Below are 72089 nucleotides of genomic sequence, written 5' to 3'. Positions count from 1 at the left end.
CTAGGTAGAGGCTTGATGCTTCTCCCAGGATCTTGAATAAATTACTTGAGTGGCAAGCCTGATTAACAAAGGCTAGCAGGTGGCTAATGGCTCTGACCTTGTGATTAGGTTTCCAGGGAACTCTGCATTTTAAGGCAGATTCCTAGATAGTCCCAGAAGATCAATTATTATACAGAAAACCTTGATCTTTAAACATGGCCTGAATTTTGATAAGCCCTCCGGAAGCCAAAGACTAGAACTATTTTTAAGGGAATGTCCATGCCCCCAGGGAAACTGGCTACTTCCCTGTGAGTCAGCCTCTCTGTTGCCTGCAGCCTGATCTCAGTTTCTCAGTTTTGACATCAAACATGGATTCCCTCCCACAATCTCAGGGAGCATATGGCCTGCAAAGTCAGGAAGGTGACCCAGAAACATGGCTCCTGACTCAGGGTTGCTTTTCTGGATACACATAGGTCTTGGGTTGCCAGATGGTTTCAACAAAAATACTGGACATGCATGATAAAAATTTGTCGACCGTGCACACACACACACACACACACACACACACACACACACAATATGAGAATATGGTTGCTGCCTCCAGATTGAGATTTTCTTTTTTGCCTTCAGCATTTCTGGTATTAAAGGTCTCAACAAGCCACGCATCATTCATACACATACACACCTTGTGCTCTAAAGGGCTACTGCAGAAGTAACCACACCAGCACAGGGGAGGCAAGGTCTTCTGAGGCTTTAAGTAGATGTTAGGATATTGTGTGTGTGTGGGGGGGTGGAGTTTGTTTAAGGTTTTCTTGCTCACTTGCATATCGGCTCTTACAATGGTTTTATATTTTATTTATTGCTGAACGAGAAATTCCTTGTTGAGCTTCCAGAAGTAAAAGTTTTGCATGCAATTTAAACATGCCATGTTACCTGGTAAAAATGCACCCATAAAGAAAAGTAATGCCTCAAAAAAAAGCAGTTATCATTCTACTCCCTGGGACGGTGCTGTAGAAGAAGACTTATCCAGAGCTTCCATACTTTTTTAGCTTTAAAGGAGGATGTATTGAAAAAAATGAATGTCCATTAAAAACAATGGAATGACCTATGGATATATTGGGAGCCAGGAATGAGCTTCATTGAAATACATTAGAGTACACCAAGAAAATGCAGAAAGGGTTTAAAGAAACCGGCCCTAGGCCTGGAATGAAAGCCCCCAGATTGGAATGATGGTCAGTGGGAGTAGCATAAATTTTCTGGGGATGGTATTCATTCCCATCCCAGGGTACTCTTTCCAGTTCCAGGGGCTGTCATACCACTCTGGATTGTGGAACACTCACCGAAGTAAGGCTAATGCCCTTTCCAAGCTGCAATGATTTGTCTGGTACTAGAATTCAATCAAGGCTGGCTTGGTTTAGAGCGTTTTGCTGAGCCCAGGCACAATATTTGTTCCATGGTGGGGGATCCTTTACCGATCAACAGATGGGGGAGCAACAGGTGCATTCCCTGCACACCATGGAGGGGATGAAACTTGTGGTGGAAGGTTCAATCTTTGGAGGGGCCCCCTGCATCAGCCTAGACTGCCCTTCACGCTTTTTGGCTCCCTCCTTGCAAACTGGGACTGCTTCTTTTGTTGAAGCCCTGTCAAAACTCAGGGATTGATTTACTTAGCTAGGAGAGCTTTCCTGAAGTTCTATGAGGGCATCTCCATTCACCAAGAATGGATGATTGAAGTCTACCCCCCACCCCCCATTCCAGGCTAGGGATATTTTTGGCGAATGTGCTGGGGGAGATATTTGTAAATCACTCCCACCCACTGATCAGGGGTGATCACTCCCATACCCTGATCAGCAGGGCGGGAGGGGGGGCTTGCCACTGCTTGCTTGGCATTGCCAGATCTGTGCTGGGGAGGAGGAGGAGGGTGACTGCAGAAGCCAAAACAAAGGGTAGGGCTGTCAATTCGGTTCGGCCCGAACTGAAAATCAGCCGAATTTCCCCTGATTCGGTGCTTTTCTGTTCGGACGGATCCGAACTCAAAACTGGCGGGCAACCGGGGGGGCCGAATTCAGCGAGTTCGGGAGTTCGCGAATAAATTCGGCCAATTCGGCCGTCAGTAAGCAGCATAACCGTCAGTAAGCAGCATTCTCCTCCCCCGGCCAATCGGTGGGCAAGCTGGGTCTTCTTCTGGCCAATCAGTCAGGATTGAGTACTGGAGGAATCAGCTGATGTGCGGCCCGGCCAGGGAGAGAGAGAGAGAGAGCGAAATCCTCGTGTGTGTGTGTGGGGTGCTTGTGCACATTCGCTCCTTTCTGTGGCTGCAGGGGGCGCATTTTTTGGGGTACAGACACAAAACTTTCACTGGAACTTCAGATGAAGCTTCTTAAAGTGCCCCCCCAAGTTTTGTAAACATTGGGTCAGGGGGTACCGAGATATGGGCTCCCCCCCCTTTTTCTTTCCATGGCTGCAGGGGGCGCATTTTTGGGGGTACAGATCCCAAACTTTGAGCGGAGTTTCAGACCAGTGTTCTTAAGATACCCCCCAGGTTTTGTGAACATTGGGTCAGGGGGTCCCGAGATATGGGCTTTCCCCTTTCCCCTTTCCCCTATTGGGATGAATGGAGCAGCCGATCTTGTGTGTGTGCATCTCCTCTCCAGAGCAAAACGTTCCGTGCCTAATTGGAATCATCTTGGATTACAGCCCCTCTTGATGCAACAGAAGACAGCCACAGTAAGACCCCTTTGGGGGCTTTAATCTATAATTTTTCTCCTGTGTATGTGTGTGTGTGTGTGTGGGGGGAAGCAGAGTCTGTGTGTGTGTGGGGAGGGAGCAGTTTCTGTGGGTGGGGGGGAAGCCAAAGGGGGCTTTCGTCGGTTCTGCCTGGGGTGTGTGTTCCCCCTCGAGTCTCTCGCTCCCTGGTTTGAGGGGGAAGGTTTCAGTTGTGTGTTGCAAAGGTGTTGTTTAACAAGGTTGTGTTTGCAGTGTTTTGCTATTTTCTCCGCTGTTGTCGGGGCTGGGAGCTTTGTGCGTGGGCGGCAAGCTCTGCTGAGAGATGCACATTAAGGGTGGGGGGACCCCTTTCAGGGCCCATATCTCAGCCCCCCATGACCCAATCTTTACAAAACTTGGGGAGTCTTTCAATAAACGTCCTTTGAAGCTCTGCCAAAGGTTTGGGACCTCTAAGCCCAAAATTCCCCCCCCAGAGCCGCGGAAAGGCGTGGTTGTGTTTTTAATGGCTTTATTCGGCCGAACTTGTTTCCGAACTTTGAATTCCCGCCGAATTGAACGGATCCGAAGTGGGGGAGTTTGGACTTCAGCACGTACCAAACCCACAAGGGCCAAATTCGGCCAAATCCGAACTGTACCGAATTTTTTTTTTTTGACAGCCCTAGCAAAGGGAGTCCACTAGGCAGCCCTGTTGCCACAGGAGCAAAAGCGAGGACTGGCCAGGCCATGGAAGATGGAGGCATGAGAAGCGAGCCCATGTGACTGCCTAGAAACCACTGCACTCTGACTCCAGGTTGTTCCTCTCTGCTTTGTGCAGCCCACTTTGCCAGTAGCACAAAGGAGGGTAGAGTGGGGAAGATTGGCCAGAAAGGCAGACTTTGTATTACGGGGGGGGGGGTTTGCCAGTGCCTTCCCCAGTCAGCTTCCCTTTACCCCCAGCAAGCTGGGTACTCATTTGACCGACCTCAGAAGGATGGAAGGCTGAGTCAACCTTGAGCCAGCTACCTGAAACCGACTTCCGTCGCGATCGAATTCAGGTCATGAGCAGAGCTTGGACTGCAATACTGCAGCTTACCACTCTGCGCCACGGGGCTCCGGGCATTTATGTGTCCTTTATTCTGTTAATTTTTTTTTACCAGACATACCAGACGCTCAAATATCGGACTGTCCACTTTGAAACCTGACACCTGGCAACACTACAAGGGTCTGACTCGAAATAAAGCAGCTTCGTGATTTCAACTAGTTTGAGTCCCATGCTGCCTGATAAATCTATTAGAAGATTCTCCTACATGTGTTCCATTAAAAGAGCTACATCAGGAGATGGCAATATGCCTGCACAGACTCTGTTCATTTCTGTGAAGCTTGCACAGGAAAGTTCCTTGGAGTGGGTGCCAAGAACTTTTAATCAATCATATATTTAGGATATGCCTAAATAAAATCTTGCAGATCAATAATATTTGCCACCTTTGTAGTGTGACTATGAACTAATCTGCTCTCAGATGGAATGTAATTTTGGTCTTCCACCCATACTAAAAGCCAAGTTGATGCATTTATTTCATTGCTGAACTGTGAGAAATTGGTATGAGAAAATTGCACCACCTTCTTACAGATCAGATTTGCTTCATATATGTATTCAGTTTAAAGCTGCTCACCTGCTTTTAAAGATGAGAAAAGGCTTTTAGTCCTTTCAAGTCCTGTTAGCTGTGCAGTGTTTAAAAAGGGAAAGGGGGAAATGGTAAGAAGAAGAGAAGTGGCTCTGTTCTCCTAGAACATCCAGTTGGAGACCATGTCAGATGATAATTTCTAAATTTCATTCATGATCATACCTGTTTCTTTTTCAGGGCACAATTTTGCATGGACTTCACTGAGGGCAAAATCTGAGGACCGTAGGGTCATCATCCTTCTAAAATGAGAATATTCAATCTGTATTTTCTTGACTACTTCTAAAGCTAGTAACTTTGTTCTCAGGTTGTTTGCTTGCTTGCTCCCAACACTCCTTCCATCACTTCTCTCTACTACCTTACCTTTGCTCCCCAATCAATCCTTAGTGCCACTTGAGCTGGAACATCTAGGGAAACCTCTTATCCAGTAGACTTGTGCATGGGAGTTGGTATTATGTCTTTTGTTTTTGTTATTAATTCCAAAAGGAATGTTTCATTATTGGGTTGTTCATATGCCTTTCCTTCCTTTTCCTTTTATCCCTTAGAAGCTCCTTGATCCATTGATCCTGAGCAGCATATATCTAGTGTTTGAGGGATATAAGGACTGAAACAAATCTTGCCACTGGTTTTTCATATGGTTTCATTATTGTTAGTTTCATTATTGTATTGTTAGACAGATGCCCCAAATTATGTTTCTCCCATGTGGCTAGTCCAGATAAACCAACCTGGAGAGAAGAGATAGGTTTAAGAGTTTCCTCGAATGGGACCAGAAGATGCATAGGTCCCTTCTGGCAACTGGCAAGAGCTTCACAGTAGTGGGGCTGGCGATCTGTGTGGCCGGCATGATGATGTTACTTCTAGGTTGATGCAGAAGCACCAGCATCACGCTGGGGACACTCTAGTACTCTCCCCCCTCAAACTCTATGGTTTCCATAGAAAGAAATAAGTTTCAGAGAGAGAAATAAGGGGAGACGGGAGTCTGACACAAGTGTTGTGAGGCCATGAGGAAGTTTCATCTCCACATTCCATCTAATTAACATGAAGAACCCTGGATGGGGAAAAGTGGCTTGCTTAATTGTGCTTATGGTGTAAATTGTGCTTATGGGCAGCTGGTAAAGTATGTAGTCACTTGCCTAGCACCGTACCTGATTGGCTGGGTTACATGCATAACAACATATCTGATTGGTCAGCTAGGATCATGCCAAATCATCCAGTTTGGCATAAAGAGAGATCTTTCATTCTGGTTTGTACCTTCCTTTGGGTCATCATCTTGATTCTAGTTTAGGCTTTTTGTGGTCTGGAGACTTGCCTTTTGGACTTTGAAACTCTATTTGGCCATAAGAACACTCGCATGGTCATTTCTGTCTCATCGTTCCATTGGTAATCACTCACAAATGAGGTCTGAAAACCCCTGCTGTGAAATCGAACAAGGGGGAAATTGGTGGCTCTGCTCAGTTGCAGAGGTCTGAAAACCCTTACTGTGAAATTGACCAAAGGGGGGGGGGAATCAGCCCAGCTCTGTTCAATCCCCCAAATCTGAAAACCCTCGCTGTGAAACTGACCAAGGGGGGGATTATTTTTTAACTGAGCTGAATAGCCATTTAAAAACCAGGAGGACTGGAGACTCTGTCCCTTGGTCTCTGTCTGGTGGGTTAGTAAAGGGCCTGGTGGTGGTTAGTTACCCTGGCATCATGAGGATTCACTCACCAGCATTTTGTGTTTTGTTCTTGCCTAACCAAAGGTTTCTTTAAAGGAACTTTTGACATGTGTCCCTAGAGATCTCATGGCAGCCAAGCTACTTCCACTTGAAAGCACCTGGGGAAATACATGTCTTAACTGAGAGACCCTGACTTCATATCAAAAGAATATTCACACTTCTGACTTCTCAAGGCCAGAGGTCTCAGGGAGAATGGGAACAACTCCTCATAAAATATACCTTTATATGGACGTATTTACTCTTGGGACACAGAAGTATTTACTCTTTGGACAAATGAAAGTTCTCTTCTGGGAAGACCTTGTTTGAAAACCTTAAGACAAGCCATTCTGGATCAGACCAAGGCCCATCAAGTCCAGCAGTCTGTTCACACAGTGCCCAACCAAGTGCCTCTAGGAAGCCCACAAATAAGACAACGGAGGCAGCATCCTGCCTGTGTTTCACAGGACCTTATATAATAAACATGCTCCACTGATACTGGAGAGAATAGATATGCATCATGAATTGTATTCATTTTGACTAGTAGCCATGGATAGCTCTATCCTCCATGAACATGTCCACTCCCCTCTTAAAGCCTTCCAAACCTTAACTGACAGCTGTGGATCAAAGGTTTCCCTATCAGAGATTGTCCCGCGCCCAGGCTAGCCCCAGGCGCGGGACTGCCCGGCGGCGCACTTCCCGGGCAGGAGGAGACGAAGCCGGATGGGGAAAAGGGGGCAGGGCTGACAGTGCCACAGCCCGCGGGAGCCCTGGGAGAACTGCCGGCCTGGCCGGGAGGGCTGGGGCCGAGCGACTCGGCAACGCTGCCCGGTATTGGCAGGGTTTGCGGGGCGACGCCTCCGCCGGCCCAGGCACTGGGGCGAAGTCCCCCGGCAGAGGAGGAGCCGGGCGGGGAAGGGCCGGAGGGGCGAAGGGACAGGAGCGGGAGCGGCAGAGCACGAGCCGCCGATCAGCTGGGGCGGGGCCGCAGCCCTCCTGAGGGGGAGGGCGGATGGACGGAGCTGCCAGGGGCTGATTGGTGGAGCCCCTGTCAGACAGGAGGGGAGGTGGGAAAGGGGTGGAACCCCGGAGGGCCTGGCTGGCTATATGACGGGGAGGGGGTGGAAGGCCAGGGAGGAAGCGGTGCCGGGCGTCCCTGGAGCTGGTGTGGCTCAGAGGAGCAGGAACGGACCGTGGGCTGAAGAGGAGGAAAGGAAATCCTCTCAGGAGGCCCATTCTGAGGCCAAAGGAAGCCCTCTCCAAGTCAAGCCAGCCAGGCCGCAGGGCTAAGAGGCGGGGCCCGAGGGGACAGATCCTCACAGAGATGGAGGAATTTTGTTGCAATAGGGACACCAGGAAAAGCAGGTTTACAACAGGAAGGATCTACCAATACATTTCTTTTCTCCAGCAACAAGAAAATCCATTTTCAGTCACAATATTGAAAGAGATGTTACACAAATGATAGTACAACTTGAAAATTCATTTTATTCATTTAGCTATTTATGCAAGCATTTCCATTAAAAAAATAATTTCCAAAGTGGCTTATAATAAAACTATACTTTAAAACCACAGTTTACATCATACAAAATCCTATCAACAAACAATTTAAAATGGTGAGCAATTAAAAGATAAAATTACTTCTAATTCAGTATTTTAACTTTGTATGCAATACACATACTAAACCTTAGCTGCAATCCTTGGGCAGTTTCCTGAGAGAGCACAGAAATTTTCTAAATAAAATAAAAAAAAATGCTTTCCTGGGAGTGAGCCCCATTGAAAAAATGAATAAAACTGAATAAAACGGGGCTTCCTCTGAGTAGACTTCTTTAGGTTTGCTCTATCCTATCTGACCTGCCTGCACCTGAATCCTATAGAGTTCAGTAGAGTCTTGTTTTCCTCTTCCTCCTTTGGTACATGCAATGTGTTTTGGGGTGGGTAGCAATCTTATCTTCCTGTTCAGAAGAACATTTTGGGAAGTTTTATTGAGAAATGATGCTACTTTGACTCTCTGTTATGAGATGTTCAAGTCTGACTTTTACTGTGTAGATAGCTATCGTTGTTGCTGTTTTTCTGAGTTATGTAAACCCTCTTACACTGGTGGCTGAGAAAGATAGTCCAGAATCAGAATTGGAGCAGTTCTTGTTATGCTTGCGGGTTTCCTGGTGTTATCTCTTTGGCCATTTTGGAAAACAAAATGCTGAACTTGGTGGGTTTTTGTTCCGATTCAATAGGGCTCGTCTGGTCCTACATTCTTATGAATTCTTCTCATTTTTGCCTTATGTTCACATTAACAGCAACTCCCAGAGCCTTCTTAAGCAGAAATACCCCTTTCTAAATCCACTGAAGTCAATGGGCTTAGAAAGAGGAAAGTGTGCTTAGGAAGGCACTGTTAGAACGTAACTTCTACCACTTAATTCCATTTGTGCAATTGAACAGGTAGATATTGTCGAAGGCTTTCACGGTCAGAACAGGTAGAGTTCTGACCCAATTGTAATTACAGACAGTCACACCTAACAACAGGTGGCCCTGGATGAAGGGACACATCTTTCCATATTGTCATAAAAAGACACTTTCAAATAGTTCAGTAGGATTCAGAGGAAGATTGCAATATAGATTAGTCCAGAAGGGCATTTAAAATTCACACAGAAGGTGCATACCCACAAATACTAAATGAGAGCAAACGTCTTCAACTCTGAGGTAAAAATAATTTAGCTCTACGGCTGTGCCATACGTTCATCTCACAACAAACATAAAATTGATTTTTGCCCCCTGTAAGAAAACCCAAATTTGAATCCAACATCAAACTGAAGAACTTTACCCACCCACCCATAAGTGGGGGCTCTCTTCTGGCCTCTGCTTCAATCAGCAGAGGTAGATTATACTCAGGGGCTTAATTTGTGTCACCTTTCTAATACATTTTCCATACTACTTCTATAATAATAAAAGGAGGCAACTGTCCATCTGTGGCAGGCATAACTCATAATAACTCCAGGAATTTCAACACTGAAAGCTGCAGTGCCAAAAATGCAGGGAATTGGAACATTTAGCCCAGATTAGCTCCATAAATACCCTTCCTCCTATGCTATTTCCAGTGGAAGTGACAGTTATCTGTTTTTGACAGGCATAACTCATCAGAAAATATGCAAGCGCAGAGAGCTACAGGTTTGGTGAGTGGAATGAACATGATGGGCAGACCAGTAGTCTAGGATACGTGAAATGATAATGAAATGCCTCTGGGTGTGTACAGTGTTACTTTCCTCTCACCACATAGTAAGCAAAACCTTCAAACAAGTTTGTATCCTAGTCTCTATTGCTTTTTAATAAATCAGCCACTGACTAAAGATCCTGGTTTTCACAAGACAAACCAAGGCTCAGTAGGTCAGGGCATTCTACACATATTGAGCCTTCATTTGTAGTTAAACAGAAACCTTCTAACTCTCCTTCACATAATATTTTAGCATATGGAAAGTAATATACCATATTGTTTTGTAATCTTATCACACAGTATGGAATGATAAAGGTCACCGATGTCTGTTCTAGCTTTTACACATGATCAGCTTACTTCTTCTCTGTCTCTGAATTCAAGAGCAGCTGTGACTGCAGTTCTACAATATTGCAAAGCTCAAATTGTTCAAAGACCATATGTCGAGACCCCAAAGGTGAAAGTAGTTTAAATCTCCATTACACTGTAATAATCAAATAAGTATTCGTGGGGTTTTTTTTAATGCAATGCTGTGTAATCCTTTTTTTAGTTCAAGAATTCCCTGCAGATATAAAGGTTCACAATGTCACATCTCATTCTAAATACACTTATGTGAAAGAAAAGTTAACAGCAATGGCTTGATGCTAAGTTTTATCATTAAACTTATGACTTCAGAAAACTAAAATTCTGGATAAGTCTGCAATCAAGATCCATTTTTATTGGGAGTCCAGACATTGATCATATTGACCTACAATGTGTAATCCGCCTTGAGTCTCAGTGAGAAAGGCTGATTATAAATGAAGTAAACAAATAAAACATACCACATATGTGAATAATAACCATTGGAAGAGTATATAATACAAGTATTCCCCTGTCAATAAATCCTTTGTTAAGAATTAGATCCTGACCAAAAATAGTTTTAAAAGCCCATGTCTTACTTATTTCTAGGTCTTCTATTTCTGCACACTGGAATGAAAACAAAGGGTTGCTTTGTTTTGCTATCTGAAGCATAAAATTGATTGTTTTGTGACAATAAGAAGTTAAGAAGGATAAGAAGAAGAAAAGTTGGTTTTTATATGCCAACTTTCTCTACCATTTAAGGAAGAATCAAGCTGGCTTACAATCACCTTCCCTTGGGCTGAGTGTGACTAGCCCAAGGTCACCCAGCTGGCTTCATGGGTAGGAGTGGGGAAACAAATCCAGTTCACCAGATCAGAGTCTGCCACTCATGTGGAGGAGTACGGAATCAAACCCAGTTCTCCAGATCAGAGCCCACCGCTCCAAACCACTGCTCTTAACCACTACCACAGTGGTTCTCTGCAGTTTATAGTACTGAGGAATATAGCTCTGCTTCTAACTCAAATGCTAGTGTAGAAACAAATATAGGCAACGGAAAGAAAGCATCTTCTCAGCCTGACCTATGGAAATGATGCAATGACAATTCTTGGCAGAGAATTGCTCTTCGGAGATTATGTTGGGCCAGTTTGTATTTGGAACAGCTTGTCTGCCTTCCCTGCTCAAGCTACCAAGCCAATCTGGAATTAGGGGCAGGGTAATACAGCTTCTAGGAAAGTGGGCAGACACAGCCATCAGCTGTGATTGCGACACACATGCCCCATCCCAAGGCAACACTGCATGGAGATCCTGGCTCAAAGATATTTGGAGAGGGTAAATAGGAGACACTGTTTTGCTTAGATGATCTATGTCCCAAATGTATGGTATGATCTTTTAAATCTGAATATTAGTGAGATACTGTGAATCTGGTGAGGAGAGTTTATGTCTTGGATTGCCATTTATTTATTTCAGTATTTTTATCCCTCTTTTATCTCCCATGGGGACCCAAAGTAGCTTACAACATAAAAAATACAATGTTAAATACAATTTAAATAAAGCAAACAGACCCAACAAGAGATGGATGGACTCAATAAAGGAAACCACAGCCCTCAATTTGCAAGATCTGAGCAAGGCTGTCAAAGATAGGACATTTTGGAGGACTTTCACTCACAGGGTCACCATGAGTCAGAAGCGACTTGACGGCACTTAACACACAAACACACAAACAGAAAAACAGATGATACAGTATATCACATCCCATGAATCCTGCATCTGCTAACCTGGTTCATTTAGGAATCACTCTTTAAAGCATCCCCACCCATATGATGCTGGTCCAGGTTCAGCCCATGAGATAATAGCCAAGGGTAAAGAGAGGCCTCTTTAGGTCTCGCTCTTTGTCATGCACCAAAGGCTCACTTCTCTGGTCCTAAATACTTGCAAACAGAAGAGCCACTTGAACTTGTTTATAAAGATGTTCCCCACTTCCCTTCCCTGCTAGAAATGCCTCTAGCCACACCCAGACTAAATACCTGCAGCAGAGAAGGAATAGACTCTCAGCTGCCATAAATATATTTTCCACCTTCCTCCCTTTGCACATACCTTTAGTACTGGGGCTGCCACTACTTCCACAAGACTTCTCTCATCAATCCGAACACAAAGAAAGGCACCTGCCCCCCCTTTTTTGGTGTGTTTACCTCACACAAAAGTGACACAACTCTGCAGAGTCTGGATATCCAAATCAAATCATATCAAATCAAATGACCTTTATTGGCATATTCTCAGAAATATAGCATAGACGGTGCACAAGAATTCTCATTCCATACATTTCCCATATAGATATGATTTAAGCTTTGATCCTAGACTTGACAACTTCCGTCAAAAATTCCGCCCCCTTTAAAGTGACTTCAGGGATAGAGTCGTTCATTAAAAATTGGCATATGGCAGTTTCGTGGCTTGATTTCATTTTATCCATCAAGGGTAAAATTGTTTTCTTACGAGGGCCATCATGCAGAAGACAATTTATAATTATATGCTGAAGTGTATCATGTTGACTCAAACCGCATAAACATATTCTTTTTTCAAAGGGGATATTTTTAAACCTGCCCTTTAATACCTCCAAGGGAAGGGCATTAAGTCTGGTGAGCATAAAAACCCTCCGTTGGAGGGGATCCTCAAGTGTATCAAAGTACTGTTGTAGTTTTCCGTATTTAACCTGTAGACCTAATTTAAGAGGGGAGCATGTTGGTGGAATAGATGGACATGTCATTTGTTGTTCTTCATCTAAAATTCTTTGTTTGATAGTATTGAATGCTAGTTTTTTGTCTAACATTGACAGATTCTCTAAGGAAATGCCGGTCTGGCCAAGTTTAGCTAGAATAGTGGAGAACCAACTAGCTTTGTAGGTGTCTTTTAGCAGATGGAACATAAGAATTCCTTGATTTGCCCTAAAGTGAATTTTAAGCCAGTATTTAAAGGCTGAGATCCAAGCTCTGGTTTTGACTAAATTCTGGCCTGTTTCTAATCATAAGGTCACATATGGGACACATTTCGGTACTCCTAGGATTTACCTCAAAAAGTTTGCTTGAATACCCTCCACAGAGTTATTTAGTGCTGGGATCCAGATTGGGATGCCATAAAGGATTTGCCCCAAAATTTTAATGTTAAAAATCTGAGTGGCTACAGTAATATTTTGGTTACCCTTGAGTGGGTGGCCAAATTTTTCACCCTATCGCTATGGCCTGATCATGATAAGTTGTATTTATATGTGACGTCTAGGTATTTATAGTTCTTAACTTGTTCAATTGGAATGTTATCTATACTCCATTTCTTTGGATTCCATTTCTTTGTAAAAATCATCACTTTGGATTTGGAGTAATTTATTGATAATTCATTAACTTGACAGTATTGGCAAAAGGCCTTTAGGTATCTTTGAAGTCCAACTCTTGTTTGAGAGAGTATTACAGTGTCATCAGCATATAAAAGTAGTGGTACAGCTAGATCTCCTAGTTTAGGGGGGTGACTGTTTACAGATTTAAGGCTATGTGGTAAATCACTAAGAAATAAATTAAATAAAAGCGGGGCCAAGACACAACCTTGCTTGACACCCTTGAGTCTGGGTATCACCACATAAACATTCAACTATGTGGTGATGTAGCTGTATAATCATCGGAAGAACTCTAGAGTCAACAAGAGTCACAGTTGTAAAACTTAAGGGGGAAGAATCTAACCCTTGAAAAATTGATGGATTTCTTCCATATTTCTCCACAAATAAATAATTATCCTTTCCCATTGGTTTCATCCATATTCTAAGAATAACAGCAAATTACCTCATAGGACTGTAATGAGGATGATTGCTCTACATTTAAAGATCAATGTGTAGTAATTAATAGAACCCGAGAAAGAGATAAATCTCATGTTTGTAACTTCAGTTTATTCTTGGTATCTTTAACGAAACCCCAAAACGCATTGACTTGGAAGCAAGCCCAATTGATTTCAATGGGACATGTTTCCTGGTAAGTGGGCTTAGAGTTGGAACCTGGCAGGCCTTGGCAGAGCCTTCCTTTGTATGAACAATAGACCATTTGTCTATATCTTCATCCTGCTCTCTTCTGGTGTGAATAATGGGTAGAGACAACCTGTTCTAAAATTCACATAAAATGTTGTTTAGTCAGAGTATCTGTTTGCTTCCATTAATAAATCAAGAGAGCATTGAAAAAGCTATCCAGATATGGGGGCTTAATTTGGCCCCGACTCATCTGGACTCAGCCCTTCTCAATGACAAAATGTGGCCAGGAACTTATGAAACAATAATGAACGCAAAAATGTAAGTAGCCATGTTGGTTCATACCAAAAACAACAACCCCAAATTAGAACTATGTACTACTTTTTATTAAAACCAACCAAAACAACACAGAACAGTACATAAGCTTCTGAGTTACCCAGAACTCTTCATCAGACTGGATGTTAACGAGCAAGTTAAGGGGGAGGGACCCAAAGATCTTTCAGGCCATGATGTCCTTTCAATTTCTGTGTTCTTCAGAAAGAATGAGGATTCGCTGGGTTCACCACAAATGGTGCAATCTGCAAATACTGGCCGGCAGGAGGCCGGGATCCACTGCTTCCCACTTGCAAAACAACCACATTTCCCATAAAATTTAATGATACAATGATTATAGTGATGGTGTGGTGGGAATAAATTAGGCTGGAGACAGTAAAATAATATCAGTAAATTGCTAACTAGTGTTTTATTCCTGCTAATCACCTCTTTCCCCTTACCATGCTCTGCATCACCTGCTTTTCTTTTCAGCGCCATTAATTAGGGGAGGTGTGATGATCACATGATCGGGCCACAGACCATGAAGAAGTGAAATCGTGAGTCATGAATCTGTGAATGATGAAGTTCTACTGAACTTCATAGAGTTGTTAGGATTATGCTGAAAGCCCTTAATTCACTGCTCTAAGCTTCTGATGGAAGGGAAGGATGGAGGTGGGGTATAGCAATGGCCCAGGTAAGTGTGCACAGGTTTGCAGCATTTGGACCCAAAAGTGGCAGATGACTTAACAGTGCAATCCTAAAAAGTTACAGCCCATTGATTTCAATGGACTTAGAAAGGTCCAACTCTGCATAGGATCGACTATTTGGAGGACCGTCTTTTCTTTGGTGTTCCACATCCTAAATCCTCATTAAAAACAAGTCATATATTTTTCAAACTAACACGTCCTAACTAACACCCTGGCTGGGTTGGTCTTCAGTTGTAAGTCCCTTTGAAATAAACTAGGCTTGTGATAGTGAAGCTCTTTGGCTCCTCTGAATTGTCAGGCTCTTGAGGACATTTCCCCCTTTAAAATCATTCTTTATAGATTAGCATAGCCTTATCTTGGTCCTCCTGTTCCCTTGGGCTGCCATTAATGTTTCAGCTTTAATTAGTGGTCCAAGGTCATTCTTCTTTGTTTTAAAAAGAGGGGAAATACTAGGGTGTTCATATTTCATTGTGTGTAATACAGAATGACAGCTACAGCTGGTCATAGAGCTATGCGGTTGTGCTTGAGTGCTTTTGAGTTCATAGAGGAAGCGTCACACTTTAAGCAAGCTTCTCCCTCTCTCTCCCCTCACCCTCCTCTTTTCATCTAGAAAGAATATTTATTTTCTTCCTGATTGGAGAGAGACAGTAGTGTTTAAGACTAGGATACAGTTGCAAAACCACATGATCCAGCAACCTTGCAGAAGCTAAGCAGTTACGGGTGTCGTCAGCATTTGGAAGGGATACCTGTTTAGAATGTTGGAAGAAAGATGGGATAAATGTAAAACATAAAAAGGAGGTGGAATAGCAGAAGGCCAAACTGCATTTGACTGTATGTAATAAGATCCTTAAATGTGTATTTTAGCTGCGCAGAGCAGCCATGCTCTCCATATGACCCAGGGCTGCAACATCAGGGAAAGAGGGATTTAACTCTTCCCCCCATGGCATTTCCCCAATTGTAAATTGCCCCCCCCCCCAATAATTTAAGCCCCAGGAAGGAAACTAGGCAGGCACAATGCAGGTATCTGCCTTGTTTCCCTTCCTGGTATTCTGTGTACCACTAACACTGGAGCTTGTTGGTTTGGCTTCTCCTTCCTCCTGTGCATGCATTGAGGTGCAGGAGAACTGTCCAGTCATCTTCAGAGCAAGATTTCTGACACAGCAGAAGTGCTGTCCAGCCAGGCAGCTCTGGTCTGGTTTATGGGGGCACAAGAAGAATTCCTCTGGGGAGCTTTTGCTGCAGCAAAGCCCAAACAGTTACTGAAGTCTTGCTGTTCCTCCTCTTCCCGATACATCAATGCAGCCAATCCTGACCATGCTTATGTTACCCATGATGTGTAGCCATTTCTTTTGATCCACTGTCACATGCTCTCCCAGGTTTTGAAGCATTACAGACTTACGTATCGAAGGGTCGAACTGTATATGAAAGGCAGCGCCCCCATTCTTCTCCCCAATGATTTTGTTGAAAGCAGGGATAAGGATCCAACCAAAGGAGGGGGGTTTTTCCCATTTTCATTCACTAAGCATTACCCCTTCATAGCTACTTTCTTATCTATGTTGGGGAGAGAAATAGATACTGGGACTCCATGAAAGTAGCTTATTTTGAGAGGACAACATGAAGGAAAAGAAAGGGTAAAGCAGCCCCTCCTTCCTCTATTTCCAATCCAGCCTTCCTTGGCTGCTTTTCAATCCAAAAAATTCAAAGGAAGAATCAATGGACTTCACATTGGATACAGTTTTGCCCTATATAGAGGAGTGTACATACCTTAGGCAACAAGGAGCATTTCATACCATCTTCAGCTGTCTAAAATAACAACAATGTGTCATCAGCCATTATCCCTCCCCCTTTGAGAATAACGTCACCCATAACTAAGCAAATTCGTTCACAGAAAGAATATCTTCCGTTCTCCCAATGTAGACCTACCATAGCTCAATATCTTCAGCATATATTTGATATTTTCACAACTCCTCTATTTGGATCTCTTTAACATGCCCACACACATACACTGACAAAATTTCTATCTTTCAGTGACACTGATGTTCTGATTTTGGTTCACCAAGCTAGTATGACGTTGCTACGTTTCGTATAATAAAGTCCGCATTAAGTGTTTGCAAATACAATACAATTTCTATGGTGTTGTCTGTCAAAGAATCTAGAACAGCCCACCAGTTAAGATCCTCTTTTCCAGCCCTGCTATCTGTGCCTCTGCCTGCAGATTCGAGATGGGTGGCAACCAGAGGCAGTGCTTTTTTGGTGGTGGCGCCTTGCCTTAGAATGCCTTGAGGCTTGCCTGGAACCTACGTTACTTCCCTTCAGGCACCAGACTAAAACATTTCTCTTTACTCAGGCTTTCAACCATTTTATGGACTGCTTCTAGCCTTAATACTTTTATCAATATCATGTTAGACTGTTCTGTTTGTTTAATATGTAAATACCCTGGTCTGTTTTTACTGGCATTTTTATTGACTTGTGTCTATTGACTTGTTTTATTGAGTTGGCTTGTTTTATTGACTTGTTTTATTAACATGATTTGCTTTTATGGACTCGTTTTTTATTGCCTTGGATGCTTTTATTTGTTCAGTTGTAAGCCACTTTGACCAGGTCTAAATAAACAAACAAACAAAACCCAAATTAACAAATTATCTAGAGCTCTCTGTTCCTTTAAGTAATCAACATTTCCAAGCATCAAGCAGCTTACCTTGGTTACATAGGTTAATGGCTTTCACCAGGATAGTGACTGGGGGTGTCTGAGTATGTTGATCCTTCTGGATCTCTTGTTGGCTATCTTGTCCAGTTGTCTGGGATGGAGACTGGAGGCTTTGCAGGCCAGTGATCCTGACCTTTTATAGCTGAACTGATACCAGAAAGTTGTGCTGGAAAACAACTGCTTGGCCTTATGGCATTTGTGCTATGGGGCCCTGTAAGGTTCACATGATCTCCCATTTAGCTTAATATCTACAAGAAACCACTGGGAGACACCATCTGGGGATTGGAGTAAAGAGCAATATGTTGATGACGTGCTTCTTTTTCTCATTTTCAGAATATTCTCCTTTGGCAGTGGATATCCTGAACAGGTTACTGTAATGGACATGTCCAACTGTTAATTATCTTCTCAGAACTGCTTTGTCTGGCCCAGCCTTCAAAAGCCATGCAAACCTGAGACCAAGATGTATATGAAATGGCTGTGGTTATGTAGTTTGAGATGGAAGGCATTCTGAACATGCACCCTGGCTCTTTATTATCACTTCACGTGTTCCACGGCTCAAATATAAACAAATCATAAATGAATTGGATAGAGGAGGAGCCATGACTCAGTAGTACAGCACTTTCTTTCATTGTTGAAGATTTTAATTCTTGGCTTCTCCACCACAGGTAGCAAGGGTAGGACACATCTCTTGCTCTATCAAACAGCTGCTGAGAGTAGCGAACGGAGAGCTAGATAGACCAATAGTCTATACCTTAGTATAGGGCAACTTCACACCTGAACTGAAATGAAGCCCAGCTAGCAGTATCGATATTTACATATGCATATGTCAAGTTAATAACCTATAAATGTTATTCACTAAGAACCGAAACTCACTAGGTGCCATACAAAGTATCTTTAAACATTGCAGATAACCCACCCACTGCCTTTATGCTTCATTTCTACAAATTACCATGCTGACCAAGTATCACACAGGTTCAGGTGTGTGGGTCCATCTGCTAGCACAATGCTACAGCAGATGGCATTTGTGCTAGACTGTCAGTGATGAAATTATTAATACCTGTCACTGGTTCCATGGCCCCATAATATTGGCTTGTAAACTGCTGTATCTGTATAATATAGCAAACACATATAAAAGTTGGAACATATGTTTTGGAATACTTTGTGGTGCTGTTCCTGCAGGGTTGTACCAATTCAGACTGCAGGTGGGGAATCATATTTGGAATGTTCCTGCATACAAAACAACTCCCCATATATGCAAAACAGATATGTGTGAGAGAGGCAGTGTTGTACAGTGGTCTGAGTGTCAAATTGTGTGTGTGTAAAGTGCTGTCAAATTGTAGTTGACTTGTAGTGACCACAGCAAGGGGCTTTAAAGGCAAGTGAGAAGCAGGGGTGGTTTGCCATTACCTTTCTCTGCTGAGTCTTCCTTGGAGGACTCTGTTCCAAGTACTGACCCTGCTTAACTTCCAGGAGCTGACAAGATTGGGCTATACCATGCTGCCTTCCTTCCCAAGTGTCAGATTAGGAGCTGGGAGACTTGGGTTCGAATCCCTACTCAGCAGTGAGGGTCATTAGATGACCTTGGACCAATCACTCACCTTAATCTCTCTCACAAGGTTACTGTGAATACAAAATGTCAGGGAAGTGAAACATACATATAGCCCTGTGTTTTGGGGGAGATGAGTGATATAAAGATAAGATACTCCTGCCTGCAGTGTGGAAAAAAACCTTCTTCATGTTGTTCTTCTGATCATGTGGTTCAGCTCATAATTTCACATAATATCTTCCCTAAGAAGATAATTAAGTGTCAAATGATGCTGATCAGGAGAGTTGGCCTGTGGAAAAGCATGCTTGAAATCCAGCAATCTGGAACAGGTCTCAGCCACCCTTTTCATAGAGATTAAATGTTTCTCACAGTCAGGTTGCATTCTTTTGGGGATTTCTTCGGCAGAAGATGAACCACATCTTACCTCTCCAAACTAGCCAATTAGTGCTAGCGAGCACCGGAACAAGAATTTATGGAGTGAGAGCTATTTCTGGTTTTTGCTGTAAATATTCATTAGGGACAATTTACAGGATCTCGGATCATCTGGAGCACACTAGTTGAAATCCAACTGGCTTTTTGCTAGAAAAAACCCAGAGATGAAACACATGGAAACTATAATAATAGCACTCTGTGTCCCACTAGCTGCTGATACTAACCTATTATGGTTATATAAAGGTTGCTTTTCACATAATTTTTTTCAAGGCATAAATGGGAAGTCAAAAGATGTGTGTAGACTATGGCAAGGTGAAGGGGCATTGGGGAAGAGCTTTGTTATCTCGAGGAGATAGTGGCATGTCTCACTCCTCCTCACATAACAAAATCAGGTCAGGGTGATATGCCTTTAAGCTTAAGGCTGCAGGCTCCCTGCGAAGGCTGGAAGAGCCCCAGGTGTGGCTGATCTGTGCTTGGAAACATATCGGAACAGGGATAACGATTTAGAGATTAAAAAGTCCTGAAAGCGGGGAGAGAGATGGGCTCTGGGACCTCTCCCTCCCTGTTCCAGCAGAGCCATAATAGCAGAAGGAATGGTCTAGTAAGTATGTTGTGTTTCCTAATGTTGGGGGGGGGGGCTATAATTCATGTTGTTGATTGAATCAGTTTGTTAAAATAAAGGTTGGCTTGAAACTCACTGGTTCACTTTGCCTCTGGATCTTGGGGAAAGAACCAATTGCCAGCTATTTGGCAGAACACAAGTGTTAAGGAATAGGATTTGGGAGTGCCTTTCAGGCTGCTGTGGTTGCTGGGCGGGGAGGGGGCAGTGAGAAAGTTGTGCTTCACTGCTGGAAATACTTGTGCCGACTGATATGCTAGTCTCTGCCAGGGTTGCGTCTCATGAGTCCTTCTTGGTGGATGAGGATGCCATGGTGACTAACCCTACAGAAGTGAACTCCCTGGAAGACCCTGTTGTTCCTAGGCCCTCTGACTTCTAGGCTCCTTCAGAAGACAAGCAGCCAGCCATGTCTGCTGGCCCAGAAGGCTCATGGGCAGAAGCCAGCATCAGATACTGGACTGCTGATGAACCTACTAAGGAGACCTGTCTATTTCCATTGATACCATGGTTGTTTCAAGAAATCCAGGATAGAGAAGAAGGAAAGCTCAGCTCAGATTCCAAAGCATTACATCCCATGCATAGATCAAGCCTTTACAACTTTCTTTCAATGGCCTTCAAGCTCCTTAGGAAGCCCACTTCTTCTTTTGCTGAATTACTCGTACAATGTTCTTACTACCATTCAACCACATTTTTTGCCGTCAAGTCACAGCTGACTTATAGCGACCCATGGGGTTTTGAAGGCAAGAGATGTTCAGAGGTAGGTTGCCATTGTCAGTCTCTGCATCATAACCCTGGACTTCCTTGGTGGTCCCCCATCCAAATACTACCCAGGGTTGACCCTGCTTAGCTTCTGAGTTCTGACAAGATCAGGTTAGCCTGGGCTATCTTGGCCAAGGCCAACCACAATGTATGTGTCTGTAATTAAAATATGATGTCGCCTCAGCACATATAATATTTCCCTTTTTCTTTTCAGGTATTTCTTTAAAGCATTTTAAAACAATCATCATACTCTCTTGCCCTCTCCCACGTAAACTCTTATTTTCTGAGACTGAGAACTCCCACTCTTCAAGGATTTTTTTCCAGATCCCTAGTAGCCTTTTTCAAATTGCCAAAATGCTGACTTCCAAAACAGCACTGCCAAGAACTGAACACTTCATTCCAGCTGTGCCCTTACAAGTGCAGATGTGAAGGATATAAGTATTTCCAGTTCTTGGATGATGATGATGATATACAATCTAAACATGCACTAGTTTTACCACTCACAGCAGTATTACAAGAAATAATGCTCTGAAAGTAGATTCCAAGAATTCTGTTCCTACCTTTCCCCTGTTAGGGAGTTGAGGGAGACGAACTTGTGGCTGCAAGAGAGAAGAGCCATTAGTGCTGTCATGAGGTATCACTTTCTGCTGGCCAGCCAATGAGGGCAGTCACAGGGAGTCACCCAAAGAGCAGGGTACATGAGGTGGCTTAACTCTATCTTTGCAGTGTCAGCAGCTTACACTGGAAGGGAGTAAGGTTAATTAAGTTATTCTGCCCAGTGCAGATCCTTCATGTATTTGATATACGAGGCCCTTTATGTATCCAAACAAATGTGTCTGGGTGTAATGTGGTTGGAACTGTGCATGGGAAATGAATGCACAGAGCTGCACATTTTCAGCTACCATAGTGCCTTGTTGTGCTTCCCAAATAAAACCATGGCAAGTCTTCCAAGTATTTGACCTCCTCCAAGGACACCTAGCTGATTATAGTTTGAACTTCCTGAGAGGTCAAGGCCTCTTTAAGAAGATATGTATTGGAAAGAACAACGAACCATGTAATAAAGAAAGTGATGCGGTCAGGGCAAAGATTAGCAGAAGGGGCAAATGGAATATCATCTAAGCAAGAGTCCTCCTCTGATAATCTTATATGAAATGTTTGCTCTTAGCAGACAACGGGTTCCTGCATGTACAGAACGAAAACACGGAAGTACTGTGTCTTCCTCTTGAGTTCATGTTTGTTGGCAAAAATCTTGCCTGGAACCCAAGTCATGAGCTGATTAGAGAGTTTCCTTAGACCTTCACAAGAGGATTGTCGTCTCCACTCTCATCCCCACCCCCTATAAGAATGTCCATGAACTTCACTGTGTGCCCATCAGTTAACAAGAGGGAAGGGGGGAGATGAACAGTTGGGACTGACATGTGCTGTAGGATTTGAGAAAGCAGCGAGGAGTCTCCTGTAATCTCAGTGTAGCACTGCCTTTGCAGCGCCGTAGGGAGCTCAGCCAAAATTCATATGGATGACTCTTTCCTTTCACCCCATGGAGTCTTTGTGCTCCTGTCATTTCTGAGAGGGAAGCTCTGAGAGGCATAAATTATCTGTACATCAATATATTTTGGGGGAAGTTGGATGGCATTTGTGCCATCAAATCTGGAGCTTTTTATCACAGTCAAAAAAAATTTTAAGTTTGTCTCATTCTTGGCATTTTAGCTGTGTGGTTGAGTAATGCCTATGTGATAAATGCCTCCCTATATTCAACTTTTAAGCAATCTGATGCATTTCAAGCCAACATAATGTTTTCTGAGGAAAATGTGTGGGGGACGTGTACGACACAGACATCTGTTGGTTAATAGAGGCAGCCAAACATGCGTCATCTGCCAGGGATTTGATCCTCGAACTGCTTACCCTGAAGCAGTCCTGTTGCAATTTGCCAGTTACTCCGGAGTAAGTAGGATGAGGCTTGAAGCCCAGGTGCCTAGTAACAGAGAGAACAACCTTATGCTACGGAATACAAAGAATGAAATCAAACTGCAGTGCATTGAACGACAATGGGAGAATAATAACGAGGTTTAGTACCAATAACCACATATTACTTAAATTTATGTAGCTATTGAAGCCTAGAGAGTGTTATATAGCTGAAATGCCTTCAGTGGACAAAATGCAAGTGGGGGGGAGAGACTCTGCTAATGCAGGTGTACAAATGGAGTAATGCAAGATGACAGCCTTCAGGCCATTGTAGAGAACTTATTTCGTTGTATGAGGTGATTCCAGTGAAAATATTGACATATTTCATCATGCCACGCAGTGTCTGAGAATCAAAATTCATAATCCTGAAACAGAAGATACATGAATCTTCTCATTCCCACATGGAAACAAGTGAATTAGCAGCATTAACCATGTACAGGTGGGAAATGGAAGAGTGGTTCAAAAAGTTCAAAACCGGTATTAACCTCTCTTCTGCATACAGTTAGACACCTGTTCTAACCAACTTCCTGTGCATTCCTCTATCCCCACAGTGGCTGGACCTACTCATTGGTCATTTATGCATGGTTGGTTTGTCTCTCGATTCTCCCATGATTGTCTCGGTTCTCCGCGGGGGTTATGCATGATGTTCTCCTCCCTGAGGGCTCAGCTCGCTTCCATCTCGCAACTTCCCTGGGTTTTCCAACCCCATTTTATCCCAAAAGTAAGTTTTATTCCAAGCTTGACTCAGTTACAGGAAGGTGCATAGTCAAGGTGTGGGTCGATCTTCCCATGCCCCGTTCTCCAACTCCTCCTCCAACTCCTCCTCCAGCCAGCCTTCAGCCATCCCCTCCGCAATGCCCCTGGAAGCCATACCAGAGAAGGAGGCGGCCATGTGGCCATCTCCTTCTCTGGGCGCCTTTCCCCCCCTGCTGTTTTTTCCAATATCAGGATATAAAAGTGTGAGACAAGAGAGGGATGAACCAGGGACATCCTAACCATGCATAAAAGATTTGCTGGATATTCTGCCAGCCTTGCACTATAGTCATAACTGGCTTCTCCAGAATGGACAAGGCAGTTCAGGAGGTAAATGGTGGTAGTGTAAGGAATGCAATATCCATAAATATGTGGATGCAATCTTAATCTTCTTAATGAAGGGTAGTGATACACAATGATTTCAGCTTATCCTTGCAGAATTAAATTTTCTTTCTTCCATCAGGCTTGTGAGTCTTATCTGAATCCTTTTCAACCATCAGTATTTGTAGTGCCCCGATCTGAACCGGATGACTCAAGTCAGGCCTGATTCAGATATAGGCATGCATTTTGGAAGCCCTAGGCATCTACATAGCTTTGCTATTTCAGATAATTTAACTCCTAGCCAGAGGTACACCTTAGTAATACTTCAGGTTCATTCTGGATATAATACACAAATAAATACTATTAGAGAATCTCTGCTTCCACTTTAAGCTTTTTTTATTAAAGCATAGCTATTGCATTCTTAATATTGACCAAATCAGCAAAACATTATACCAATCATCCATCATTGTTACATAGATAATTAAAGGAGAGCAATTACATGAATCCTTAAAAGTATCTTTCCCAAAAAATAAGCAGGTCACAGGCAAGGAGCCCCTTCTGAGAAGAAGCGCTCAATCAATTCCATTTCCTGCATTTATAGGATTTATAACATAGCATATATGTTATGTTATTTATGTTAACATAGCATTTATAGGATTTTAACACCATCTCCTAACAATAGCTTACTGTCCCACTTGATATGGGGGAATATTCTTGGCCATCTCATTATTTTATAAATTCTCAAGCACCATACAGGTTATCTCTACTTGAAATTTCTTCCTAAAATATATTAAAACTGTTAGTTCATTCTTGCTATTTTTTACCTTAACAAAGTCAATTCAAAAATAGTGATTACAGGTTTCCCATACACATGAATATCTTTCAGCCCTCAATCAACACACCAGTCTTTGAAACATAGCTCCACTTCTGTATGGTTTGACATTCTCAAACTCTCTCTGCAGCTGGGCATTAATAAATAGTATCTATTGATATGTGTTAGAATGCTTTTAATCTACACAAGGCTGGGTGGGCAGCACCCGCTTTGAAAGCCAGATGCCTGCCAGCCAGGGCAACAGGACTCTTTCACCGTATGAGATGCCCCCATGTATAAGACGACCCGTATTTTTTCTTAATTTTGGGTTAAAAAAACAGGGGTCATCTTATACATGGGGGCGTCTTATAGACGGAAAAATACGGTACTTTGTGTTCTTGCACATGTTGCCAACCTTATATTTTTGCTGCTTATATTTCCAAACCTCCAGGTGGTGGCTGGTAATCTCCTGCTATTACAACTGATCTCCAGCCGATAAAGATCAGTTCACCTGGAGAAAATGGCTGCTTTGGCAATTGGACTCTATGGCATTGAAGGCACCCACCCCAAACCTCGCCTTCCTCAGGCTCCACCCCAAAAACCTCCTGTCGGTTGTGAAAAGGGACCCGACAATCTGAGTCTCTAAACTCCCATTTTGGCATGCTTCACTAACAGTCCATTCCACAACTGCACCGGTGGCTGCGGTGAAAGGCCTTAGGAGGCCAACAAGGGCCGCCGCTGGTGCAGGGGCCAACACTGCTGGTGCCTGGATGGCGCATGCCGGCATGACCGGCCCCAGCGCTGGCGTGCAGGCCCAGATGCCGGTTCCGGCTCAGGAACGTCCCTTTTTATTTTGTAGGGATATGCCAGCTTTTTGCAGGTGTATTTCCCGTGCAACCCTATGAGGGTTGCATGGTTTTTTTGCACCGGGTAGAGGTTTCAGCGGTGCCGAAACCTCCTTAGGAGGCAACGCCGCTGGGTTGCCTCCTAAGCCCGATGCAGGCATTCCTTTCAGGAATGTGCTGTAAGAGGCCAGGCTACCTCTGTTTCTGTGCACAGAAACATTCTCTATGTTTGTTGGCTTGTTTTTTGTTGCTTTGCAAACTCCGATTTTCATAGAGGGGAAGATCAAAGCGAAGACAACATGGATGAGCGGGGCAAATGTAATAAGGGATGGGCATAAGCCATGGCAGTTACAAATACTCAGGCATGGTTCAATTATGCTCTTTCGAACCATTTTGTCTGCTTCTGCACAGCTTGGCATTCCCAGTATGAGTGATGATCAGAAAGCAATTACTTTTCAAGTGATCGGCAATAGATCTGAGATCAGAGTTAAAAGCAGTCAAACTGTACGGAACGCATATGATGTTTATGTATTCTATGGAGCTTCTTTTTCAGCGCCAATCATAGCATTGCGCTAAGCCAAGCACAAAGAGGTATTCTCGGCAGGGCAAAACTCTGCATTTAGCAAAGGATAGAATGGGAACCTCCCAAAAGTTCATTTGAAGCCTCAAATATTAGGTTCTGTTTAAATCATAATCTCGGAGATTCTGGGTGCATAGCACTTCCTTACACTTTAACCTTTGGGCTGCTGTGACTTTCCTCCTGATGTGTGGGGGTGGGCTGTGGTTAGGGAGGGTAGCCAGCTCAACTCATGTCCTCTGACAAATAAAGAACAAAGAGGTCAAAAGAATGTAATGACCTGAAAGATTCCCCTCCCCCTGCTTTGCTTTTTAACAGAAAAGCATTTTGGGGAAATCGAAAGCTGTGTTGTGCTGTTTTGGTTAATAAAAACAATTAATAAAAGGTAATAAAAGGAACTGCATGGCTTTTGGTTTCAGATTTTACATGATGGACCCACTGTGATGCTTTTTTTTTTTTTTTTGTCAATTTCAGAATACTGCAAGGTAGCCAATAAAGAGAGAAGCTGTCCAACTAAAAGGAAAAAAGAACTTGGGAAGCAACATTCTAGTGACCGTTATGTGATATATTATCCCTGTGTAGTTTATGTTGATTATTTATTTAGGCTGCATTCACACTGGATACTGTGCTATTGTTGCATTATTGCAAGCCTTTGCAACTGGGTTTTCCTCTGCAGAGAAGACCATCCAGGAGGTGAATATTTGCTACAGTGGAACAATAGCACAGTGCCGAGTGGGTCTCATTTTTGCAATTTGGATGGATTTCTTTTCTGCTCCTTCATCCCAGAATGCTACCAATTCCCAGAATACCATGGGTACTACTTAATACCTAGGGTTGCCAGGTCCTTCTTTGCCATCGGCGAGAGGATTTGGGGGCACAGCCTGAGGAGGACGGAGTTTGCAGAGGGGAGAGACTTCGATACCATAGAGTCAAATTGCCAAAGCGGCCATTTTATCCAGGTGAACTGATCTCTATTGCCTGGAGATCAGTTGTAAGAGCAGGAGATCACCAGCTAGTACCTGGAGGTTGGCAACTGTTCTACTACAAGACCTTCTCACCACAATTCTGGAGCTCCTCTTGTTCCCTCTGCTGGCAGCACACTATCCTGCTTGAGCCCAGAAGTGCGCCTTTTATAACTTCCTGGGTCAGATGTCACAACATTAGCATGTTTTCCCAGTGCTGATGTCACTTCTGGGTTTTGACAACCCACTTCTAGCATGAGCTCCAGAGAGACCATGATGACCTGTGTCACAGGTAGCCAGTGTGAGGGCTAGTGTGGTATAGCGGTTAGAGTGTCAGACTAGGATCTGGAAGAGCCAGGTTTGAATTCCCACTCTGCCATGGAAGCTTGCTGGGTAGTTTCTCACTCTCAACCTAGCCTACATCACAGTGTTTTTGGAGGATAAACTGAAAGCTTGAAGAACAATCTAAGCCACTTTGGGTCCTCACTGGGGTGGAAGGTGGTGCACAAATGAAGTAAATGTATAAATATATAAATAAAATTTTGTTCTAATGTCATGCAGTAAGCTCATGGTAGAATGGGGATTTGAATCCAGATCCCCCTTGGTTGCCATCATATGTACATGAATATTCTACCTTTCCTGAGTCTTTAACCTCTGACAGTAATAGTAGGATTGTAAGCTGCCTTGAACTACAAGGAAAGGTGGGATATAAATGTTTAAATAAACAAATAGGAGGAGTCCCAGTGACTTAGGTGAGGTAAGGTGACAAGGCATACACTGTATATTAGGATAAACAGAAAGCTCAGTTCTGCAGTGTTATCCAATGAAAAAGCTGAAAATGAAGCTCACCATGGATGGAAAAAGATATCCCTTGGAACAGGAAGCTTTTAGTCCTAATCCCTGATCCAAACACTGTTAAGCACTATAGAGCTGAAGGATTTCCCTTCACCGAAGCAGAATACAGAAAATCATTCAACATGGATTTGTTACCCCACAGTGCCATTAAACCACTGTGTAAAACTCATGAAGCTGCCATATTCTGAATCAGACCGTTGGTCTATCAAGGTCAGTGTTTGCTGCTACTCTGACTGGCAGTGACTGTCCAGCATCTCACCTTCCACATCATTAACTAGAGGTGCTGGGGAAATGAACCTGGGACTTTCTGCATGCAAAGCAGGTGTTCTACCATAGCCCTTTCCCTCATGATCTAAAAGTGTAACATTCCCCCCCCTTTCAATGTATGCTTACAGTTGAAGAGATTCTAGTTGGTAATACTAATGGTCAATAACCAAGCAGTGGTGATGCTTATTCCATAAAATTAATCAACATGTTGACGGAGTTAGCTTATATACACGGTACAGATATCTCTTCTGATAACTGCTAGGGCACCTATCATTGCACTAGAAACCTTCCCTTGCCTGCTCACCTTTTCTGTAGGGAATCAGGGCCAAGGCACAGTATTGCTTTCACACACTGGCCAGGTCCCTAAAGCTTCCCAACCACACCACAGCTGAAGAGAGAGGTTGCCTAGAATATGGTGGTTATCTGCTCAGCAGGAAGATTATGCAATTCCAGTTAATGTCTTTTGTCCTCTTTTCTCTTTCTTAACAATGGAGGCATGCACTATCCTTTTAAAATTGCTTCATAATGCAGTTTTTTAATTAAATAGCTACATGGAGTTATTTTTGAATGGCATCAGGCCATAACAAGAGTACCATGAATCACAGCTTTAATTCATCAGCCATTGTGTATTATCCAGCAGTAAATGACAGAATGGCACAAGCATCATATTTTAAATGGATTTTCTAGAATTTGCTATTAGAATACCCTGATCTGAGACCAGAGTTTTACTGTCTTCCTTCCCCTTCCCCTTGGCTCCCTGGGATTTGCCTGAGGAATAGCAGGTGGCTGGTTGTACTAAGTACTTGGCACATAAATCACCCACACACTCATACAACTACTAGTTGGTCAGCTGAAACCAGTTTTGATTCCCTAGAGAGCATGTGCTAAAAAGCCTAGCTTGGATTTGGCAGGCAGATATAGTTTTTCAGGGTGGTCGGTTGTTTGCTTTAGGGTTGCGCTTGCTTCCTGTATGCTAGCTTGTATCCTTATATTGCCTGCTCAACCTGTACATTTGACACAATAGGCACAATTAGTCTGCAGTGTTTTCTCTTTCAAGCAAAACTTAACATTAGAAAGGCTACCTTGGACTTCCCGGCATTTGAGGAAGGCGCATTATAATACCATTGCTGTCATAGGGCTATAAATCATACAGGAAGTACGAAATCCGGTAATGAGGCATCACAGTCTTAGAACTGAGGTTATACCAATAATGAAAAGTCATATAGTCCATCTGCTGTATTTTGTTTCAGAGTCAGCATTTTTTTATTTTTTTTGGTCTGAACATTCACAGCTTGCTGGTCGAACTCACCAGAAATTGCACTTCACAGATACAGCGTTTTGATTGCACTAAGCTCCGCACAGCCCATCCTTTGCATCCATGGGAATTTGGATTTAAGCATAAAGTATTTGTACTTAATGCAACTGAATTAGTGGGAGATGTTCAATGGGCTTATTTATCTCAATGGCTATGGGTATTCAAGGGTCAAAGGTTTTTGTTGCCAGTCATTGGCTTCCTGTTTCTCTAATTAGCAATTTGGCAGCAGTCATGTTTAACCGCATACAACGGTGGCAGGTTTTTTCTAAATCTGTTCCAAAACCTGTCAGTTATCTGGATTGTGTGGGGATGTTCTCAGCTTTTCTGTACAGTGAAAGGACAAACCATAAAAAATCCACCCTCACTGGCAGCAATCCTTAAACTTCCAATATCGCCTCACTTGTTTGGGTGTTGTTTTTTTAGTGCATTGAGCCAATGTGATCCTCTCATTGCCCCCATTGTGTCTAATTTTCCAGAAGCATGTAGAGAACACCTCATTTTTCTTACAAAAACATCTTTACCTTTTAAAGCAGAGGAACAGTCTGCAGAGACAAGAAGGCATGCTAAGCAACAATTTGTCTTGATCTAACAATACCCATGACACTTTTGGTTTTCACAAGATGCCTTTCTAATATTACTGACAATACTGTAAAGCCTTGCAATTCACCTTGAGGAAGCATCACCTCCAGGAATGCCCAATGTCATGGCACTGCTAGATTGTTTTCTACATTTTTTTTTTTACTGTGTATGTTGGAAAAGTGCAAAGGTGCATAATTTGGGCCTCTGAGAAGCAATTCTGGCATATATACAAACCTTTCTAAGTGCATGGATCCAGTCAGAGCTCAGAAGTGCCAGGGTGAGAATGATTCTACCCTAGTGTCTGTAGTCCACATAGACAATAGGAGGAAATGGTTTAAAGGGGGCGTGGGCCAATATCTCTGTACTCATAAGGCTCTGTTCCATCACAGTTCACAAACTCCAACAGGAGATCTTCATCTTTAAGTGGCAGGATCAGAATTTTTTTCCTAATGCCTGTCATAGGGCTGTGCAAAAAACTTTTCCGGTAAATTTAGGGTTTGGGTTTTTTTGGCTTGAAATAAGCAGAATACCCATACTCAGGGCAATCTTCGTTTTGAAAGCAGGTTTTCATGGCAGGGGGGAGTGATATCGGAGCCGACTGAAGTCATGACTCCAGGGGGGGTCTGAAGGAGATTGCTCCTCCATGTCTCCTTCGGAAGCCTGGTGCTTTGCAGCTTTCTGGCTGTTTTTAGTTGGGGGGTTTATCCCTCCAGACGGGACTGGGTGAGCCCCGTCTTTTAAATAATCCTATCTCAAAAGGACCCCAACTATGGGGCCCTAACAAAAATAGTAAAAAAGCCGGGGGGGGGAAGGGGGAGAAAGCACAGAGCCATGCCTCTGAGCAAAGGCGAATAGCTGAACCTGAAAAGCCAAATATTTATTTAGGTTTTTCGGGAATCGCCTATTCAGCTTCTGCTTAATCCCCAGGTTTTGGAGTTTGGTAAACCCAAATCCCGAAATTTACCAAAACGGCTAATTTCCAGTTTATTTTTGGTTCGGGTTTATCTATATGCACAACCCTAGTCTGCCACCTCCGGAGGTACTAGGGAAAGAATGGATAAAAAGTAGGGATACTGCGAACTTTGTGGTAAACTGGTTGAGCAAATATTCATGTTCAAAAGCTGCATCTGCTCATGAGCTGAACTTTGGGTCTGTTTGCTTTGTCAATCTCCACCTCAAGCAACTGTCGAACAGTTTTACAGCTGCATAGTAGATCTGGTGTTTTATTTACTTCTTCCTTGCAAGTTGCTTTTGCATCTGCACAGTAGGTGAAATCAATCCTTCCCATGGTTTTGAATGCTTGGGTCAGGTAATTCAATAGCACGACAGGGTACTACGACTTTGCTGGGCAAAAACTTACATATTTTGGGGTTTTTTTTAGTTTGATGTTTGTTTACATGTATGTTATTGGTGATGTTGTTGGCTGACTAACTAATTTGCTCACTTTTTATTTATTCAGTTGGCTGCTGAGCAGCAAACAGCAATAACAGATCTGGGGGAAGGAGGAAACTAGGATTGCCTTTGGGCTGGGTGAGAACAAGCATGTGTGAAATACTGACACCTGCACTGTACTGTTTGATTATATGGAAAGTAACCCGAAGAGCAGTCTTAAACTGCTTGTGAACAGCCAAATTGCTTGACAAAATAGCGGCTTCCTGTTCATCACTGAGCAGCAGAACCTGAGACAAACCTGCAGGAGATCAAACAACCCTACTAAAAAAAGGGAAGAAGAGTGGAGGAATGGACCGTTGTCTTTCTGCTCCTGGCATTCTGCTCCATCATTTCACAAAAGGATCCTCAGATCAATTCCCACAGAGAGGGTCTGAACTGCAAACGGGATAGTAGGAATCTGTTCATCCCTACTGTACATGGAGCCAGATATCAAACTGTGTGCTTAAAGAAAATCTGGTCTAGGTGTGGGAGAGGAGCAATGAGGCCTCAGGAAATCCAGATCTCCTGCTCTGCACCCTCCCATGTTTACATACTGCAGCATGAAAATATCTTCCTCAAAGTAACCAGCTGAAATGCAGAGTGTGCATCCTTTCCTTTCCTTTTATTTTAAGCTCATCTGACCAAAGATCTTGAGTGCAACATACATAAGATAAAAACAAAATTTACAACATTATGTGCATCCTTTCATACTTCCCCTCAGTTCATACTGTGGAAAAGAATATGTGCTTGGCGTCATTATGCCGACTTTTACCACAATCTATCTTGCAGCTAATTGCATTTCTTTAGGCTTGTTCATTAAGCACTGGAAAGTCCGAGGCAATCTTTACAAGAAAAGATTTCTCTGGAGGAAAGATGTAAGGTGTTTCTATAATAATTTTTCCTCTGGAAATATACACATTGTGCATTGCAAATGCCCAGGATATACATTATCAAAGTATATGGGAAAGGTCCTGTGTGGGATACAAGTTTGATTTTAAAAACAGCTGTCTCTCTCTTTCCTACGGTCACAACATTCACATAGGTGCACAGACTGCATAAAATCACTTCCAGTGTGTTTTTATTTTCATGGGTGAAAAAATCAGGCTGTGCCCCATTTGCTATTAAAAGCCAATAGTATTAAAGTATGTTGGCAGAACCCCAAGAGATGTTACAGAATAAAATCAGATAATTGTATGCAAGCATCTTAAGGATACTTCATATATTTATTTAGCCGGTACCTAGATAAAGGGATGGATCCAACCAGCATTTCTGCTGATAAAAATATATGGAAAGTCCCCTTTGACCACCCATGAAGGTTATGCTGAGGACCACAGGACCTCCATAAACAAAAGCCATGTGAGACAGCAGATATAGTAAAGAGGGGAGTTCAATGAGGTTGTGGGAAAGCTGGTTGCATCCAACCTACTACCTATATAAGGTGTATACCTTAATATCTGAAATGTGGAATGAATGCTTTCTGTTGCTGCTGCAAGTCCACAGATCAAACAAGTGATGCCTGTTCAACTAAGCTATGCTTAGGATTGCCAGGTCCCTCTTTGCCACCAGCGGGAAGTTTTTGGGATGAGAGAGCAAGAAGCACACAAACAGAAGATGCTGGGAGAATCCTCAGTGAGTAGATCCTGGATGCCAGATGATGGACATGGAAAACCACCAGCAAGGACACAGAGAACCACCAGCAAGCATTGACCACCCGTACTCTCTCGCCGTTGGATTTCTCTGCCGATGATTCAGGCACCTCCCAGGACCTTTCTCTTATTCAAACTACTCGGGAGTTGTGACTCAGGAGTCCTTGAATAGGGGACTCTTTACACAGCAATCATCAGGTGCAATGGTCTGCATGTCATTCACCTCCCAGAACCTTTCTCTGTAATGTAGGTTTCCCTCTGGGGGTCCCAAGTGCTTGGCGCTTGGGTGCACTAGGGATTGCAAGGGTACACTCTTTGGAGGAGGAGGCTACATATCACTGTAACACAAGATACGATACAGGCTGTCCTGATACGCTAAAGTGGTACAGTCCAGGCACAGGTTTATTAGCTCATCGGCTGTTTGCGAGCAGTAGGCCTTTGTTATGTTAGGAATCATGTCCTTTGGGCCTTGTTACAGAGTTTAAGAGCTCTTCAAAGAGCAATGAAATGGGATGTGAATACCTGTCAGTATAAGTGCTTTTACTTAAACCCATATTAATTGATTTCTCAATGTGTCTCTTGCTAATGACTTATATACTGCTAAGTTTAAGCCTTGAAGGTATAGTTGGCTCCCACAGCTTAGCCATCTAGTGATTGAAAGGAGACATTGCTGGTAGAATGTCAAGCGTGCTTGCTGAAAACAAGCAAACCCCTGAACAATTAAATACAGCTTATGAGTTTGCCTGCAACTTTGGCCAATAAACAAATGTGCATATGCATACAATTTGTAGCATACAAGTTATTACTTCATTAAGAATTTTCTTCAGAAAGATAACAATTATTAATTACGTATTGGAGTGAAAGAGTTGATCTGCATGCCATACTCCCATTTCAAAAGTGATATCTACCGTAGTATTTTGTTAAAGAAAAAATCTTAAATATATAATAACTTTTATGTGTAGCTGTAAATTGTGCATGGAGGGATTAAACAGAGAAACAAACACATAATTTGAACAACCTGTATTGGAGCCATTATATTGTGTGTTTTTCTGCTTTTGATCCATTTGCAATAGGAGGCAGAAAACTCCTAATCTGATGGGCCTCAGTTGGGGAGCAAGCCAAAGCAGGTCTACTCAGAAGTAAGTCACATTTTATTCCATTTGGCTTAGTCCCAGGAAAGTGTCTGTAGGATTTGGTTCTTTGATGATTGGGAATATCTATGATCATTCTAATTAAATATGTAGAAAAGATTACGACAAAATATATGACCAAAAGCTGCTGGCTATCTGGGCGGAAGCTACATGAGAAGAGTTTCCTAGAGTGTAAGCAACTTCCAAGGTACTGAGATAAACATTCAATATCACATTGTAATGAAATAACTTCCAGATTTTTTTACTTCTCCTTTGCCTTGGTTCCAAATTAGAATGAAAGGGAACATGAAGCTACCTTATGCGGAGTCAGACTGTTGATCCCCTGCCCAGCCTGACTGCCTTCAGCCCTGCTACTGGAGGTTCTTCAACTGGAGAGTCTGGAGACTGATCATGTGACCTTCTACATACAATGCACGTGCTCCACTGTTGAGTCTCCCCTACTGCGGTTGCTATTAAAGGTGGCCAGGAATAAAGGAACTAAATTATAAGTAGTGCTATTAGGCAGGTTTTTATGCTCTTTTATACTCTGGGTTTTTGTGATGTGTTATGCTTTTGGTTTTTATTGGCTGGGTTTTAAATAGTTCTTAATGATGCTATACTGTGCTATCATTTTATCTTGTAGCCCATCTTCAGCAGGTTTTCCAGCAGCACAGCATAGAGATAAACAGATAAATAAAGAGGAGGACACTAATAGGATACAGAAGAAAAAGCAAAGAAGGGATTTTAACAAGGGAAGCATGGATGATAGCAACTGTGTGTGTTGTGCCAATATACTAGGGTTGCCAGCTCTGGGTTGGAAAATTCCTGGAGATTTTGGGGGTAGAGTCTGAGGAAGGGTGGGATATGGGGAGTGGAAGAGGACCTCAGCAGGGTATAATGCCTTGGAGTCCACCTTCCAAAACAGCCATTTTTTCCAGGGGAGCTGATCTCTATCACCTGAAGATAGGTTGTAATCCCAGGAGCTCTCCAACCACTACCTGGAGGTTAACAACTCTCCACGGACATACAGGACAGCAAACTCACTGACTCTTTGTTGCTCCAGTTCAAAAAATAAGAACTGTCCCTTTTTAAGTAGAAACGTGACTGAAAACCGGACGCTGGACATCCAGCCAGCCCGGTTGTTTCATTCAATGTTGCATTGCATTTGTGGATTACAGTCCAATGTATCAGCACAGTGGCTTTATTGTATCTATATTATACTTGTGGTATATAGTTAGATAGGTAGTTTGATAGGGCTGTATATATGTTTATTCATCTGTGATAGTTGGGAATAAAATACTGTTTTGTATAGTGTACCAAACAGTATTGGGTGTATTGAAGTCTAGTAGGATTGTGAGTTTCTGTTGAGGTCATAGCACTGTTTTTTCAGATTTCCTACCCGGAGGATGGCAACCCTACAATATACAGACAGTGCTCACGTTCAGCCAGAATTTAGCCTTTAACCAGTTTTCAATGTCATGGATTCTAATTTGGAAGGAAGACTGTTTCCAAGCATGCACAGAGTGTCCTTCTCTCAGCATTGAATTGTGACCCAACCAATATGATAGGTCTTTTCATGTTAGAGATATAATCAGTGTGTCAAAGGCTATAGAGGTACATTTCCAGGGGAAATATCCAGGGATTTCTCTGGCTCTAGCTGAACTTGGAAGCCTCTTGGGATACCATGGCACAAAGACAATAGAGCAATTTGCCAAAAAAAAAAAAATGCGGTGAAAGAACTCCTAAGGGTTATCTAAAATGTCCTTCCTTTACGCAATGTGAAACTGCTCAGAACAGAGCAGTCAAGGTGATTGGGCAATGCTGAGTTTTGTTGCGCCCTCACTAACTCCACTGTGGCTTCTATTAAGCTCTTCCGCGCAGCTCATCAGTAAAACGAAATTTCATTCCTGAGCTCAGGCTCCGCTTGCCAAATGTGAGCTCACAGCATTGTGGGGTGGCTTTTTTTTTAAACAGCTTTGTATATAGTCATCTCTGTAAACCATGGCTTTATAGCGCTAGAGCCACATAAGCTTATAATGATAACGGCACTTACCAGTAACCCAATAATTCCTTTAATGCAAACGATCATTAATGTACCTTCAAATCTCTTTCAGCCACAGATGCTGTGCTGACTCAGTGCTGCTAACTCAGCATCTTTAACTTCTCCTCAAGATGATAGTTTCCTGCTTGCTTGGCAACTCTAATTCACTGTAATTCTTTTTTAAACTGCTCTGCATCCTCTCTAAGGGTTTATTTGGCCAGCCATGTCCAAGTTGTCCATCCATGTGGCATAATTTTTATTATAAGAATCAGTACAAATTACAATGCTACAATTTATTGGGGATATGAAGACCTACACTATGTGCATGTAACCTGATCAGTATGGTTACTCAGAAGGAACTCCTAAATTTAAGGTGGTAGCAAAAAATGCATGTGGTTGTGGTCTAAAATAGCAAAGAATGAGGTGGGGAACCTGTTCAGAACTCCAGTCAAAATGAAGACTGTTCTATCAAGATTATGAAAGGCAAATGCATCTCATTTAACTCCCCTACCTAAGCTGTAAAAATCTCTTACCTGGCAACAACAGTATTCTTTATGGGGGGATACAGTACAATTGCCCAGTTGCACCCTGCTTTAGCATTATGGCAATTAATCTCACACACAGAGAGAACTCTGCATCATTAGCAAACAGTATCAGATTAATACAATTAGTCTGCAAAAGCTAAACATTACACCAATAAGCCTGGTGTCAGTTTTTTTTTTTCAATTCTCAGTGAAGAAAGAAGAGTTACTAAGGATTAGTTACTAAGTGTTACTAAGGATTAGTTCACATATCCCTCTTGCTATATGGCTTGCAACCACCAGACATGTGTGGAAGTGAGTCCCCATACCTCATTGCTTCCTTATTGCATGTACAGGGTAACTTGATACACAAATCCCAGGGGTATTCAACAGTGTTCTTGTAGACTACTTTCATGCTATCCATTCATTCCTTTTTTGAGGAATAATGGAACATGTGGGCAGGCATTTGTGTGGGCCTTACTATTCTCTGCATGGGGGAGGGGCTTGCATGAAGCTTGCTTCCATGTTTAACCATGCTTGGATCTCATGCTTACTTGAAACTCACCTGTGAGGTACAACAGAGCTCCATGCCATCTGATAACAGTACTGAAGGGGGTTATGGATCAAATTGGGTGGGGGCTGGATTCTCCTGGAGGCACAGAAAAGATGTGTTCTTCTGAATGGAAAGACCAGAGGGAATGTTTCTCAGCAGCCCTCTCCCAACACAGCTAAGAAGGAAAATGGGAAAACAAGAAAAGAGATGTAGAGCTAGAGGCATAACTGTAGACAGCAGGAGAGTAGAGGGCAGCTTCCACAGCCCTTTTGGCCTGGGAACGCCCCCTAGAGTGGCAACAGGGGTGTTCCACCACAACCTCACTTTTTTCAGTGGGGAATTTCCCCCCTTTTTCTTTTTCTGTATTTTTATTTTTAAGTTCCCTTTTTTTTTCTCTGCAGCATCCGGGAAGCCTCAGAGGAGGCAGTTTGGCTCCACCACTCCCAACCACCACGGGTCTACTCCCCTTTAGGAATGGGCTGCCCATCTCTCTTAGTATCTTGCTTTATTTACCCCATTCTTATAGATTCAGGAAACAGGAAATCAGACAGTAACATTAACAAGAGATGGCTTTACACTTGAACAAAATGTAATTCAGAAAGATGCATGATGCATCACATAGACCCTGCAATGACCTTTGTACCCTGTATAGTTTTCTTCTTATGGCATACTGTGATAAAAATCGTAAAGCTTAGATTATTTCATACTCATGGATGAAAATGAATGATGTTAGAAAATATGAGCGTATTCCAGGGGGGGGGGAAGCTCCATAGGAGCCAGCGTGACCCCGTGCCAGTATAAGTGCCCCTTTAAATGGGATAACAGGCACTTACGCCAACTCAGGTGGCAGACACGCTGGCGCCTGGGCACCCCAGAGCAGCGCTGGCCTCTATTGCTTCCACCACCATACTGGAAGCTAAATCCCATAAGCGGCAGGCCATGCTGGCGTTGAGGGAGGGGCTTTACTGGGGCATTCCAAGGGGCGTAGCTTATAACAGTCAGCTTTCTAACCCCTTTCGCCCCAGCAACGCCCCCTTGAGCATCATTGTTTGCAATGGGACATTTCCCCCCTTTTTTCTATTTTTTTAAGCTTTTTTTTCTCCACAGTGGCTGGGAAGCCTCTGAGCACGTGGTGTGGCTGTGCCACACCCAGCCACCACAGATCTACTGCCCCCCTTCTGCCCGGCTGTTTGGTTATCATTTGGCAAAGAGCAGATTTAACTGCCTGTCTGGCAAAGAAAGGTCTTTGTCTATTCCTTCCATTATTTCCTCCAAATAAGTACAGTCTTTCTACCGGAGACCAGACTTCCTTTTCCAAAGATCCACTACTATTGAGCCCTACATATCTAGACTAGACTGGTTATTATGGTCTTGATTTGGGTGAATTGAATTTTAAGCCATATATTTGCTGACACATACACCCACACACATGCACAGAGAGAGCTTGTTCCAGTTATTCAAGTTTGTTCCTTGATGTTCTACAGGAAGATATATCCTTTAGTCTTCCTTTTAATGTTAATGGCTTCCTATAATCACTTTCTTAAATTTTCCATTAGTGATACATTACAAACCTGCTTTTTGGAAAACAGTCTAATAAAGGTTGTTGGACCAATGAAACTGTAGTCAAAGCCCACCTGGATTTTAAATGGCAGAACACACACTTACAGATCTTCAGCCATTTGTCCCCTTTGATACTGTGCAGATAGATAGCTAAAGTTTTTTTATGTGCAACAGTGTTTCTTTCATGCAGGGCATATATTTAAACTTTCAAAATCGTCTATAAAACGGTGATGCTAAGACCATTGCAAGGGGGTCAGGAGGTTAACAGTTAAGCTGCTGTGTGTTCCTTGAGAAAGAAAGAGATGAGACATACCTGCTGGGGCACTGTAGTCTATTACAATTGGACTGCTACACCCGTCCTTGGAGTGTATCATTGAGGGTTCTTATAATTGGGCTAGTAGGTCACCAGAACAGCAAGGAGCATCACTTCTTTTTTTTTGTCAGAAGCAGGGCGATAATACTGAAGAACAGATTGCTCCATTCCATAATGTGATGCACGTTCTATTTCTGTCTTCCTTACATTTCTGCCAAATCCTAGCGTGGCCGATTTCAAATGCCCCATTTACTGTGCTTTTCAAGAGAACGTGCCTCGGCTAACGCTTCTCCTCATTCCATTCTAGGATCACAGGCCAGTACCACAAAGGGAACGGAGCTCTTTGTTCAGTTGCAGCAGATTTACAGCTATAGCTTTGTGAGATCACAGTCCAGACATCCCAGAGATTGCTGTAATTCCACAGTTTGCATGAAAAAAAATGGATTTTTCTTAGCTACTTTAAAAAAAAAGTCTTCTTTTGCCCTTTCCTAGTCAAATGACAAACAAAGGCATTTGAATCATTACTTGGGAGCCAGCGTGGTGTAGTGGTTAAGAGCAGCCGTCTCTAATCTGATCAACAGGGTTTGTTACCCAACTCCTCCACATGAAGCCTGTGGGGTGACATTGGGCCAGTCACAGTTCTTTCCAAACTGTCTCAGCCCCACCTACCTCACAAGGTGCCTGTTTGGGGGTGGGGAAGGAAAGGAGAGGTGTTTGTAAGCTGTTTTGAAACTCCCTTTTTGTAGAGAAAAGCAGGGTATAAAAACCATTCTCTAACAGCCCGACATTTCTTACATCAAAACGACATCATAACACATCAAACTGCATAAAAGAATAATACCTATCCATTGTTTCAAAAGACCTAAAATTAAATATAAGAAAAGAGTAAAGGAATGAATTAAGGAAACTAGACAATGTACTTCTGATTTTTAAAAACCAGTTCAGATTGATTTGCACAATGCACAAAACCACAAGTTAACTCCACTAACAATATTTTAAACTGAACATTCTAAGAACTTGGGTTAATCTTTTTTTTTAAACATCCCCAATATTTATTTTTTTTCACCAGATTAATTTGGTTAAAACTAATATCACTTGACAGTAACTAATTATTACCATTAAAACCTAATTAGCCAAAGATAGTGCTTGAAATTCAGATATTGCCTCCTATTTACAATTTAATTTGTTGGTTTATTTTTTTAAAATCTGAATATAGTATTGGCTGTAAGATTCATACTTCATAGTTTATTGAGCAAAGTGGACCCATAAGTTTGAAATAACAGCTGAGGAAGAAAGCTTTATTCATTAATAAAAGCAATTAGCAAGCTATCCCACTGTGTGACCCAGAGAAGCCTCAGCATGTAAATATAATCTTATAATTGGAGCATTGAGGGCAGTGTTTGTGTGTGTGTGTGTGTGTGTGTGTGTGTGTGCATGTGTAAGACAGAAAAGAGAGTGTGTATAATTGAGACAGTGAAGGGCTAGATTTGTCATGCTAATACATAGTAAGATTTATTTTAATTTGAAATAATAATTATAAAAAGGTTCAGCAGAAACTATATAATGGGTTTACCCATTTTATTTTAATTTTATGATTTTTTAGTGATTTTGATCAATTTCATGGCAAATTAAAAAAAACAACACTTTGGGCAAAATCTCCCACGTAAGAAAGCTTTACTCTCACATACATATTATTTTCCAGCACAAATGTTTCAAACTCAGGATTAGAAAGAAAAGATGAAAAAGAGACAGAGAAAAAAGGACAAAGAGATGGGGCTAAGGGTAGACTTGCAAACCTCCATGTGGGGCCTGGGGAGTTCCTGGAATTATGACTGATCTCCAGACTATAGAGATTAGCTCCCTTGGAGAAGGTTGCTTTGGAAGATGGACTCTATGGCATTATACCCTGAGGTCCCTCTCATCTCCAAACTTGACCCTCCCCAGGCTCCACTCCAAGTCTCCAGGAATTTCCCAACAAGGGTTACCAGCTCCAGGTTGGGAAATACCTGGAGATTTTTGGGGCAGAGCCTGAGGAGGGTGGAATTTGGGGATGGGAGGGACTTCAATGCCATAGAGTCCAACTGCCAAAGCAGTCATTTTCTCCAGGTGAACTGATCTCTATCGACTGGAGATCAGTTGTAATAGCAGGAGATCTCCAGCTAGTACCTGGAGGTTGGCAACCCTATTCCCAACCCAGAACTGACAACACTCGTTGATGGGGACAAAGAGGTGAGAAACCTCTCCAGTCAAGTTAACAAGCACTAGAAGGCAAAAACCTGGCAAGAGGTGGGCCCACCTAGTGGAGTAATGATCAATGAGGTCAAGGGACACAGCTCATGTGCCCAGGATAGATCTTAGGGATCAAAGAGCAGAGTTAAAGGATTAGGGGACAATGCCAACAGAAAATTCTAATTTATCTAATGTGCAAGGTTTTCTCCCTGTCTCTTGCTGGCTGAGGGATAAAGAGTATACAGCAAACAACCACCTCAGTGTTTAGAGAAGCTGCTTTTGGGGCACAGAAAATCTGTGCTGAAAATGAAAGTTAAACTTGGCTACAAGCTTAGTGTTGTAAAGGCCTTAAAAACCCAGCACAGGAAATTCCTTTGACATTTAAGGTGTTAAATGGTTGAAAACTGGCCTGGGGCTTGTTACCGCAAATAACCAGCATTCCCAAGGCATGTGAGAGATCTGTCCTCAGCAGATCTATCCTTTCATTAGCGGCTTTGCTGCTGGCCTTTGGTACTCATGAATTAATCACAAGGTTACCCTACACTAGCAAAGATTTCCTTTACCATTCTTCTCACTCTCCTGTTTTGTTATGTCTTGTTATATTAAAAAGAAAGCTATAATATCCCAAGTGGAAAAATGCAGAGCTTGGGAAGAAACATCTTAATGATTATCTTTGACCTTCAGAGATTCAGATCAAACTTATCTATGAAAAGAAGCCAATTAATTGTCTGGGAAGATTTTTTTTTTTAAACCCCAAACCTACTAAAATATAAAGTGAACACACAAAGGATAAGCATTTCAGATCTCACTTGCGTCAAAATGATGGTACATGCATGATACATTCTAAAACGCTGTAGAAATTAGCAGTTGAGCATTCACCCTAACGGGCCTCTCTGGGGATAGAAGACTGAAAAATACACACCTTGAACAAAGGCTCACTTGTCAAAAAGGAAACATTGTTAAAATAAACATTTAATTCCTTACAAAAATGTCTGCTCAATAGTATAACTGTCAGCAGGGGCAGACTGGGAAGTTAAAATGTCCCACGAGTCAGCCTGTTGATTGGCCACTGAAGCACTGGCAGAACTATTGGTGTTTGGCTCTACTTGCCCTGGGTGCCAGCTAGGGCTGTCGATTCGGTTCCACCCGAACAGCAAAACCGCCGAACTTCCCCTGGTTCGGCGGTTTTGTGGTTCGGATGGAACCAAACCGCAAAATGGCGGGAAACCGAGGTCCCGAACTCGGCAAGTTTGGGGGACCGCAGAAAAAATTCGGCAGGTTCGGGATCTGCCAAACCTGCCTTTTCCCACCTTTAAGGAGCTCTCTGGAAGGCAAGCAAGCTTGCCTTCCAGAGAGCTCAACCCGGCGGGGGACAGGATTGCCTTCCCTTCCCCCCCCCAATCTCCCGGGGAATCCTGGCACAGGATCTGTTTCCCCCCCGCGTGCCTTCAGGGGGCTTCCCTGAAGGCGCGTGGGGGGCCCTTTAAACAGATCTGTGCCTTCCAGCTGGAAGGCGCAGATCTGTTTAAAGAGCCCCCAGCGCGCCTTCATGGAAGCCCCGTGAAGGCCCGCAGGGGGGGGCGAATTTTCCCCCGAACTCTGGATCTCGCCCGAATTTCGGGGATCTGAAGCGGGGGAGTTTGGACTTCAGCACGGCCCGAATTTAAAAGGGCCCAATTTTGCCGAAGCCGAACTGTACTGAATTTTTTTTCAACAGCCCTAGTGCCAGCCACACTTCATGGGAGCAGCTAGGGTTGCCAGCTCCAGGTTGAGAAATACCTGGAGATTTTCAGGGCAGAGCCTGAGGAGGGCAGGATTTGGGGAGGGGAGGGACTTCAATGGGGTAAAATGCCACAGAATCCACCCTCCAAAGTGGCCATTTTCTCCAGGTGACCCTCAGCTGGTCGTTGTGCGGAAGAGGGCCAGCTGAAGGGGAGGAGTGATCCGCGCATCTAGTGCAATGATGTAACTTCCGGGTTTACTCCTAAGTAGGGTTGCCAACTTCCAGGTAGTAGCTGGCTGCTTTGGCAATTGGACTCTATGGCACTGAAGTCCCTCCTTTCCCCAAACCCTGCCCTCCTCAGGCTCTGCCTCCAAAATCTCCAGGTATTTCCCAACCCAGGGCTGGCAACCCTACCCCTAAGCGATGAAGACGCTCTAGCACTTCCCCTCCAAAAAAACTCTATGGAAACCATAGAGTTTGTGGAGAAGATTGCTAGAGTGTCCACATCACTTCTGGGTAAACCCAGAAGTGACATCTTTGTGCTAGACACATGGAACACCTCCCCCAGCCCCACAAAGCTCCTGCCAGTTGCCAGGGGGGACCTGGCAGTGGGACCATACAGCATTATTTTATTGTTGTTTAATGTCACAATTTCTGTTCATTTAATCATTAAAAATTGCCGCCTTTCTGCCACAGTGGGGGCATTTATAGTACCTGAAGATAAACCCGGGTGAAAACATAATAAACTACAATAAAAGTAGGAATCACAAGAAAAAGAACAATCACAAGGAAAACAATAAAAAAAACCAAACTGATAGGAGCTACAGCTCATAATAAGAAGCCACCAAAGGCTTTAGTAAACACAACACCTAAAACATAATAAAGATGGCACCAAGTACACAACACTTGGTCTGTAAGCAGGGTGCAACTTTATAAAAAAAAATCTTTATTAACTTCCCAAGGTGAGGCCTCTAGAGATTAGCCTCTTATGACTCAAACTGTTGGGTAGGTGCATCTGGAAGAAGAAATTGGTCCTTCAGACACTTGGTCTCCACATCATTTAGGACTTTGAAGGTCAACTTCAGCTCTCTGAACTGTGTCCAGAAAGAAACCGGAGGCCTGTGAAAGTCTTTTGATTTTAATCTGCTCATTGCTATTAGTAACTTGGTATTAGTAAATTGCTATTATTAACTCATTGTTAGTAACTTGGTTACTGTCTTCTAGACCAGCTGAAGTTTCTAAAGACTGTCCAAATGCTGTGCTGTTTTCAATGGTTGTTCTTCTGTTAATCTATTTGAAGACTTCACGTGTGAACCACTTTTAAGGAACTTCTGGTGAGCCGACAGAAAAGATAGATACATGGATAAAACTCCCTTTTGTCTGGGTTTACAAAACTATCAGCCTTATGGCCACCGTTCATTTTTGCACTTTACGAAATAAGTGGTTTGCTAACATTTGGCATTCTGAGTTGAAAGAAGCTGCCTTCAGACAAGGTTTCATTGAAAAATCACTGCAAAACAAAATTACTGCATCAGCAAATAACATCCCTCCATGATTTCACAAGAAAAGGAAAATGTTGTTCTGAAAGCAGTGTAGTATTTTTGGCTTCAGAAAGCAGAATTAACAGGTACCCAGCATGCTGTATTCAGGAGGCATCCAAAGGAAAATAAGCAAAGTGCTGCAGACCAGGAAATAGTGGGTGTTTGTTTAGATTACACTGGAGTGTGGAGTGTTACAGAGCCAAGAACGAAGCTTTTCTTGGTAGATTTCGTAATAGCTTTACTAATAAGCTCTTCTTTCTTTTTTTATAACATTTTCACAGTAAAGGAGGAAATGATGCATCTCAAGCTATTTCACAATAGATGGGCATCCATCCTACATAATTAACAAATGTTGTCTCTAAATGAAATGGAGCTTAAACCAGCGAACGCGGAAGCTGGCATCTCTGCACATGGCTGCTGTTGCTATAAAGCTGGAGAATTAAATAAGAAAACTTCAGTCATACTGATAAAGAACTTGCTGTGGAGGTGTTTGGCTAAGTATTATACCTGTGGCAAGGTGGGGAAACTTCTCCCTGTCCACTCTCTCCAAACCATGCATAATTTTATAGACCTCTATCATGTCTCCCCTCAGCCGCCTTCTTTCCAAGCTAAACAGCCCTAAGCGTCTTAACCGCTCCCCATAAGACAGTTGCTCTAGTCCCCTAATCATTTTGGTTGCTCTTTTCTGCACCTTCTCAAGCTCTGTAATATCCTTTTTTAGGTGTGGTGACCAGAACTGTACACAGTATTCCAAGTGTGGTCTCACCATAGATCACTACCACACACCCATTTCAGGGTGTGCACATGCGCAGGTCCTAGAGCTGGATGCAGAACATAACTACACAATCTTTGTTGACCATAACACAAGCGGAAAGTAAAAGCAAGGAAAGAGAGTAGATGCAAAGACAGTGCACTAAAATGCACTCAGATTGGGGAATCTTCTAATAAACCACAAAAATGCAACTTGAGCAAACTGGAGAATAAACAATTCCTAGAGAAACCTGTACCATTAAACTACACATATTCACCCACAGCTAGTCCACAAGCTGAATACCACACCGGTTGCTCTGTGTATGTGGTGTCCCCAACAGAGGGGAGGGAAGAGGAGGGGGTAGGGTGTTGAGGGTTGGGGAGGAGGAACAAGTTCTGAGGTTTGGACTCCTCTGAGTGTAACTCAAGAGGAAGGCGGCAGCCGGCTCAGAGGGCAAGATGAACATAATGTTCAGGTGAGGGAAGCTGTAAACAGGAGAAAAGAAGGTGATGGCCCAACAGGGATTTTTAGGAGGATACAAAGCCTGATCTTGTAGTGGGGATGTGGTCCCAGAGTTCCAGAATGGTGAGGGAATGATCCAGGCAGGTGAAATGTTTTTCTTGTTACAACTGTGGAGGGACACCTGGACCTCAAGAGATGGGAGGAGGTTGAGTCTACAAGAGTCCAACAGCAGATATACAGTCCAAGGAGAGACTGAGACTGCCAGCTCAGAGGAGCAGCTTAAATACTCAAGTGTCACACACACACCTTTTCTTTCAGTGGCAGGAAACAGAAATTCAGGGTAATTATGTTATTTTGAAGGGGTTGCTAATAGGGTGAATGTGTCCGTGGCTTCCGTAGGGATGAATCCTCCTCAGCAGGATGCTTACCGTTGCCATGTCCTAAGGAATTATCAGGAAGAGAGTCTCTGACTTGCTCAGGCCAGTGAGGCAGACTGACCTGAATGCTTTTATAAAGGTTAGAAAGTATTGCCTGGTACTCTAGCTCTGGCTTAACGAAAAGCACATTTCTGCCTGGAACTCAGCTATTATATTCTATGGTAATTTTTCAGAGTCAGGAATTCTATCACTTCTGAGTGCCCTGAGAAAGGGCCCTTTCCCTCCCAATCTCTGCCTGTTACGCCACAGGATTTGTTTTACACCAGCTTAGACAAATCTGAACCCTCAGGTTCGAGTCAAACACAGCTTCTGAACACTCAGGTTACCAAAATCAAAAATCCCATTCCTTTCTTCAGAACTGAGACAGTGAGCTCCTTAGCTCAGCCCACTCCCTGTCTCTGAGCTTCTCTCAAAGATTAACCCTTTGTTCGTCACAGCTTCCCTCTGTCAAACTCAGAGAGAGAGAGAGGATAGATAGATAGATAGATAGATAGATAGATAGATAGACAGACAGACAGACAGACAGACAGACAGACAGACAGACAGACAGACAGACAGACAGACAGACATTATTATAAAGGTATGCACTTGCTCCTGCTCAAAGGACATGGATTTATTCTAACAATAACTTCAAAGGGTGGCTGAGGCTCAAAGCTAACCTTTCCCCAAATGGATGCTGCTGATAAGACGGCTTTGGTGAGTACAAACCATCCTAGCTTCCCCCCCCCCTTTCCAGTACTTAGTCATGTGGCCTGTTTTTGAAGATCTCAGCTCTTGTCGATGCTGTGTCTCCTCCGCTTGCTTCCATGTTGGATTGTGAGGGCTTTGTTATGCCCAAATCCCTGTTAAATTAGCAGAGTGCACAAAGGCTGTTGAGCGCAGAGAAGCCCATCCAAACCTCTGTGTGTGCCAGGAACAAAATTGCTAGGAGCCCTTTGTCTATTTAACTAATATACTTCATTTATTGTAGGAAATCCATTTCTGGATAGGATAACGTATATTTGCCTATCTATTCTAACTAACTAGGATGGAGGGAGATCCAGGACATGCGTCGTTCCCTCATGGTGGCATGATGGAGAAGAGTGCCAGTGTGTGTGAGGAGGTGGGGAAGAAACAGGAAGGAAGGAAGTTTTCCTAAGAGTATCAATCTACATATCAAAGGGATAGGTCAGAGCAGTAGAGAAAGGATGCCCCAGTGTCTTGCCCCCCTATCTCTCTGACTCACTAGTCTTGTCCCCCTCGGGAGTCTGAGGTTAAGAGACAGCGCAAAGTCCTTCACTTCCAACAGACAGACAGACAGACAGACAGACAGACAGACAGACAGATAGATAGATAGATATTATTATAAAGTTATACACTTGCTCCTGCTCAGAGGACATGGATTTATTCTAACAGTAACTTCAAAAGGTGGCTGAGGCTCAAAGCTAGAGTAACCTTTCCCCAAATGGATGCTGCTGATAAGAGGGCTTTGGTGAGTACAAACCATCCCCTTCCCAGCCAATCATGTGGCCTGGTTTTGAAGATCTCCGCTCTTGTCGATGCTGTGTCTCCTCTGCTTGCTTCCAAAGATGGAGGAACCACTTGACCCAGACCCTACATGCCCCTTTCCCTTGGTCCAGCCTCTCTTCCTACATCAGGTCCAAGGATGAACGGAGACTGATTCTCTGTTCCCACCAGCAGCAGCCAAAAGTTGCTTTCTATCTCTGAGCCTCACCCATTAAAGTTATTGTTAGAAGACCGCCCCCTCCCCCCTTCAAGGAAGTCTTCTAACAATAACATGAAAAGGTGGGTGAGGCTCAGAGATAGAAAGCAACTTGTCCAAAGCCATGGAACAAACTTTATAGTCTACTGGGAACTTGAACATTTGTCTATCTGACCTGAACCAAATGCTGTTGACTGTATTATAATAACTATATCACTCCAGCTTTCACATCAGGTGTTAACAGCTAAGAGCTTCCAGAGCATGTGGTGCACCTTTTAAGTGTGTCTGATCCCCAGCACAACTTGCTTTATAAATTAAGCAATACCATCGCTCAAATTCACCACTGGATTTTATCTTGCACATATTTGTATTTTTCCATTATAGGTTTTGTGTACTTTGCACTGTTGTCCAGCAAAGATGACAAGACGGAATCTGCTGTGCTACCCAGTAGACTGACATCTGTGCCCCATCAACTAGATTTGTAGATTCTGATTCTGGTTACTTTGTGTATTTGGTGGTAGTGCCCTGAAACTGAAAACAGGCTCAGTTCAAAGTTCTGTGGGCTAATAACAACAATTCCATGCTTTGCTTCAGCAAAACACAAAATGTGAATGCAAATTGAAAAATATGGGCCACTCAGTTCCAAGGACCATAGACCATCCAGACTGTGGAATGCTACTGGCTTCCACCAAAAATCACAACAGGGTATCAGAAATTCCAGCATCTCCTAGCCCTCCATGTAGTGCCTAATCTGTCAACCTTTTGGCAGAGGGATTTATAAACTGTTGATTGGGCTGGGTGCTTCTGTCATTTAATTCTGTTATTATTGCGTTGGGTGACTTTATTTGGATACTGGCTTGAGCAATTGTATGAAGAAAGCAGTGTAGACTGGGGGTTGCCAGCCCTCTACTGGCAACTCCTGGGAAAACTTCAGGGGAAAAGCCTGGGGAAGGCTGAGTGCTAGCAACATCAAAACATCACATCAGGGTGGAGACCCAGAAATGACATGACCACATCCTGTGACACTCTAGGAATCGCCACAGTCTCTATGGTAAAAGACATAGGGAGATATTAGGGGAAGTCCTAGAGCATCGCACAACAAGGGAACATCATTTCCAGGCTTTCATGAGTACAGCAGCAGGTGCAGGGTGAGGCGGTTCATAAACTGGCACTGTTTATCATTGCTGCTGAATAATCCAAGCAAGTGGGCACTGAGGTGTTGGCAGAGTTACTTGGGCTTTGCTCTGTTTGCTTCTCACCCACATGGTCAACTAGGGCAGTGGCCTACTGGAAAATTATCCTGTAAATTAAATGGTCGGTCTGCCCCTGAATAAGTGTGGGCAAGTCCAGGCTTCAATTCACCAGAAATTTTAATAGGATCCCTAGTAACAAAAAAGGATTCTTGGTGCTTCTGATGAGATTGAACAGAAACTGTAGAAAGGCATTCTTCTCATCTCCAAGCAAATGACTGTACTGAACTCTTTATTTCCTTTATCTTTAGGAGCATGGTAGTTTTGTTATAAGGTCTTACAAGAATGATGAAATCTGTGAACATTATTCTTACTCTTTTTCAGATTCTAAAGAGCCCTTATGTCATCAAATTACCCTGTTTGTCTTATCATTAGTGCTAGCTGACACTGGAGATTGATTAATAAATTCTCAAATTAACCAGGAAGGCTTTTAAAAGGTCTTTAAAAAAGTTAACCTTTTTGTAACCACATAACATCTTTGGGCTCTGAGCTGTCTGGAGCTTGAATCTAATTGATAATCCATAAAGTTAATAGTTCCCTCTCGGTTGATAATATATGTCAAATGGAGAGCATTTGATGTTCTGCTGGTTTTTCCATGCTAAATGCAGTTCATCCCCAAAAAGCAAAGTCATCTCTTCTGATGAAGAATAATATGGATCATTAGAACAGCGCAACAGCAATGCACACCTGGACAAAAAGCTAGCAAACACAGTTCCCCAAAGAAAAGTTTTCATGAGCAGCTGCTGCCTTCCCTATGCTAAAGAAACAGGCTAATGGTTGGCATAACATTGTGCATTGACAGGCCTCTCTCTGCAGTATTCTTTTGTGGGAACTACTGCTAACTCTTTTGGCTGGATTAAGTGCCTGTCATTTACATAATCTGCTGATTTACTTGGAAAGTAATAATAAACTGGTCTGCTCAGAATCTTACTCAGTTCTATTCAATGGGGCTAATTCCCAGCCACCTCATGCAACTGTAAAAAACAGATTATGCAGGTGCCAGAAGCTGCCATGGGTATTTCTAAAGATTTCCAGAGTTTATGGATTGTAGTAATGTTGGAGAATTCGATGAAAAACATTAAATATATTAAAGAAAAATTGAGATTTTGGGATATTTATTAGTTAATTTCTGAGTGCCCATGCCTTGCACATAAAGTGATTTAACACTGTAATAAATTGATTGATTTGTTTTTAATCAATAATGTCGTACAGCTGGACCAATTTTGGTTCTTAGAATAGATGATGGATAATTCTGCTGTGTTTGCTCAATTAGAATTGAAGCCTGCGTGTTTATTACCAAGCCTTTAATATTTTCAGGGCTTGAGTAACTTTGGGTTGAAAAAAGGTAGTGAATTAATATGCAGGTGCGACTCTGCACTAATAAGGGCCAGAAGGACAGATTTCAATATTCTCCAGTGCTGTCATTGTCTATAGCATTTGTTTCATGAGTGGTTGGCTTTTCAGAAGTTTGGAACTATACTGTTTGATATTCCTTTAATATTCTGGCAGATTGTTGTAGATTAGACCCTGTGTGTTTTGCTCACACAGTGATGCCTAGTAAGCATTTGACAATCCAAAGAATTTGGTATTCCAGGCTTCAGGCATGTGATGTTGGCAGGGGAGCATACCTTTGCAGGTAATCATGAGATTATATGCACTTACGTTGGCGGCGGGGTCAGGGTGCCTCAGGAATGGGCTGCAACTATTAGAAAAAATTTCCTAATGTCTAGATGGAAACTCTTTTGATTTAATTTCAACCCGTTGGTTCTGGTCCAACCTTCTGGGGCTACAGAAAACAACTCACAAGGTGGTGATTGTGAGGATAAAACAGAGGAAGGGAAAATTATAATTTTAGGTGGCCACTGGTAGAAAAGTGGAGTTATAAATAAATAAAAGATGGAAAGACCTGAAAAGATGGCGGGGGGGGGACTATTGTAAAACCTTAGGAGGTTAATTTTCGTTGAGGAACTATAAACTTTCTAAAAAGAAGGTGACCTTTGAGTCCTAATGACCTAGCACATCTTGCTGGCAGCATAAGCAGGCAGAAATATTTATATGTTGTATAACAAGAAGATCCCCACATTAGTTAAAAGGGACAGGCATTTACAAGTTAAAAGTCTTTAAAATCGCAGATTCCATATCTAGCGTTTTCTGAACTCTGTTCTGTAGAACAGGGAATTACTTTCTAAATGGTTCCACTTTGTGAATTATTACCTCTGGGTTATGTGATTTATTTTGAAGTCTAGAGTCTATTATTATTATATGCGCTCTGATCACACTTCCGTAGTTAAGGCTGTATTAGTATTCTCATTACAAAACTTGTTTGGTTTCGAGGCTGTATTATTCTATGTGAGAGCAGAGAGAGGCAAGCAAGGATTTAAGACTTGAATTATTCTGTATTTATATATGCAGCAAGGGAGGACACTTCTTCATGTTCCCTTTACACTTGTTGAAATACATACAGGAAAACACTTCCTCTCCTCTTGGGAGCCTGTTCCAGGCAGGCACCATTCATTGCTGGAAAAACTCATCCAAGGGGTTCTTTTGTCCAACAATGTCTAAGAAGTCTGAGACAGAGCGGAATTTAAATATGAATTTTGATAAGCAACAAGGGGGAAAAGATTCAGGACAATTGGGTGTACCTCGCATCTTTGCAGCACTGAAATGTAACTATACAAAGTTCCACATCTCCTCGGTATTTATGGAATGTCAAAAGCTCCTGTGTTTCAAAATGTCACAGTTTTGCAAGTGAAGCTATTAAATTCTTTAGCACCACAACTGAAAAAGCTTCTCCCCTTCCTTCTCTCTGCCCACCCCCCAACAGTATATTCACAGTGTGCTCCTGAAAAAGTTTCTACCGTATTTTTTATTCCATAGGACGCACCTGGCTATAAGACGCACCTAGTTTTTAGAGGAGGAAAACAAAAAAAATCTTGTTTTCCTCCTCTAAAAACTTGTTTTATGGAGTGAATGCCGGCTGGGCGCGTGCACGTCGGGAGGACGCGAGCCGGCGTTCCCCGCCCCGACGGCCAGCTGGGAGGCGGAGGGGCCGCACAGAGCCAACTGGGACCATGCGCATCGGGAGGGTGCGAGCCGGCGCACGCGCCCAGCTGGCTCTGTGCAGCCCTGCCCGCCTCCCAGCTGGCCGTCGGGGCGGGGAACGCCGGCTCGCACTGTCCCGATGCGTATGCGCCCAGCCGGCTCTGTGCGCCCCGCCCGCCTCCCACCTGGCCGTCGGGGCGGGGAATTCACTCCATAAGACGCACAGACATTTCCCCTCACTTTTGAGGAGGAAAAAAGTGTGTCTTATGGAGCTAAAAATATGGTAAATGTATCTTGCTTCTGTGTTTCCTCAAGAATGCCATTTAGCAGCTTTTTCATCTAAAGGGCAGTTCCCTTTTAGTATATGAATGACAGCTACTTTGGAGGGAGTAGAATGATGAGTGTTTAAAAATAAGAGAGAGACCTACAAGAAAATGGGGTTTGAGTTCTATTGATCTATTAAAACATGGCACTGGTCAGAAACCATGTGCCTCACCAAAGAACAAATACATTAGGGAACTTGTATGCCATTTCATGGAGGCCTCCCTTGACTCTTCTCAGGCTGCCATCCTATGCCCATTTACATGGGAGTAAGCGTCATTGTATTCCTGGGACTTACTGCAAAGTAAATATACATGAGATCTGGCTGTGTGTGCAACAGCTACGAGTCCAGATCCAAAATGAGCTTTGTGCAAACTGGTTATGCTTCCAGGCTGGGTTTTGCCCATGAAAATGGAAGCTCTATCTGTGTCTTTTGTGGTGTGATAGGAGGTTCTCGTGGTTGACCAGGGTTATAAGCACCCTGCCAAATATGTGGTCAGCACCGATAAGCTTTCTGGGAGGGAAATGACTCTTTCCATCTACTCCTTGCTTTTCTCCACTTCTTTTAACATATGACAGCATGAACCACCTGTTCAACAAAGAGATTTTGCACAGTGCAGCTTCTAAAAATAATATTCACCTAGTATAGTGTTACATGCCCTTCCCTTCCCCAAGCAGTGAGAAGTTCCAAGGGTAGTATTTACCAGGGTTGGTTTGGAGGGGTACTACTTACCACTGAGACTTATGGCATTATTGTAGCATTTGCTTTATTTACAAATATAAAAGTAGACAGTACGGGAGACAAAGAGGCACTCCTACAGGGCATCAGATGCACCATTGCATAGCAGATCCCTGGAAAGAGGGTGAGAGAGAGAGACAAAGGCCAAAAACGCATGGTCCCTTAACCCACTTTATTCCCTGTTTCAGCCAGGATCAAATTGACCCGGGCTGGGGGAAAACTATACGCATTACCTTGAAAAGCAGGGACAAAACCCGGTGCAAATCCATCCATGTAAACAAAAAGTGCGGGAGACGTGCACAGTTCCTGTTTAGCTTGCAACACCACCGCCCCCGGTGACTGGTCGTTTCCTGGGGCACGGAAGGCCCTCATTGGTCAATTTGCAATGACCAATCGCCGGGGGCATGGGGTATGTGCCAAACTAGAACTTCATGTCTCCCGCACTTTCTGTTTACGTGGCTCGATTGGCACAGTTTCGTCCCTGCTTTTCAAGGTAATGCGTACAGTTTTCCCCCCAGCCCGGGTAAATTTGATCCTGGCTGAAACGGGGAATAATGTGGGTAAGGGACCATGCGTTTTTGGCCAAATAGAGAAAGAGAGAGTGAGAGAGATCCTGCAAGCCTAAGGAACTTTAATCAACTGTCTATCTGCTTCTCTCTCTGTCTCTTTCACTTCTAAAACTGCACTTTCTTTTCATACCTGTCCTCTTCTGTTACCTTGGAAGACGCTCACCCCTTCCAAGCCCTGATGGGCACTTGGCCAAAGCTGTTATCCGACTCTTAATGCTCATTGAGGAGATCTATACAATCACTAAGAAACATGACCGTTCCTTTTGTCATAGGCTAGTCTGATCTACAGTAATCAAAATCCAAGCTTGTAACTATACCTCCTCCACGCGGTCTTCCATACAGATTACTGATACGATATGCTTTGCATCAGTAATGATGCCCTTTCTGCTATTCTTATATTTCATTCACTGGGCCTAGCACACTGTGCAGCCCATTGCTTAATGTGAGCATCTCTACATCAGTGCTGTGGAGTTATTTATAATATTAGAAGTAAAAATACCAACTGTGGGCGCAGCACTGCCAGAGAAAGGCAAGATGTTGAATGGATAAGGAAGGCAGATAGCAATAGAGCAGCACACTTTAGTTTACTATCTTATACTTTCCATTCCTTTCTAATGTTACACCTATAATACAGATAAATAAGTCAGCACACTCCCATTGAAGTCAATGGATAATCCCACTGCCACCCCAAATTCTGCAGCTCATCACAGGCAAGGGTGCCTAGTGGAGAACTCTCTTCACCCACGGAACTGTAAAGTAGGGTTGCCCACACCAGCTTAAGAAGTTCCCGAAGATAAGGTGGTGATGGTGTTTGGAGTAGGGAGGGAGCTCATTGGATATATGGTGACATTGTAGGACTTCTGTCGCTCCCTGGAGAAAGCTGCCATATCCTTCAGGGGAAATGATCTCCATGGCCAGGAGATAAGTTGTAATTCCAGAAGAACTTCAGGCCCACCTTGAGGGTGGTAACCCTGTGCACAGGTCATGCAATTTGTTTACATTTGATGTCTGATGGGTCTACATGATGTCATTAGGGTCCAAAGGGAAGCTTTGTCTGGGGACCCACAGTAGTTCTCAGCAGCAGGACACATAAGACTCAGCAAGGGAACTGAGCTTTTATATGTCAAAAAAGAAGAACATCACTACTAAAAGGTGAGATCAGAGTCAATTCTAAAGGAAAACCATTATTACAGAGCAAAACAGCTGCAGGAAAAATGGTCAGAGTGGGGTGTGGGTGGACTTAAGAACAGAAGATCAATGACCAATGGCCTATCTATTCCAGCAACCATTTTCACACAGCGACCAACCAGTTGCCCTGGAGGGCCCATCATACAGGAATTCGTAGCTGAGCCCTCTCCTGAAATTGCCTGCTATTATTTATGTATTTATTTAGAACATTTGTTAGCCGTGTTTCTCCACTGAGGAAGTCAAGGCAGCTTACATGCTCAGCCTTGCACACGGAATGCTCCTTTTCCACTGGACAGCCTCCTTGCACTGGTGGAAGGCTCTGTGCATGGAGGAAGTCCCCACCCATTGACAATGGACATAAATCTTATACTTCCATCCTGTCCAAGTGAAAAACAGACAGCAGACATCAATGGTTAAATAATAGCTGAGAGAAAAGGATCTAATGTTTTACAGAATAATAAGCCCTTACTTCTTGCAACCAATCAGAATGATTTTCACCAGAGCTAAAAAATTACTATAAGCCAAGGAATACGTCCCATGCTACCAGATCTTTTTTGCCTGTGAATTTCTGAACCAGTTACATCCTGCACAAACTCATTATTTAGTTATGACAGCATATAGCCTATCCTTATTATCAGGCCAGAAGGAAACATGATCAGGTCTGATCTTAAGCTTCCGCACGTGACACCAATTTTTTCTAGGGAACATGTAGGACTATGTTGAGGGCAGAAGATGAGTGCATTAAGCATAAGCATTTGGAACATGTGAAATGACTCTTTTAGTAATTATAGCTGCTTTTTGTTCTCATTTCTGCCAGTTTCATCACCTTCACAAGCAACAGAAAATGTAAACGCCTCAAGCAATTACTAGTAATGTAAATGCTTGACATGAACTACACCAAAAAACAGGGTATGTGTAATTTAAAACACAGTTAATTGCTAGAAATGGGAATTTTCATGTGCATTAATATTTCACATCTGGTCATTGAACCAAGTAATCTCAGTGTTTAGAATTATGAGAGTACCCCTAGTGCTTAGCTAAAATAATACTGCATTGGGTAAATGTGGCCAGCTAGATCAGTCCTACACCTCTGTGGTCCCCAAATCTAAACCCTTCTTCCTGGCATCATTGTTTCTTGCACATATTGACACTGTAGTTCGGTTTTCTTCCACCTGAATCAAGTAGCACTTCTAACAATGGTGTTTTGGGGGCCCTGGATATCAACCTCCTCCTTAACTACAAGGAGTTGGGCTACCAGGAGTTCTTGACTGCTTTTCTAAGTGTCATTGAAAACTATGAGTACTAGGATAAATATTGCTATTGCTATCACTTGATATCTGCAACCTTTGCACCAAGTAGGCAAGTCACACAAAGGCAGTATGCAAATCTATCAGTTTCTAACTGTTAGATTAGAGACCCTAGCCCAACTCCAGATGTGTAACTGCAAGAGGATTCTGCAGAAGCCCTACACTTGACAGTAAAACCCACCTTTATGCTGGATTGGCATACCATTTTTGTAAAGTTAGCCAACAAAGATATGGACACAAAACATTCGCCCATATAAATGGTGGTGCTGATCTACAGCCCTAGGTACATAAGAATATGTGTTTCCCCCCATAGAGAAAGGCTGTATATGGGAACAGACACTTCCCACCACAGGTGTCTTCAATGGAGAACAATGGGAAGCCTTTGCACAAGAAGGAGAAGGAGAAGAAGAAGAGTTGGTTTTTATATGCTGACTTTCTTTTACCACTTAAGGAAGAATCAAACTGGCTTACAATCACCTTTCCTTCCCCTCCCCACAACAGACACCCTGTGAGGTAGGTGGGACTGAGAGAGTGACTAGCCCAAGGTCACCCAGCGGGCTTTATGTGTAGGAGTGGAGAAACAAATCCAGTTCACCGGATTAGCCTCTGCTGCTCATGTGGAGGAGTGAGGAATCAAACCTGATTCTCTAGACTGCTCCAAATCACCGCTCATAACTACTACACCACACTGGCTCCACGTACACATTGAAGTGCGGCAGGAGGGTGACCATGATTCAAACAGTGAATTTTCCTGAATAAAATGTTCAGCGTTTACATTCAGATCCTAAACGAATCTATTTGCTTGTGGAGACACTTGAACTGCTGCCAATAAACCATCACATATTCTCAGTTTTGGTCATGTTGAACTAGCACTGCAGATTGTACACCCCCTCATAAACATTTGTGTGCATGTACAGCAAATCTGGAGATCCTAACTATTAATCATGAATAAGAGTTTATGCACACGGACTGTAATGGTATGAAATAATTTACAGCAAGATCATCACATCATTCTCTACAGAATACGGTATGTTCTTTTTTCCTTTTTTTTCTTTTGCTAATCTGTAGACCACTCTAAATCCTTACATATTTAAAGAGTTGTGATTGCCATTCAGTTAGGGCAATAATAAATTCATAATAAAACAGTGCTGACTTTCATGAGCCTGATGCAGAAGTCATTTATATTAGACAGAAAGATACTCTTTCATCATTTTGAAATATAAATTAGTGATAATGTGACACTCAAAGGAAGCAAGGGAGGCAACCTGTTTCAAAATGAATTCCTATTCAAAATGTCTGAGCTTTCCTTCAATAATTCATTGTTAAAAGAAATGGTAACAGCTATAGGATTGTATTCCATCAATGCGACATGCACAGATTTTACCTATGTTCTCCTTTTGAAGCCCCCCCCCCCCAAATATGATGCTTGGGGTTTCATCAACTGCAAGGACTAAAAGCCTTGTGAGTCAGGAGGCTGTAGTAAGGAAGGGCAATTGTTCGAAATCGCCTGTTCTCCCCTTTTCCACTAATGGTTCTGGTGGTAGAAGACTGAGGGGGAGCTTTTGCCCACGCAGGTCCAGAGACTCCAGACATTTTCTTTCTGGGGGTCAAAAGAGTCGTCTGGAGGAAGGGGAATGTGAAGAAATCCCCGTATCAATGACTTTTGCTGCAGCTGGCAGACTATGACATATTGGTATTTATGCATGGGTACTTGGACTCACGTTCGCCCCGTCTGACTCAATTGTTCCTTGGAGTTCTGCATGAGTTTTCCATCGCATTTTTAAAAAGAGCTTTGAGCGAGCATCAAAATTGACCATGCATAAATGGCCATTGATTCTCCAGAATGAGACCTCAGAATTGAAACTCCAGAATGGGACCTCAGAATCACTGCCCCCCACCACTGCCCCCCAGCTGCAGCCAAGCAAGAACTGATCCTCACCCCATGCAAGGTGGCCAGGAGCCACTGTGGTCCCCAGAAGCCAGCTGCTCAGATGGGGCAGGTGCAAGCAGTGGCAGGAACCTATTCTTCCTCCTCCCCTTTTTAGGGGGCAGGGCTATGGGCAGTTGGGACCACCCAAGAGCAGAATCCAAGGCAGCTGCCCCTGTTGTCCATTGGCTAAGACTACCTCTGTCTGAGGCAGATTATTTCAAATCATCTTTTGGTTCAGCTGTTCTGGTATAATATAGACAGGACCAGAACTAGGGTTTGCCAAAACTCTGTTTTCTGCCAGTTAGCTTTCAGTGAGTCTTGGAGTAGTTGTAGTGCACCTGTGCATTTGCAGACAGTTTTCTCTTATGACAGATTGCCTCACAGCCAGCATTCCTGCAATGGGATTTAGGGTGTCAGGCTTCCAAGCCTTTCACACCGGTCTAAAACCTAGCATGTCTTGATCAGAGATTCTCCACCATCAGGGAGGTGGTAAGCACTCCTTCCCTGGAGGTTTTTAAGCAGAGGCTAGATGGCCATCTGTCAGCAATGCTGATTCTATGACCTGAGGCAGTTCATGAGAGGGAGGGCATCTTAGCCATCTTCTGGGCATGGAGTAGGGGTCACTGGGTGTGTGTGGAGGAGGTGATTGTGAATTTCCTGCATTGTGCAGGGGGTTGGACTAGATGATCCTGGTGGTCCCTTCCAACTCTATGATTCTATGATTCTAGTTCATAATACATAATCTTTTCTATTGCTTGGTTCACTTGCAATTATTCCGTAACCAATACAAACATAACACTTTACTTTCAACTATGTGGTAAGTGGGGATGCCCGATCTCCTGTGGGTTCAGATCAGGTCGCAATTGCCAGTCGCAAAAATCCCTCCAGTTGATAGATGATTGGATTGAGTGTTTGCTGAGCCATTTGGGTTTGCCAGGCAGCTTCACATCTATCACAACAGCAAATACAGACATGCATGATTGGCACATTGTATAACACATACTCAGTTCCCCAAAGGAAGCTTAATTTTCCTCGTTTCAGGAGCTGGCAATAGATGTTGTGCATACATGTATAATGCATACCTACGGTGTTCCAGGGCTCCACTCCACACACTCTCCCCTCCCAGATGTGGAACGACTTGGTTTGCCAGAAGAGGAAGTCCATCTGTCCATTATGCCCAGAGATGAATCAAACAGTATAGCAAAAAAACAAAACAAAAAAGCAAATGAGCAGCTGTCAACCAGTTTGTCAGGAGTTCAGGACATTTGCCACACCAGCAAACAAACCCTGGGATAAGCCCACCTTAATCACTCCCATCAAATATGGTAAGTTCGTCCAATTAATACATTTTAAGCAAAGTTTGCAGCATCGCTAATAGTAGGCAGAAAATGTCATAATAATTGTCAGTTGCCTATTAATGAATTCAATGCTTCACTGAGGCTTAGAGGGAGCCCTTCTCTAGTCTTACCTTCATTAGGATTTCCCTGAGCACAGTCGTTCGCTTGGTTTGAGCACTGGGCCCATGATTCAGACCTATATGAACTAATGAAAAAATATGTTGCGGTCTTGAACTGTATCTCAGTGCTGCTCTCCATCCAAGAGGAAAAGAATTTGATTAAAGTGCACTCTAAAGAGTTCATTCCATTCCAGATAATCTAATGCATGATTATTAAATGAGACAGCATTCACAAAATGTCAGTGATTTTGGCCAGAGACATAAACAACGTTCCCCAAGATGTATTCTAGAATCAACCTCATGCTTTAAATAATGCTTCTCTTTTGTCATGACTCTACCAGAAACTTAGAGGTAGGGCTGCCACATAGAACTATAGTTGCAAAAATGGGAGAATTTTTAACTACTGGATCTATATAATGTAAGAAGTTGCTTCTATCTAAATTCCCCCTTTCTACATTACATTCTACAGCTGAGACATCATACACCTTTATTTTTATTCAATTGAATCATTACCTTTCCTGGTCCTCTAAATCATTTATGTGATTGCATCGTCAATGTGTTTGTGGCACAGCCACCGTAGTAAAACCAATTTTCCCTGAGTCAGCTCTCACATTGAATCAGAAAGCGGCAATAGCATTGATCACATGGGTAGATCACTTGTTATGCTACTGACATCAACATGAGCATTCCCATATTATCTAGACCACCCATATAATCATTGCTTTACCATTCCTAAAAGAAGGCCAAGCACTGGGAAATATTCTTTCCAGTAGCAACCATAGGAGAAGCAGAGGCCCTAGAACATCCACTCTGCAGCCCTGCTAAGACTTCCTTTTCATTAAGACTCTATGGTATATTTTAGAGTCTCCTCACTGAATCTGCCATTTTCTCCAGTGGGAGTGATCTCTACAGTCTGGAGATGAGTTGTAATTAGGGTTGCCAACATCCAGGTGGTGGAGAAAATAGACACCACTGTACTATTATCAACCGATGAGGAAACTAGTACAGGAGCGAAACAGTATAATGAAGTGCAAAAAATATTTATGAGCTACTGTGTCTAACAATTACGCACAAACAATTACACATACATATTAACAAGAAATCTTATACATCAACTGTACAACCCATCTCATGGACGGTAAGACAAGGAATATATCTGAACAAGAGTGCAATGTCTCTCACTGTATGTACATCAATCTTCTGTATAAGTATCATACAGGTAAATGAGTAGTTCTGACAATAATAATAGGTTCAAGGAGGATTTGCTTCAAGGAAGATACGGCCGTTTCAAATTCTTTGGATTCTTCATCAGTCTTTCAAGCATATTCCTCTGTTATTGCACATCCTTAGTAATCAATTTCAAAGTGCTGCATGCATAACAGATCCCACGAAGGGTAACCTTAGCAAATGTAACCAGAAGATTGATGTACATACAGTGAGAGACATTGCACTCTTGTTCAGATATATTCCTTGTCTTACCGTCCATGAGATGGGTTGTATAGTTGATGTATAAGATTTCTTGTTAATATGTATGTGTAATTGTTTGTGCGTAATTGTTAGACACAGTAGCTCATAAATATTTTTTGCACTTCATTATACTGGTTCGCTCCTGTACTAACATCCAGGTGGTGGCTGGAGATCTCCCGCTATCACAATTGATCTCCAGGCAATAGAGATCATTTCACCTGGAGAAAATGGCCATTTTGGAAGGTGGACTCTATAGCAATATACTCCACTGAAGTCCCTCCCCTTCCCAAACCCGACCCTCCTCAGGCTTCACCCCCCAAAAAATCTCCAGGTATTCCCAACCTGGAGCCGGCAACCCTAGCTGCAATTCCAGGAGATTTCCAGACACTAACTTGCAGTTGGGCACCATATTCATTATACTAAAGATATGCCCCAAACCTCCAGGTCTGGCAATATACTTTCCGTTTCCTGTGATCTCTGGTAACAGAAACATCAATGTAAGGTAATCATTTTAGAAGCAATTCTTTGCAGGTCTACACAAAACCCAATTCAATGTGGCTTACTCCCAAGAAAGCATTCTTAGGATTGCACTGTTAGTCAGTTCCATCTCCAAATTAAATGAACAGCATATGCCTTTCTTTTGAAAACCCTATTTATAAATTATCATAATGCCTGCTGTTTATTCATGACTTCTTCCCATGCCATTCGTGTAAAATTTAAATTTTGTATTCACATGGGACCTATGGGGGGTTCATTGGTCACTGCTAAAGAGACACCTTGGAACCAGAGGTTGTGAGCATAGCGCATAATTGTTCGAAACAAGGAAACAGAGTACAGGCTTTGCATGCAGAACTTCTCAAGAAGTTCTCAAGAAGTTCTCTTCGATCTCCTCAGGTAGTAGAGCTGGGAAGGGTAATGTAGAGATTGCATTAGAATGGTGAATGCGCTTTTTACTCAGCTGTTCTATGGGGCTCTGTTTCTGCTAGATGTATCTTTGAGCTACTGTAGTGAATTTCAGCATTGTGTGTGTATGTGTGTGTTAAGTGCCATCAAGTCACTTCCGACTCATGGTGACCCTATGAATCAATGTCCTCCAAAATGTCCTATCTTTGACAGCCTTGCTCAGGTCTTGCAAATTGAGGGCTGTGGCTTCCTTTATTGAGTCGATCCATCTCTTGTTGGGTCTTCCTCTTTTTTCAGCATTACACTAGCTTAATCAGTATCCTAAGTCATTCAGAGACAGAGATATATTAGGATTGCTCGCTAACATATTTTATAAGGATGATGTGAGGATAAAATGCTGCTTTAAGCTCTTTGGAGAATTGATAGCATGCAAAAATAATAATTTTATTTCTATGTTGTGCTTCATGTTTTTTTGTTTTGCTAAGATAATAATCATTCAAAGACAAGATATTATAGTTTTCTAGCTGTATAATTTAAGCCTCAAGATAAAAGTCTCAAAACAAGAATCCTAAATTACAGTGGTTTGCTGATATTTGAAATGTAAATTAACTATTTTTGCTAATTTATTCACTAATGATGTTAAATGGGGCTGTCAAGTGATTAAAGGTTTTTGTGATTATCTTCTGTTTTGAACCAATTCATTTATTAATTAATCAAAAATAAATAATACAGCTTTGTGATAAAAGAGATATTTTGAGGATATTTAACTAAACTTGTATTTTATCTCAACAAACCAGCATATCTTTCAGGAATGGAAAATCTGAAAACTCCTTTAGCCCCAGTTAAAATAAATGTCAGAAGGCAAGATTTAAAAAAATATATACCTTCTATCATGCATGATCTAGGCTGACATATTTCCAGGAAACTCCTAAGTACTCTGCAGAAGTAAAATGTACAAAATGTATTGAAGCAGGTCTACTCAGGTCTATTGTGCTCAGGTCTATTGTGCTCAGGTGTATTCAATGGGGCTTACTTCCAGGAAACTGCTCTTAGGATTGCACTGCAAGTTATGTTCTGACAGTACTTCAGTGGCTCATATGTACCCTGCTTCAGCCATGTAGGACCTAATAGGTAAAATATCATGGCTTGTGGTGTCCTTCCTGTGAGCTATGTTCATCCTTCCCTACGAGACAACCACCTCACCAATTCCTCCCTCATGGGTCTCATATGACTGCAGCAACTTCCATCATTTCTGTAGATTGATGTGCAGGGTTGCTGCCAGGTCCCCCTCGCCACCGGCGGGAGGTTTTGGGGGCTGAGCCTGAGGAGGGCAGGGTTTAGGGAAGGAGGGACTTCAATGCCATAGAGTCCAATTGCCAAAGCGGCCATTTTCTCCAGGTGAACTGATCTCTATCAGCTGGAGATCAGTTGTAATAACAGGAGATCTCCAGCTAGTACCTGGAAGTTGGCAACCCTACTGGCGACCCTAGATGTGGTCACTTCCCATGGCAATATCATCAACCTCTGTCATCACAGCCCCAGTACAGATGATGAAACTCCTATAAATAAACACAGAGAGATGGGTACTCTGTCCTCCCAGGGAATTCCCCAAGCATGCAGGAAAATGTGAATTTGTAATTAAACAAAGAGAAAAGAACAAAAACTTCCCAAAACAGCTTGCAATCTGAAAAAGAGATGAGAAAAAAGCAAAAGAGGATAGGTTCGCCAGATACCAGGACAGAATATTAATCAATCTTTAATTTACAGTCATTTGACCAAATCAGGACAGAATAAATGCTCCAAGGACAGAATAAATGCTCCAAGATTTTGTCCTTCCCTCCCCCAAATAGTGGCCTGCCTCATAATTTGCCAGAGTTCTGAATGGAACAGCAGGTTAAAAAGTAGCTAAAAATAAACATGGAGGAAAATGGGGGGCTGAATATAAAAGGTTTCCATTCCTTATGATCTGAAGGGGCTTAGACTGGCTTTTCATGTCAGCAAACCTCTCTGTTTTCCATGGTATTTTACCTATCAAATCATTTTCTTTTGCTAGCTCTGAGCACAAAGAACAGCCATTGTAATCAGAGCATAGTTTTTAGACTGTAATATGCTCTGATGGGTAAGGCATTTCTGCTCTTTGGCTGTAAGAGACATTTATTAATGGATGGACTGATAATGCTTATTACGTGCCTGAGATCATTTCAAAAGAGCTCAAGAATACAACTGTAGGGAAACAATGTCTATTCTCATGAAGGTTCCTTAGCAATAAATGAGTTTTTCAGGGCAAAATATATCTGATTTTTGGAAGCAAAAATGTAATCAGGCCTTTGAGAGTGTATCACCAGTAAGAAATATTAGGCAAATTAGAAGACACACACACAAAATGCCTTTAGTGATCTGCTATGCAAAAGTAATATTGGAATTTCTTTTAAGGTCAGCCATCTGGGTGTTCGTTCCCCCCAGACCTGAGTGCCTTAACTGGATGGAGATTTGGGGGGTGGAATCTGAGAAGGGCAGGGTTTGGAGAGGGGAGGGACTTCAATGCCATAGAGTCCAATTGCCAAAGCGGCCATTTTCTCCAGGGGAACTGTTTTCTATCACCTGGAGATCAGATGTAATAGTGGGAGATCTCCAGCCATCAGCTGGAGGTTGGCAATCCTAAATTAAGAGCAGTTTTAAAGGGGGGCAGAAATACCATAATAAGTAGTAACAAAATCCAAGCGATTTGAATTAGAGTGCCACCCTAAGCAGAGTTATACCTTTATAAGTCTGTTGAAGTCAATGGGCTTAGAAGGCTGGAACTCTGCTTAGGATGGCACTATTAGCATATCAACATTGCCTTTAAATATTAGATAAATGTGTCTGTCTGATTCCTAGTGACAAACATTATTGCTGCAACTTATGACAAACCATATGGAATGTACATATTAACATAAGCTTCTAACTAAGTCTATTCTTTCAGGCTTATCCTTTTGCATTAAAAAACAACAACAACAATCGCTACTGCTCCCTGGGGATATGCAAATGATCAGATGGTACTTGATGTTTTTTTAGTAATTAAGACACCATCTGAGTTCTCAGCATTATAGTAAGATAAAAACATGGACTATGGCATCAACATTCCATATGTATGCCTCTAAAATAAGGTGCTTCTACAGGCAGGTGTAAAGTGATGCCATCTGAATAACCGCAGCCTAAGCTTAGCTACAAGCCTAAGGCCACAGCCAGTTCAATACACAAGAAATCAGTTCAATACCGAACCATTTTATTATACACAGCTGAAACATTTTGTTTTAATCAGCACATGAATCCTTTCTGCATCAAAACATACCGTAATATCGATACATTATTCCCAATTATTCAGTAATAATGCACTTAAAGCTTCCCATCCTTTACCTAGATTTCATTACCTTGCATTTCAAATTTTGCATGCTGAGGAGAATTAATCATTCCTTTTATAAATATGAGGGGGAAATAATTTTAATAGAACCTCTCCATAAAACCCTTACTCTAAACATCCTGGTTATAAGGCTACAATGTTATGTGATATACAAATAGACACCAACCACAATAAATGCTAATCTGGTGAACCGGGTTGGTTTCCCCACTCCTACACATGAAGCCAGCTGGGTGACCTTGGGCTAGTCACAGCTCTCTTTGAGCTCTCTCAGCCCCACCTACCTCACAGGGTATCTGTTGTGGGGAGGGGAAGGTGATTATAAGCCAGTTTGAGTCTTCCGTAAGTGGTAGAGAAAGTGGGCATATAAAAACCAACTCTTTTTTTTCTTGTTCTTCTAAATAAATAAATGAGGTTTATTGCGATCACCTGCTGCTGCTATGCATCCCAGCAATTCTCCCCACCACCACCACACACACCTTCAACACACACGTCATATAACCTGCATGGTTTATAATGCACCAGTAGTCATCACAATCAGATCATGAACCCTGAGACCCTTCCTGTGGCAGATCTCTGCTGAACTGGTGAAGGGGGAGGAGGTTTTTATGGGGTTTGCACCACTAGGTGTTTTCGTTATTAAAATCAGTGATCTGGGAACAGGATGGAAGAGGAAGGCAGACTCAACCAGTTATACACATCTGACCTTGTAATAACAATGGGAATGGGCTGGTTATCATGGGGGATTCCTCCAGGTGAAGCCACAAATACCACAGGAGCCAAGGCACTGGCACAGCTGAGATGACTATCAGCAGAAATCCAGGAACAGAATGTGATTTCCTTGCGAGAATAGAGACATTATTCTCCACAAGAGCTGATCTCCATCTTGTTATATCAGGCCATGGCTTAATTTCTAGCCTCAAAAATGTTGTCTCAAAAGTTCATGGAAGTACTGGGGGAAAGAAAAGAAGAGATGTAGCCCCATGCAGTGTGTCCTACCATCTAAGTTATAGGCGTCCTGCCTAGAATTTATATAGTACTTAAAAGAGCTGGCCACCGGGGCAGGACACAGGCTGGGGAGGGAGGCTTAGCTTTCCAACTAAGCATTGCTCCTCCCCTGGCATTGGTCATTTGTGACTCATATTCCAGTGCAGCTACATTGGCCCTAGGTTTAAATCAGAGTGGCATTGGTCCAGCACTATGCTGGCATTATACTGGCATACCTTCACATTATGCCATTGTGGGGCTTAATTGCTATTCTTGGCAGTTTACAGCTTGGCTTTAGGATGGCACCTCAAATCACTTTAAAATAGACCCTTGGAGCCATTGGGACTCCAATGGAATTAGTAAGTTTAGGGATTTATCACTTGAGTTTTTCACCATTTTGGGGTGTATTTGCATTTCAGTTTTTATGGGTATCCAGAGGCATCCTGTACTCATCTTAATGGTAGATTCAGAATGGACAAAAGGAAATACTTCTCGTATACAGGGGGTAATAAAATGTGGAATTTGCTGCCAGAGCATGTAGTGATGGCCAAATTTAGGCATGTGTGTATAAAGTGCTGTCAAGTAACAGTTGACTTACGGTGACCCCAGCAAGGGGCTCTCAAAGCAACTGAGAAGCAGAGGTGGTTTGTCATTTCATTCCTCTGCAGAGTCTTCCTTGGTTGTCTCCCAAGTACTAACCCTGTTTAGCTTCAGAGATCTGACAAGATCAGGCTGTACCATGCCACCCTCTCACCTGTGGTCACAGAAATAGATGGCTTCTAAAGGGGATTAGGCAGATTCATGGAGGATAGGTCTATCAGTGGCTGCTCCATGTTCAGAGGCAGTAAACCTCTGAATACCAGTGCCATGAAGCAACCTCAGGGGACAGCCATGGCCTCTAAGGTTGGCCGCTATGTGAGACAGGATGTTGGACTAGGTAGACCACCGGTCTGATCCAGTAGGCTCTTCTTATGTTAACTATTACAGCTTTTTATAGCATTCTTAAGGCAGGTAACATAAGAATCACATTGATGGGAGGTGGGGTGGAGAATTATTTTAACTGCACTTAGGCAGGAGAAAATTGATCTGGATTGTTTTCCACATGGCAAGAGCAAAGACTGATCTGCCATAGGGGAAAACTCCAGTTAAAATGTGTGTTTCAAATCTTCAGTTAATGAATTAAAGCATTTCACTGCACCAATTAATTGGTGTTTCTGCCTTCTGGGTAGACTTTGCATAATGAGAAGAAAGTGGTGAGAAGATAGGAAAGGGGATTCCACACCTGATCCCCGGACGAAGCTTGCTGCAGTTTTCCATGATCGTGATGACTCTGGGCTCAATCTATTAATACAATGGGATGTCTCAAGATACTTCTCCTGGGAGCCCTTGCTAGGGTTATTTTGGCTTCTTCTTAATCTTTGCGGTTGGCCATATTCCAACATACATTATGATCCTGTTTATTTCTAAATGCTACATCACTTAAAATATTCATAGTTCAGTTGAGCAAAGTGTTTTTGCACTTGGAATCATAATGTGCCTGAAGATATAACCATAGACCTTCACAGATATGGGCAGGACTTTCTTTAAGGGAGAACAATGTTACAGCGTGTTTATAACTTGTCCATGTTATAGAATTCACTGCTGCATATAACCACTAAACTTCTATATTTTTCTTCATTTTTTGCCTTCTTCTGAAGCTCAGGCTTTATTTTTTTATCTAGTCTGTCGTGTATCTTTTTTTTTTAATCCAAAGGAGGGATAACCAAAGAAATGTAAATTTAGAACAAATTCAATGGAAATTGGAATAGAAAATGTACAGAAGTCAGAAAAGATATTTTATTTCATTACAAAGCTTCAAAAATGTGTTTCGTTGCTTGGAAGAACCACTAGAAGCTTTATATAAGATAACCCAGACCTGGCATTTTACAAGAATTGAAAAATCATAAACAGCACCAGAATGCAAGAGAGAACATTCAAATTTATGTTTCCCCCTAAGCAACTGTATAACTCAGCCACATTGCATATGTATAATAATGAATGCGTATATTAGAAGTGCTAGTATAAGTAGGTCATCTTTATCACTAGCTACATTTCAGAGCTGAAACCAGCCATTTGGGGTTTTTTTCCCAGGGATAAAAGTGTTTGATGCTTATGCAATACTTCAAGTGATGAAGTCGGGTAATGGCATTTCATTTTCTCTCTCCTAAGGCACAATGGTTTGTTTAATCAAAGGTGTTAACGTCATCACAACAGGAGTGGATATGTGAGGGATTATAGAAATAAAATGAAAGCGGCATTCATGTATGAATAAAGGGCAAACAATTAAAATCATTAAGAAGATTTGCAGAACAAAAACATTCCTTAGAAGTAGGTCATGGTTTTTGTGAAGCAGCTTAAAGACAGAATCAGAGAAGTACAAGAGTTGTAAAGGTTTCTAAGGGAAATTTCAGTCCCACACCTACAAATAAAAAAGTTTCTGCTGAACTGTGCAAGACATCGGCCTAACCTTTCTAAGGCCCAGTCAACCTAAGCATGAGGAAAGGGTTTTCCAAATGGTTGCAGTGTGTGTATAAATCCCACAGCTGTGGCAGGCATCTTCAGAGGAGTAACACTGAAGGACAGTGTCTCTTAGTGTCAAGTGTGTAGGAAGAGTAATATATAGTCAGAAAGGGGTTGGGTTTGAGCTGAATCATTGTCCTGCAAAAAGTATCAAAGGTGCAGATCTGTCCCCCCCCCCCCCCCCGCGCGCCTTCACGGGGCTTCCCTGGAACTTTACAGAATATTTTTTTCAACAGCCCTAATTTTGATCTTTAAACCCTGAAACCATTTAGGTACTTCGCACAGTATATACTCTCATATGAATAGGGTTGCCAGGTTCCCACTTACCACCGGTGGGAGCTTCCTTGTAGTGGTGGAAAGCATAGAGTTTTTTGGAGGAATGTGTTAGAGTGTCCCCATCCTTTCTGGGGTAAACCCGGAAGAGACATTATTTTACCATGTGCATGCAGGTGGGTGGTCCCCCGTTCAGCTGGCCTGCTCCCCCCACCAGCCAGCTGAGGGCCGGCAGGCAGGTCGATTAATTGGCAGGCAGTTGCCCGCCATTAACTGGCAAATGGGAACCCTCCATATGTAGGGTTGTCAGGTCCCTCTTCGCCACCAGCGGGAGGTTTTTGGGGTGGAGCCTGAGGAGGGTGGGGTTTGGGGAGGGGAGGGACTTCAATGCCATAGATTCCAATTGCCAAAGCAGCCATTTTTCTCCAGGTGATCTGATCTCTATCGGCTGGAAATCAGTTGTATTAGCAGGAGATCTCCTGCTACTACCTGGCAGTTGGCAACCCTATACATATGACCCTTCCCATTCCTCTATTGGCTAGGCTTCAGTTTTGGCCAACAACAGGCTTTCCCCAGGGAGGAAACCTTAATGGTTAAGTACCTGTACATAGCCCAAAGAACTCTCAATCTGATGGGCAATATTACAGTAACACCAGCAGGTTATAGAATATTTTGAGCACCACCCTGGCCTGGGGGACCAGTGGCAACCAGAGCTGTATTCCAAGGTTTGATTCAGAGTGTGGGAGAGAGCGCCGCCATTTGGTTTGGTCCAAAGGGGGCGGTGCAATCAGGAGTAACCTTCCCTATCATGACCTGGAAAGCAGTTATGGGCTCTCTTTAAATATGATGTATCCAAATAGATTTTCTGGGCGCTTTCACACATGCCAAATAATGCTCTACCAATGCACTTTGCAGCTGGATTTTATTGTGTAAAATGGCAAAATCAACTTGCTAATGATAGTTAAAGTGCGTTGGAAGTGGATTGAAAGTGCATTATTTGGCATGTCTGAAAGCACCCTTAAGAACAGAGTGTGGATGCTCAGAAGAGTAAGGACAAGGATTACCACAACGACTGACTACCTGAAGACTTTTTAGTGGGATCTAAAAGACACAGACCATTCATTGTTCTCATTTTATACAGGAATACAAAGACTTGTGGGACTCTTCTGAATGTCACAGCTTCTTGTCAAATACCAAAAAGATGGGCAAACAGAAGGGCCCTTCCTTGGCCTAATTTCCCCACAAATGTTCCCCTAAAAAGGTAAAGGTCCCCTGTGCAAGCACTGGATCATTCCTGACCCATGGGGTGACGTCACATCCCGACGTTTTCTAGGCAGACTTTGTTTGCGGGGTGGTTTGCCAGTGCCTTCCCCAGTCAGCTTCCCTTTACCCCCAGCAAGCTGGGTACTCATTTTACCGATCTCGGAAGGATGGAAGGCTGAGTCAACCTTGAGTCGGCTACCTGAAACCAACTTCCGTTGGGATTGAACTCAGGTTGTGAGCAGAGCTTGGACTGCAGTACGGCAGCTTACCACTCTGCGCCACGGGGCTCTTAATGTTCCCCTAATTTACCCCTAATATTTCCCCAAAGCTCTCAGTGTCACCAAGCTAACAGGATCCAAAAATATAACATAAGCAGCACTTTGTCTATAGGCAATATTAGATTTACAAGGGCCAGTGTACACATTGTATACATAGACAATATCCTCTGAGCATTAGTGATAGTCTTTAAAGGGGAAGGGGGTCACCAATTCACACAGTGCCTAAGTGGTGTTATACCCTTCTGAGTCCACTGAAGAAAATCCTAAACACACTTACATCCTTCTATGTGCATTGAAGTCAGCAAGAGCAGAAGGCTGGAACTCTTCTTAGGATGTCACTGGCAAAGTAACAAACATCCTTAACACAGGATCATTTGTGATATATGCAGTTCTGGAAGTAATTTGTTTGCAGCTTAGGGTTTCTATACAGTCTATATGTAGAGGTTCAATTCGTCTCCTGCAGGTGTGATTAGATGTTTCTATGCAAAGGTCTGTAACAACCAGAACTAACCAATGAAATCCAACAACTGATGTCAGACAGTAGAAACTTCTGCACACATTTGTGCCAGGTAAAGCAGACTTATTCCTGTTGACTCCCTTGACTAAAGTAGTGCTTTCAGCCAATAAGTGTGAGGACTGACAATAGCATCCAGCACTGTAATATGAGTTCTGCTGACTTAAGACACCACGTTATAACTGGGGCACTCCTCAGTAGCATACTTTGCCTGAAGATTAATCCAGCCCTGAGAGATTACAAAAAAGAAAATGAGAACAATCGTAGCACGAAAATCTCATGCTTGAAGACCCCAACAACAGGAAGATCGGCATCTCACACAGTAGTACAGGAAGAGCATTTTAAGCTTACTATCATATATATTAAAATCACATTTTTAAATTGGAAGCTGCACAATCTAGTATGAGCGAAGGTTGACTACTTTACCTGTAGAGTTTAATTAGCAAAACTGGAAATTGAATTATTGCTATCTGTTGCTTTGCTGAATAAACTTGTAATTGTGCCGCACGAATATCCCCATGTTTAAAATGTTAAGCAAAAGCTAGAGGAGTTATTAATTTTCAGTTAAATCTGGCACAACTGGGCAATTACGTTAAAATATGTGTGTGGTTAAAGCTTGCCTCACCTGTCCTGTATCCCCAGTTCCTCTTTCATCCAAATCAATAGTGAATGCACTCATTAC

The sequence above is a fragment of the Euleptes europaea genome, chromosome 12, assembly GCF_029931775.1.
Source record: "Euleptes europaea isolate rEulEur1 chromosome 12, rEulEur1.hap1, whole genome shotgun sequence".
In the NCBI taxonomy this organism is placed as follows: Eukaryota; Metazoa; Chordata; class Lepidosauria; order Squamata; family Sphaerodactylidae; genus Euleptes; species Euleptes europaea.
This window is presented reverse-complemented; position numbering follows the sequence as displayed.